The sequence below is a fragment of the Peromyscus leucopus genome, chromosome 17, assembly GCF_004664715.2.
Source record: "Peromyscus leucopus breed LL Stock chromosome 17, UCI_PerLeu_2.1, whole genome shotgun sequence".
In the NCBI taxonomy this organism is placed as follows: Eukaryota; Metazoa; Chordata; class Mammalia; order Rodentia; family Cricetidae; genus Peromyscus; species Peromyscus leucopus.
Genome location: NC_051077.1, coordinates 55774264 through 55845947, shown reverse-complemented (window position 1 = coordinate 55845947; position 71684 = coordinate 55774264). Strand labels below are relative to the sequence as shown.

At 43.3% G+C, this 71684-nt stretch overlaps 3 protein-coding genes across 6 annotated transcripts; all 3 read right to left on the bottom strand.

Annotated features, from left to right (window-relative positions):
* Nucleotides 1–11556: 11556 nt before the first annotated feature.
* On the bottom strand, nucleotides 11557–21324 carry LOC114686968 (zinc finger protein 14-like). 2 transcript variants are annotated; one of them, XM_028861670.2, is made up of 5 exons: nucleotides 21239–21324; nucleotides 17755–18135; nucleotides 14893–15019; nucleotides 14669–14729; nucleotides 11557–14166 (listed from the first exon to the last, which is right to left on the bottom strand). In XM_028861670.2, the coding sequence occupies exons 2-5, from the start codon at nucleotides 17791–17793 to the stop codon at nucleotides 12798–12800; spliced, it is 1596 nt and encodes a 531-aa protein (XP_028717503.1). In that variant the 5' UTR covers nucleotides 17794–18135; nucleotides 21239–21324; the 3' UTR covers nucleotides 11557–12797. The 2 variants fall into 2 exon arrangements, with proteins under 2 accessions (XP_028717503.1, XP_028717504.1); XM_028861671.2 differs by lacking the exon at nucleotides 21239–21324 and adding an exon at nucleotides 20744–20912.
* Nucleotides 21325–28948: 7624 nt separating this feature from the next.
* Nucleotides 28949–51056, bottom strand: LOC119089242 (zinc finger protein 709-like). Of its 2 annotated transcripts, XM_037211885.1 has the most exons (5): nucleotides 50970–51056; nucleotides 47896–48001; nucleotides 31039–31165; nucleotides 30778–30838; nucleotides 28949–30408 (listed from the first exon to the last, which is right to left on the bottom strand). In XM_037211885.1, exons 1-5 carry the CDS (start codon nucleotides 50987–50989, stop codon nucleotides 29448–29450), a joined length of 1275 nt encoding a protein of 424 aa, XP_037067780.1. In that variant the 5' UTR covers nucleotides 50990–51056; the 3' UTR covers nucleotides 28949–29447. The 2 variants fall into 2 exon arrangements, with proteins under 2 accessions (XP_037067780.1, XP_037067781.1); XM_037211886.1 differs by lacking the exons at nucleotides 47896–48001; nucleotides 50970–51056 and adding an exon at nucleotides 35926–36793.
* LOC114686964 (zinc finger protein 709-like) lies at nucleotides 49251–68864 on the bottom strand. Of its 2 annotated transcripts, none has more exons than XM_028861663.2 (4): nucleotides 68576–68864; nucleotides 52698–52824; nucleotides 52136–52196; nucleotides 49251–51105 (listed from the first exon to the last, which is right to left on the bottom strand). In XM_028861663.2, exons 1-4 carry the CDS (start codon nucleotides 68576–68578, stop codon nucleotides 49734–49736), a joined length of 1563 nt encoding a protein of 520 aa, XP_028717496.1. In that variant the 5' UTR covers nucleotides 68579–68864; the 3' UTR covers nucleotides 49251–49733. The 2 variants fall into 2 exon arrangements, with proteins under 2 accessions (XP_028717496.1, XP_037067778.1); XM_037211883.1 differs by lacking the exon at nucleotides 68576–68864 and adding an exon at nucleotides 63483–63517.
* Between the last annotated feature and the right edge of the window lie 2820 nt (nucleotides 68865–71684).

The following is a 71684-nucleotide window of genomic DNA, read 5'->3' as shown; positions in this document are numbered from 1 at the left end:
GCCCAACCAACAGCCCTGTTCAGTAAGAGGGCACTTCAGGAGCAGAGATGTCTCCACTGCTCCTCTAGACAGATTAACAGTTCAGAATGATTTCCCCACCCAACATCGGGGTTTCTGACAGGTGTCTGATGAATGTTCAGAAATGAAGCTTCCTGAAAAGGGGAAGCATCGCCACACTTGCCCAAGGCTGACTCAACACTGTATATCCAGGAGGGCAGTAGAGAGATGGTCTGTGGTGGTCTCAATCCAGGGGACCAGGGCCACCAGGAGTGTGAGGGTGGGGGAAAGAAGCAGAGGAACAACACTGGAGAGTCCACATACCAACTCCCCTTCCTTACTGGCCACCAAATGGAAGGTGGTGTTCGGTTGCTGTGAAGAGACACCATGACCACGGCAACTCTATACAGGAAAGCATTTACTTTGGGGATGGCTTACATTTTCAGAGGCTTAGTCCATTATCATGGTGGGAGCAGGGTGGCACACATGGCTCCAGAGCAGTAGCTGAGAGCTATATCCTGATCCACAGGAAGCAGGCACAGAGAGATTGGACCTGGCCTGATTTTTTGAAATTCCAAAGCCCACCTCCAGGGGTATGCTTCCTCCAATAAGGCCACACCTCTTAATCTAACCCTTTCAAAGAATCCCAGTTCTTGGTGACTAAACATTCAAATATATGAGCCTACAAGGCTGTTTTTAGTCAAATCACCATAGACTGAAAAATAAGGAAAGGAGCTACTTCTCACAGTGCAGGTTGGTGCTGACTTGCAAGGAGTGTCTCTGCAATGAGACCTGTAGTTCACAGAGCAGGAGGGGCAGGGAAGGATGTTGCTTCCTTTTGAGGCTCATACAGTTGACCCCTGTGGTAACCAGTGAATAGTCAATGTTGGGTGGACAAACATCTGGCTGGCCATTGCTGGGTAACACCTAGGGAAATGAAATCAAGCATCTAAAAAAACTGAGTTACTTTAGGACTAGGAACCAATTTACCATAGTTATGTGAATTATCAAGGTTCAACCAAAGTGGAGGAGCTATAGAAATGGCTTGGCTCTGGCTAATGATCCCAACCACCACCTAGTTAATATTAACTGTCTATAAATCCTTGGGAAGCAGGCAGGACCTCATTATCACCCCGAACCATGAACCAAAGGGTTCAAAATTCTGTCCAGGTCTCCCAGATGTCATCACAGGTGCTGGGCAGCTCTTCCACTGTTTCTGTCTGCTCCACTGGAGCCCTGAACCCGTGTGTGTGTGTGTGTGTGTGTGTGTGTGTGTGTGTGTGTGTGTGTGTGTGTGTGTTCATGAACACTGTCTTATTTAGGGCTCAGCATGCAACAGCCACTTATTCTGACACCCCACCCAGCCATGAGTCTCAGCATTAACAGTTGCCTGGAAAAAGATGCCTGGCATTTTGCTAGTGTTGTGTGAGGGTCCAGAACTGAGCAACGCTATGGAGAGAGCACTTCTCCCCTTTACCCTGCACAGCCACTATAATCACCCATGAAGCTCCCAGCTCAGTCTCAGCTTGAGTTCTCCACAACCACCAAGCACAGCATGCAGTGTCTTCAGTGATGGAGTCTTACCATCTAGTTCTGGTGAGCAACTAACAGCAGCAGCAATAGCATGTGCTGTTTGTTTGGGGTTCTCCATGGGCAACAACTCCAAGAAAGGCAGCTTACCTGTGGCACTGCATTTTCCATGCACACAGGGTACCTTCATTCAAACTCTTTAACTATTGTTTTAACATTTACACGCACAGGCTATTGAAGATTTTTTTTTTTCACTTAAAAAAATTACAGGTATGCAAGCAGGGCAGCAGTGTTGCACGTCTTTAATCCCAGCATTCGGGAAGCAAAGAAGGCAGATCTCTGTGAGTTCAAGGTCAGCCTGGTCTACAGAGTGAAATCCAGGACAGGCACCAAAACTATAGAGAAACCCTGTCTCGGAAAAAAAAAATTACAGGTATGCATATGGGGTTATGTGCATGAGTGCAGGTGTCTGCAGAGGCTGGAAGAGGTGGAAGAAGCCCTGGGTCTGGAGTCACAACCATTTGCAAGCCAATTGACTTGAGTGCTGGGAACCAAACTAGGGTCCTCTGCAAGAGCAGTAGATGCTCTGGACTGCTAAGCCATCTCTCTAGTTTAGTGTTGAGGATTTTTCTCATTCATTTTATGTCACTTGTGTTGTGGGTCTGAGTGAGAATGGCCACCATAGGCTTAGGCATTGGGGTGTGGCTTGAGAATTAGAATGATTAGGTCTGGCCTTGTGGAAGCAAGTATGTCACTGGGGTGAGCTTTGAGGTTTCAAAAGCATATACACCAGGCCCAGTATCTCTCCTGCTGCCTGTAGAACAAGAAGTAGAACTCTCAGCTACTTCTCCAGCACCATGTCTGCCTATATGCTGCCATGCCCCTGGTCATGATAATGGACTAATAAACCTCTGAAACTGTATGCAAGCCTCAATTAAATCGTTTCATAGAGTTGTCATGGTCATGGTGTCTCTTCACAGCAACAGAACAGACCAAGATGTGTTTAACCAAAAGTTCCAAGAATTTCCCATGTGCCTGTTCACATGTGGACCTCCCTTCCCATCCTCACTCTTTCAGCTCACATGGATGCTCTGTGGACACTCACAGGCTAGCTTTATGTCAGCAGTGAAGGGAAACCTTTTTACACAGGGGTCTCAGGATCACTGAGGGCCCACAAGCCACCATCTGAAGTAAGTGCCAGCTGGACTCGGGTACTGTATGACATTTCGTTTGTGTTCTAACAAATAAAGCGTGCCTGGAGATCAGAGAAGCAGAGCAGCAGCCACTAGAAACTTCTTACCTCTAGGAATCCTCAGACCGAATGAGGGCAGATCCTGTCTCCACTGACCTTATATTCCTGTCTTCACCTCCTGAGTGCTGGGATTAAAGGTGTGCACAACCACTGCCCGGCTCTGTAAATTAGACTGGTTCAATCTCCTCTAGCCCGGTGGCCTTGACTTCCTGATCTTCCTGCTTCCTCCTCCCAAGTGCTGGGATTAAAGGTGTGTGCCACCACTGTCTGTCCTCTATGGTTAGCTACTGGCTAGCTCTGCCCTCTAATCTCTAGGCAAGCACAAAGTATTATACAACACTTGGGAGTCAGGAGATAAGAGGACAATAAATAAAATGTTAACAAGACCCAATAGCATGAAGATTCTGTCACCTGTACCAAGTGTTTCTATCATTCACTTGTACCATTTCTTCAAATGATCAATGCTGAGCTTAGACAGCTTACTAAGCATGAGTGAAGTCTGAGTTCCATCCCCAGCACAAAATGAAACCTGCTTCAGCTACATGACACCCTACCTCAAGAAAAAATATGCTGGTACCATGTCATAGACAGTATAGTCATCCTCGCCCAGATTACTGCCACAAGCCTGCTGTGTACCTTCTCAACAGGCTTGGTGGGAAAGAGCTGGTTCTCATCCTAAGTGGCCTAGAGCTCAGACAAGCTCCCATCTCCAACTCCACAGTTCCCTGGGTCCAACAGTCTCTAGAATCAAACTGTACCATGCTGTTGCTGCCTCACCTGGTGCCTCCGGCTGCTGACAGTGCCAGGCTAACAATCACACAGTCAAGCCGCAGCACACTGTTGTTGCTTCAACGGGTACCTCTGGCTGCCAACAGTGCTGGGCTAACAATCACACACACGGAACTGTTCCCTGAGACACAGCCAGCAAGCACCAAATTGGACTAAGAGGTGAGTCCTCCTACCCGAACACCTCAGCCCCTAGGCTTTGGGCCCAGGGCCACAACCCTGCACCCCAACACCACCACCCATTGCAGTCCCAGTTATAGGCCACTCAGCAGGCAGACCTCCTGCAGGCAGGTCAGACTATCACCATCCCCCATCAGATCCTGGAATCCACAAGCCCACCTCCCCCAAATCCCACCCACCCTTCTAGACTGCAACTGTTCCCTGAGACAGAGCCTGCCACTTTGTCTAGGTGGGCCCAAGGGCACAACCCTGTGCCTCCACACCACCACCCATTGCAGTCCCAGATAGGCAGGCCTCCTGCAGACAGGTCAGACTATCACCATCCCCCATCAGACCCCGTAACCCACAAGCCCCACCTCCCCCAAATCCCACCCACCCTCTTAGACTGCAACTGTTCCCTAGGGCAGAACCTGCCAGCGCCAGATTGCACTAAGAGCTACCCCCTGAGACAGAGCTCACAAGTGTCAATTGGACTAAGAGCTGCTCCCTAAGACAGAGCACCATCAGCACCGATTAGACCAAGAGCTCCCACTGGACCAAGAGTATCGATCAGACCAAGAGAGGCTCCCTCACCCACAGACACCACTTGCACCAAGTGGAGAAAGAGAAGGGTAGATGCCAGTACAAAAATACAGCCAACAACATAAAAACCAATATGGCTCCATCAGAACCTACATCAGCAAGACCTAAATATCCCAACACAGAAGACACAGAAGAAATAGACCTTAAAAATGACCTTAAGAAGATGATAGAAATCTTTAAAGAGGAAATGAAAAATTCCCTTAAAGAATTCAAGGAAAAGTCAAACAAAAAATGGGAAGAGATCAGTAAATCCCTTGAAAGCCAAGAGAAAGCAATTAAACAAGTATGGTGGCATTCTATTTGTACTGAAATGCGACTTTAATTGTATGTTAATAAATAAAGTTCCCCAGGGGTCAGAGCTATTAGAGCCATAGAAAGAGTGTGGTGGTGGTAGTAGTAGTAGCAGCAGCAGCAGCAGCGCACGCCTTTAATCCCATAGATCTCTGTGTGTTCAGGGATACAGCCAGCATTGGAGACATATGCCTTTAAGACCTAGAGGGCTGTACTTACAGGCAGTGATGAGGCAGTCATGTGTTTGGGTTTACAACCAATGAGAAGGCAGGACAGAAAGATTATTTAAAGACATACACACAGGAAATAGGTCTCTTTTGGGAAGCTAGGAGCACGCAGGAGGAAGGGTAAGATTTTAGCTCTGAGCTCTGACCTCTTGGCTTTCTCTTTTACATTGGTTCTGTGTTTCTTATTTAATAAGACGGTTGGTTACATCAACAAACAAGTGAGGAAAACAGTTCAAGATTTGAAAACTGAAATCGAGACAATAAAGAAGACACAAACTGAGGGCATGCTGGAAGTGGAAAATCTGAAAAACGAACAGGAACTACAGATGCAAGCATAACCAACAGAATGCACGAGATAGAAGAGCAGATCTCTGGCATTGAAGACCCAATAGAAGAAATAGAATCATCAGTCAAAGAAAACACTAAAGCCAATAAAGTCATGACCTAAAATGTCCAGGAAATTTGGGACACCATGAAAAGACCAAACTTAAGAATAATAAGGATAAAGAAGGGGAAGAATACCAACTCAAAGGTACAGAAAATATATTCAGCAAATCATAGAAGAAAACTTTACCAACCTAAAGAAGGAAATGCCTATGAAAGATACAAGAAGCTTACAGAACACCAAATAGACTGATCAAAAAAAAAGTCCCCTCACAACATAATAATCAGACCACTAAGCATACAGAATAAAGAAAAAATATTAAGAGCTGCAAAGGAAACAGGCCAAGTAACATATAAAGGCAGACCTATAAGAATAACACCTGACTTCTCAATGGAGACTAAAAGCCAGAAGGTCCTAGACAGACATTATGCAGACAATAAAAGACTATTGATGCCAACCCAGACTATTATACTCAGCAAAACTCTCAATCAACATAGACAGAGTAAACAAATATTCCATGATAACACCAGATTTAAACACTATCTTTCCACAAATCAAACCCTACAGAAAGCACTAGAAGGAAAAATCCAACCTGAGGAAGTTAGATGCACCCATGAAAACACAGGCAATAGATAGTTCCACACCAAGAAATACCAAAGAAGGAAAACACACAACACTACCAACAAAAAATAACAGGAATTAACAATCACTGGTCATTAATATCCATTAATATCAATGGTCTCAATTCACAAATAAAAAGACACAGGCTAACAAAATGGACACAAAAACAAGATCCATCCTTCTGCTGCATAAAAGAAACACACCTCAACTTCAAAGACAGACACTACCTCAAAATAAAAGGCTGAGAAAAGACTTTCCAATCAAATGCATAGTTGGTATAGCTTATCTAATAAAACAGACTTCAAACAAAAATCAATCAAAAGAGATCGGGAAGGACATTACATATTTATCACAGGGAAAATCTGACAAGATGAAGTCTCAATTCTGAATATTTATGCCCAAAAGCAAGGGCACCTAGATTTGTAAAAGAAACATTACTAAAGCTTAAATCGCACATCAAACCACATACACCAGTAGTGGGAGATTTCAACACTCCACTCTCACCAATGGACAGGTCTGCCAGACAGAAACTTAACAGAGAAATAAGGGAACTAACAGACATTATGACTCAAATGGACTTAATAGATATCTACAGAATATTCCACCCTAACACAAAAGAATATACCTTCTTCTCAGTACCATATGGAACCTTCTCCAAAATCAATCACATGCTTGGTCACAAAGCAAATCTCAACAGATACAAAAAAACTGAAATAATCTCCAGTATCTTATCAGACCACCATGGCTTAAAGTTAGATATCAACAACAACAAAAATTACAGAAGTCTATAATCTCATGAAAATTGAATAATGCCCAACTGAATCACCAATGGTTCAAGGAAGAAATAAAGAAAGAAATTAAAGACTTCCTAGAGATCAACAAAAATGAAGACACCACATACCCAAACTTATGGGACACTATGAAAGCAGTGCTAAGAGGAAAATTCATAGCACTAAATACCCACAAAAAGAAATTGGAGAAATCTCACACAAGTGACTTAACAGCACACTTGAAAGCTCTAGAACAAGAAGAAGCAAACTCAACCAGGAGAAACGGACACCAGGAAATAATCAAATTGAAGGCTGAAATCAATAAAAATAGAAACAAAGAGAATACAAAGAATCAATGAAACAAAGAGTTGGTTCTTCGAGAAAAATGAACAAGATAGACAAGCCCTTATCCAAATTAACCAAAAAGAAGAGAGAGGGAATCCAAATTAACAAAATCAGAAATGAAAAGGGAGACATAACACCAGACAACAAAGAAATCCAGAGAATCATCAGGTCATATTTCAAAAACATATACTCCACAAAATTAGAAAATCTGAAAGACATGGACGATTTTCTGAATAGGTACCACATGTCAAAGTTAAATCAAGACCAGATAAACTATTTAAATAGACCAATAACCCCTAAGGAAATAGAATCAGTCATTAAAAGTCTCCCAACCAAAAAAGCCCAGGACCAGATGGTTTCAGCACAGAATTCTACCATATTTTCAAAGAGATAATACGAATACTCTTCAATTATTCCACACATCAGAAACAGAAGGAACATTACCAAACTCTTTTTATGAGGCTACAGTTACCCTCATACCCAAACCACACAAAGATGCAACAAAGAAAGAAAATTACAGACCAATCTCCCTTATGAACATTGATGCAAAAATACTCAATAAAATACTGGCTAACTAAATCCAGGAACACATCAAAAAATTATCCATGATGACCAAGTAGCCTTCATCCCAGGGATGCAAGGATGGTTCAACATTTAAAATCTGTCAATGTAATATACCATATAAACAAACTGAAAGAAAAAAAACACATGATCATCTCATTAGATGCTGAAAAAGCTTTTAACAAAATCTAACACCCTTCATGATAAAGGTTCCAGAGAGATCAGGAATACAAGGAACATACCTAAACATAATAAAGGCAATTTAGAGCAAGCCAACAGCTACCATCAAATTAAATGGAGAGAAACTCAAAGCGATTCCGCTAAAATCAGGACAAAGACAAGGCTGTCCACTCTCCCCATATTTATTCAATATAGTACTTGAAGTTCTAGCTAGAGCAATAAGACAACAAAAGGAGATCAAGGGGATACAAATTGGAAAGGAAGACGTCAAACTTTCACTATTTGCAGACAATATGATAGTATATATAGGTGACCCCCAAAATTCTACTGAAACTCCTTAAGTAAGGTGGCAGGATACAAGATTAACTCAAAAATATCAGTAGCCCTCCTATGTACAAATGATAAATGGACTGAGAAAGAAATCAGAGAAACATCACCCTTTACAACAGTCACAAATAATATAAAATACCTTGGGGTAACTCTAAGTAAGCAAGTGAAAAACCTGTATGATAAGAATTTTAAGTCTCTGAAGAAAGAAATTGAAGAAGATATCAGAAAATGAAAAGATCTCCCTTGCTCATGGACAGATATAATTAACATAGTAAAAATGGCAATCTTACCAAAAGCAATCTACAGATTCAATGCAATCCCCATCAAAATCCCAACACAATTCTTCAGACTTGGAAAGAACAATACTTAACTTTATATGGAATTCAAAAAACCTAGGATAGATAAAAGAATCCTGGATAATAAAGCAACCTCTGAAGGCATCAGAATCCCTGACCTCAAGCTCTACTATAGAGCTATTGTAATTTAAAAAAAAAAAAAAACAGCTTGGTACTGACATGAAAACCGACATGTGGACCAATGGAATCGAATTGAAGACCCTGACATTAATCCACACACCTATGAATGTACAATTTTCGGCAAAGAACCTAAAACAGTACCATGGGGGAAAAAATCTTCAACAAATGGTGCTGGCATAACTAGATGTCAACATGCAGAAGACTGCGAATACATCCATATCTGTCACCGTGCACAAAACTTAAGTTCAAGTGGATCAAAGACCTCAACATAAATCCAGTTACACTGAACTTGATAGAAAGTAGAAAGTTGCCTTGAACACATAGGCACAGGAAACCACTTCCTAAATAAAACACCAGTAGCACAGACACTGACAGCAACAATTAATAAATGGGACCTCCTGAAACTGAGAAGCTTTTGTAGAGCAAAGTACATGGTCAATAAGACAAAATGACAGCCTACAGAATGGGAAAAGATCTTCACCAACCCCACATCTGACAAAGGGCTGATCTCTAAAATATATAAAGAATTCAAGAAACTAGACATCAAAGTACTGAACAATCCAATTAAAAAATGGGCTACAGAGCTTAACAGAGAATTCTCAATAGAAGAATCTCAAATGGCTGAAAGACATTTAAGGAATTGCTCAACATCCTTAGTCAACAGGGAAATGCAAATCAAAAACGACTCTGAGATACCATCTTATACCTGTCAGAATGGCTATGATCAAAAACACTGGAGAGGATGTGGAGCAAGGGGAACACTCCTCCACTGTTGGTGGGAACACAAACTTGTACAGCCATTCTGAAAATCAGTATAGCAGTTTCTCAGAAAATTGAGAATAAGTGTTCCTCAAGACCAAGCTATACCACTTTTGGGCATATACCCAAGGAATGCTCAATTTTTTTTTTAAAGTTACAGAGAGCTTTATTAGGAGGAACATGGGTGGGGAAAGATCAGGCCTGGGACAGAGCATGTGCAGAGGGCAGAGAGAAAGATGGTGGGGGAGAGGGAGCAGAGCAGAGAGCAGAAACGGAATGCTCAATCTTACCACAAGGACACATGTTCAACTATGTTCATAGCAGATTTGTATTCGCAAGAACCTGGAAATAACCTAGACGCCCCTCAACCTAAGAATGGATAAAGAAAATGTGGCACTTATACACAATGGATACTACTCAGCAGTAAAAAACAATGACATCATGAAATTTGCAAGCAAATGGCTAGAACTAGGAAATATCATTCTGAGTGAGTTAACCCAGACTCAGAAGGACAAACACAGTAAGTACTCACTCATAAGTGGATACTAGATGTGAGGGAAGGGATGGCCAGACTGCAGAGAGGCTAGCTAACAGGAAAAGACCCTAGAAGGGACACATGGATGGCCCAGTGAAGAAGTGGATGAGATCTACATGAGGGGACTGGGAGTGGGCATGGGGATTGGAGGGTGAGGAGTGGTGCATTGAGAACATAGGGAAACGGGAGGGTCAAGCTGGAACAGAGGGACAGAGTAGGAGGGCAGGGAGGGAGATACCATGATATATGAGGACATCATGTGAATAGGAAGAGGCAGGGTACTGGGGAGGCTCTCAGGAATCCACAAGTATGACCCCACCTTGGAGTGCTGGCAGTGGTTTAGAGGGTACCTGGACTGGTCTACTCAGGTGACCAGTCTAGTGAATACCCTGTCATCACAGAGCCTTTGTCCAGTGACTGATGGAGACAGATGCAGAGATCCACAGCCAGTTGCCAGACTGAGCTCCGGGAATCCAATCAATGACAGGAGGGATTCTGTAGACGGGGGACGTCGAGATCATGATGGGAAGACGTGCAGAAATGACAAGCCACACTAGTGGAAGCCCATGAACTGTAGACTGTGGCTGTGGAGCCCCCATGAGACTAGACTAGGCCCTCTGGATATGGAACATGGTTGTTTGGCTCAAGCTGTTTGGGAGGCAGGGTGATCAGAATCCATCCCTGGTACATGGGCAGGCTTTTGGGAGCCCAGTGCTTGTGGTGTGACACCTTGCGCAGCCTTGGTGCAGCGGGGGGGGGCTTGGAACTGCCTCAGCTCAGCGTGCTGGGCTCTGCTGACTCCCCATGGGAGACCTTGATTTGGGGGAAGTGGGGATGTGGGGTAGCTTGGGAGGGAGAGCTGGAGGGTGAGAGGAGGGAGGAGGAGGGATCTGTGGGTTATATGCAGAGTGAGTAGAAATTTTCTTAATAAAGAAAAATGAAAAAAAATAAAAATAAAAAATAAAGAAAAACAATCACACACACCTTATAAGGACTTAAGTAGTCATCTCTTACAAACTTGAACTTTCTCAGCTAAACTGTCCTATTAAACATTTGCTCAAGCTTGAAGCCTTCCATGGCAGGGCATTTGCTATCAGTTTCCTTGTACAGGGCTACTATCCATGCCTCCATCTCCATGCTCTATTATGATCTTTTGATTCATACTAAGGTCAGACCATAGGGGTAACTCCTCTGTGACCTCACTCTTCCTCCTCGCTATTTAATTCTTTCCATGGGTTCCAGATTTGGGATCTCAGAAGAATTGGGTTGTTTTGGAAGTACAGATTTAATCTGTCATCACTCATCTCCTCCATCTCATTTTTTTTCTCTGTACCTTTCCTGCCAATGAGGCTAACACAGAAGAGTACCTGCATGTCTCTCCTTGCTGTAATGGCTGCACATGTGAGTAAGCTCCTGCAGGGCTGACACCTCAGCCTGTTACATGTCCGACTGCCTGCAACAAGGAACATGCATATGATGGCAGTATGTCCCACAGATGGATCTTTCAGGGACTGTAAGATTCTCTAGCCTTTTCAGTTCACCTCATCTTGCATAGAGGTGTGCTGCACTACATGGCACTTGGAACAGGACACGTTGGGCTTACCGCCATGGATGCTGCAGCCTCAGAAGGCACCCTCCAGTGCTGTCTCCACTCACATCAGAGACAATGCAAGTGTTCCTGCTGTGCGCAGGTCCAAGAAGTCTTAACTTCATTCCTGTAGCTGGGATAAAATACCTTGACAAAAGCACTTTAGGGGAGAAAGGGTTTATTTCAGCTCACAGTTCCAGGTTACAGTCCTGTGGACCAGACGTGGTGGCAGGAGTTAACAGCACAGCACATTTTATCCATAGTCCCAAGGCAGACAGCAAGGAATGCCCGTGCCCAGCTCCTTTTGTCCTTTTTATTCAGTCCATAAAATAGTGCTGACACAATTCAGGGTGGGTCTTCCTACCTCAGTTAATCCAAGTAAGAAACTCCCTCAGAGCTGTGTCCAAAAGCTAAACTAACCTAGGTAATTCAGCATTGCGATCCTTTCCCAGGTGGTTCCAGATTTTATCAAGTTGACAACTGAAGCAAACCACAATCCCACCAACAGACACACAGCACTGTAAGACACAGCCTCCCTCTTTCTCATGTTTCACACTGATGCAAATACAGCCCAACTTCACCAGTCCCTATGTGTGAACTTTGTCTGAAGACATCATGAAGGTCTACTGGTCTTCAGACAGGGCACCAAAGACAGGGACAAAGAATGATTCTACCCAAGCATGGCTCGAGGAACCACTGAGTTTAATTGGGGGTATTTACAAGAACCCAGGCAAGTCATGGGCAGCCACTGTAAAGGAAACATCCATCTCCCAGCAACCATTAAGCTCCCACACTCCTTATCCTTACAGAACTGCCCACCATCCATCATCATAAGTTTCTGAAAGAACTGTGACCTTGAAGGCTTCACAGCTTTTATTTTCACTTGGAAAACTATTTCCAGTACGAGTTCACTCATGAATCTAAGGGAGCAATGATATCTAAAGGCTTTAACACACCTTCAATTCCCACTTTCTCTCCATCATGAGATTTCACTCATGCTACTGAAAGAACCTGTGACACCTGAAGTCTTTTCCACATTGTTTATATTTGTGTGGTTTCTCACCACTATGAGTACTTTCATGATTTTAAGGCAAACAGGGATAAATGAAAGACTAACCATATCCTGTACATTCATAGGGCATTTGCCCAGTATGAATTAATTTACCTCTCTGAAAGGAAGTATGACAAGTGGCACTTACCACATTAGTAACAAATATAAACTTTGCCCAGCATGAATTCCCTCATGGACTTGAAGGACACCCTGACCCCTGAAAGGCTATGCCACACAGTTTACATATAAAAGGCTCATCCCTGTCTTGAGTCCCGCATGTGTTTTATGTGAATGGGGACATTTTTGCAACATCGTTTACATTCAAAGGGTTTGTTGCCAATATCTGTTCTTTCATTCATTTGAAGAAAATGGGGATAAAGGAAGTAGATACTGTTGACATTCATAGGCGTTTTCCACTCCATGAACGGACTGATGTCTTTTAAAGGAACTATGCCGACTGAAGGATCTGCCACACTGAACACACTGATATGGTTTCTCTCCAGTATGTCTTCTCTCATGTGATCGAAGGTAAGAGCGATGTGTGAAAGTTTTACCACATTCTTTACATTCATAGGGTTTCTCTCCAGTGTGGCTTCTTTCATGAAATCGAAGATAATTATAGCTTGAAAAGGCTTTACCACAGTGTTTACATTCATAGGGTTTTTCTCCGGTGTGCGTTCTTTCATGCAATCGAAGCGAAGATTGACATCTAAAGGCTTTCCCACACAGCTTACACTCAAAAGGCTTTTCACCTGTGTGAGTTCTTTCATGCACTTGAAGTAAAGAGGGGTAAATGAAGGACTTACCACACTCTTTACACTCATACAGTGTTTCTCCACCATGAGTTATTTTATGTCTATGATAGGAAGCCTGACACCGGAAGGCTTTCCCACACTCTTGGCACTCATAGGGTTTTTCTCCTGTATGAATTTTTTCATGTAACTTCAGAGAAGTAAGCCATCTAAAGGCTTTCCCACATTCTTTACACTCATAGGGTTTTTCTCCAGTATGAATTCTTTTATGTAACTTAAGGGTCCTGTGACTTCTAAAGAATTTCCCACATTGCTTACATTCATAGGGCTTTTCTCCAGTATGAATTCTTTCATGTAATTTGAGGGCCCTGCTATATCTAAAGGTTTTCCCACATTGTTTACACTCACAGGGTCTTTCCTCAGTATGAATTCTTTCATGTAATTGAAGGGCACTGAGATACGTGAAGGCTCTGCCACACTGTTTACACTCATAGGGTTTCTCTCCGGTATGAATCCTTTCATGCAAATGAAGGGCGCTGAGACCTCTAAAAGCTTTCCCACAGTCTTTACACTCATAGGGTTTTTCTCCAGTATGAATTCTTTCATGTAACTGGAGGGCACTGGGATACCTAAAGGCTTTACCACACTCTTGACACACATAGAGTTTTTTTCCAGTATGATTTTTTTCTTGTTTTTGAAGGGAACTGGAAGTTTTATCGCACTGATTATCATAATCATTTTCATCCGTCTGGCTTCCTCCAATTTCCTTGTAGTCATAGTTGTGATGTCCATTGTAAGTCAGGTGATATAGTCCAAAGGTCTTTAAACATACCTCACACACAGAAGGTCCACTCGAAGTCTGAGTTTCCGTGTATCCTTCTATCCTTGTAAGATAATTAGAGTCCTGTGACTTCTGTTCACAGTCCTCAGGTTCATACTGTGTATATTCAGAGTGAGATATGATATGCCTATTAAAAATGAAAGACACATGAATATTTCTCCACACACATTGCTGCTCATACTGAGATTGGTATATGGATAAGGTTGCTCCACCCTGACCACCTTCTTCAGTATCAGAGTATCTATAAATATAACTACTGTGAGAAATGACAAGCCCGTCAGTGATAGTTGTTTTACTACTGTTTGCCTATTAGACCAACTTTCTTGGACAGCTTGCTACCCAAAACAAGCAAAATGTGTGTGCTAAAAAGAAATGAACTGATGATTCTACAATATGGTTCCCATAGGCCTATGATGAAATTGTAGCATTCATTAATGCAGGGTCCCAGAAATGGTTCCAAAAGACTATGCAAAATTTGAAACTCACATGAAGGTATACATTTGAGGTAAAAGTTTTCTACTGATGAATAAACTTAAAGTTGGGCTTGTTTTGTTAGTTTGTTCTTAAATTTTCATGGCACATTAAAATTTCTTTGAGGGACATTTGTTTCACTTGAGCATGCAAATTACCTTAAATTTATTTCAGGCTCTTCATGATGGTCTTCGATTGTATGATCTTCCCATTCATATCCTAAAATATTGTCACAGAAAATGTGTAATTAAATTATTAGAATGTACACTGCAACTACACCTAATTTCTTCACCACATTCTTCCCTTTCCACAACCAAATCACTGTGACCATCAATAACAGAAACCCCTGCTCTCTAAGCGGTAAGATGATAGCCTTACTCACCTATGGCAGTGAAGTTCCTGCAGGTTTCCAGCATCACATCTCCATACAGAATCTTCTGAGAAGGATCTAGCAAATCCCACTCTTCCTGGGTGAAGTTCACAGCCAGATCCTCAAAGCTCACCAGATCCTAAAACAGTCCATATTTGTATATAAAAGGGTGGATGAGAATGACACATCTGTCCATGTCTGAGAGTGCGACAGCGTAACTGTGGTTCCCACACACTCATGCATGACACAGGAGTTCTAGTAAAACCACTGAGTGGTGTTCAGAGACAGCAGACAGATCACTCTCCTCATTACTGCGCCCAGGAGGAGAGGCACTGCTTCCCCACCCCATTCCCTTTCTCCAGCCATCTCCACTTCTTGTCCCAGGCACACCCTATCATCCGATACATACAAGAGCATTAATATTAGGGGTCAGGAGGCTGGCTGTCCTTGGAAATTCATGCTCAGAGTTTAAACTTCTTCTGGTCTGAGGAAACAAAATCCTGCCTATGAGAGCGCATATGAAATGTTAAGGGTAAATGACTCAGCATGAATGATATGCAAACATGGCAATTCTGAACACTCCTGTTTTCCTTTTGACAACCTATTAATAACTTCCAAGCTCAGAGACATCTAATCAGACACAGCGACCCAAAAGTGAATATGGGATGTGTGATGACAGTTTTTCTGCCTAGGTCTTCCAACATTAAGCTTCTGTATAAAAATCAAGCCTGCTCCTGGCAGGATGGACTTGATCCTCTGCTCAAACTATTCCAATTTCACTTTTACTTGTCTCCACTCAGTCTTATTCTTCTTTCATTTCTTTTTCAAAGTTCCAATAAAGGAATTCTTCTCCTCATACACCTGACCTGGTTGCCATACAAATGTAACCATGAATACAGATTCAAGGTTCCCTCGACCAACTGCTACACTGGATCTCACTTTAGACAACCTTAAAGAAGCCAGATAAACTGTTGTCCCAAACCCCTAAATGATAGTTAGGGCTACTTCTTCAGTGAGAGGAAGGAGGGGAACAGGAGACAAAGAAATGGTACAGGCAGCTTAGAGATGGGGGCCTTGATTTGTGTCCTTGAGCATAAAGTGAAATTGTCCTTGGTTCTGAGTGGACTTAGAGGCTCTGATCCTTCTCTGGTTCCTAAATGATTCTTCACAAGAGGGAACACAGAAGCACTGAGGCTCCACTAAGAAAAAGCTAGTTCTTTCCAGTCAAATGAAATCTAACTCTGAGTGGAGAAATGCCATTGTCTGCCCTCAAGAGTTGATACAGAGATGGGCAGTGTTGGCACATGCCTTTAATTCCAGCACTCAAGAGACAGAGGCAAGCAGATCTCTGGAGTTTGAAGTCAAACTGTTCTCCAGAGCAAGTTCTAGGACAGCTACAGAAAGAAACCCTGTCTCAGAGAAAAAAAAAAAAAAAAGTTAATACAATTGAACTGGTCAATTACGTGACCAAGGGACCAAGTCCAGGGAAGGCTGATTAGCTTTAAGCTAAAGGGATGGCAGGAATAATTATCCTGTGAATGAGATAATGCTCATTTCCCTCACAGAAGCTTCTCTGTGCTACAGAGCAGCTGGCATTAGGGTTTTCTGGGTCTGTCTGTCTTTCTGAATGCTCAAGATGAAACTATTTTCTTTGTTCCTTTCCTTTCAGATGCAGACCAGAGCATAAAAGAATGCTTTTTCTGCTTGTTGTTTACATTGTTCTCTGAGGGCCCCCTCCTTGCCATGTGGGTAACATCTGTGCGGGTTTAACTAATATGGCATGGATTTTTCTCTTCCTCTTCATCACCCTTCTCCTGGCAGATGTCAAGATTTAGGCCTGCCTGCCTTGGGGTTTTTCCTTTAAACTCTTAATAAAAATTTCTTCAAGCTTTCCTTTGGGATCATTCTTACATTCTTCTATTAATGTAACTAAAAACCCTGTGAGGACTAAAGTTATGTTTTAAGTTTAAATTGCTGTGCTTAAAAGAGCTATAAAATAATCCCCAGTGGTGGGAGACACAGACAGGCAGATCTCTGTGAGTTCGAGGCCAGCCTGGTCTACAGAGTGAGTTCTAGGACAGCCAGGGCTACACAGAGAAACCATCTGAGGGGATGGGGGTGGAGATCTATAAAACAAAAAATGCCTCTAACCTGTAAGCACCACTTGAGCAAGAACAGATAACTTCCTGGAATGCTGGGGGCTGTTGTTCATATAAGGTAACAAGCCATGTGTTTTCACTTCTAGAAATAAAGTTGGTTGCCCCCAACCTCACAGGATGTGCTTGATCACACACAGGAAAGAGGTGTGTAGGCAGGAAGCATGTCAGGATGTATGCTTTCCCCCAATTGGACAAAAGCAGAAAGTATGTAACCTTGTGGTTTTGCCTTTATAAGCTCCTGTCTAATAGAGTTCAGCACCATTCTCTGGGAATCCTGGGCATGGACTTGGCCAATGTCCATCATCCTGGCCAGTAGTTAATAAAGCTTGCTTCAAATTTGGCTCAAAAAATTGTGGTAGTGGTCTTAATTCTTGCCCAGTAGGGATTAACAACCCCAAGAAAAATTACCAATTTTCCTGGTAACATCTAGCAACTGTGGTAAGACTCCCCAAATTCTGATAGCATTACTTGTTGGTGGTAAGCATGCTGTTCTAGTTATTATTTTAGGCCTTCAATTGGTAAAGAAAATGGAAAAAAAATACCTTTCTTATATGGCTTACATGTGCAAACTATAAAATAGAAAATGGCAATTTAAATATATTTCAGGAACTCCTAAGAAAAAGAGGTGGACATAGGTGGCCATTGAACAAATCTGGGTTCTCTAGCAGCTAGAAATTAATAGATACCACAACAGATATATATTAGATTGGATTACCTGATCTGGCCTGGATAGTCCAACAATGGCTGTCTCCATGATGAAGAGGATCTGTCCACAAGGCTGGAAGCCTCAGGAGCTTCAATCAGGTGCCAAAGGCCCAGAGCACACCTGGACAGCTTCTGCTCTTCAGTCCACACTGGAAGGCCCAAGAAGCTGGGTTCCAAGTCAGTGAAGGATGTGGTGGCGGCGGAACAGCAGCAGCAGTAGCAGCAGCAGCAATGGACAGATGCACTCACCAGCACGAAGGGAAGGCAGGCAGGAAAGCAACACTGCTTCTTCTTTGGACTTCTCTCTACTGAGGTCACACTCTAAGTGCCACCCACTATACGAAAGGGTCTTCTCGCCTCAGTTAGTCCTTCCTGAAATCCCCTGGCAGACCTGCACAGAGACAGGCCTCTTAGTTGATTATATATGGTAAAAGTTTCCAATCTAAGGTTTTTGAAGCGGTTAGCTCTGTTTTTATTGTTCTGAGCTTTTCCAGCATTACTTTATTACGTGTATCATCAGGTACCTTTCAAAGAGCCTCTCTGAAGCCCAGTGACTATGCTCTATCTTTATCTTTCTGTTGTCCACATTTCTAAGCCTTGATTCAATCCCCAGAACTAGAAAAGAAAAACTCTGAAATGAATGTAACAAATCAACAAGTTAAATCCCAAAAAGTCATATGAAAATATCAATAACTGAGCAGAGACATGGAAATAAATGTGGAGACATTGAGCTAAAAAAAAAAATTCCATAGAGAAAATTCATAAAGGAATGGAGAGATGGCTCAGAGGTTAAGAGCACAGTCTGCTCTTCCAGAGGTCCTGAGTTCAATTCCCAGCAACCACATGGTGGCTCACAACCATCTGAAATGATATCTGGTGCCCTCTTTTGGCCTGTAAGCATACATGCTTGCAGAACACTGTATACATAATAAATAAATAAGTCTTTTAAAAACGAAAGGAAGGAAGGAAGGAACGAAGGAAGGAAGGATGGAAGGAAGGAAGAAAATCTACAAAAACCTGAGGAACTACTAAAGGACTACTAAAACTTTTATGATTCATTAATATAAAAAAGATCATCATCTTCCTCTGACAGCAGTAAACAACTGGATGTACAAATATCAATTCTACATCATCTGTAAATTAAGAAAAGGGTAGATAAGAGAAAAGCCTTTAAACAAGAGCTGCTGTGGGATAATGCTTTTGTACACTGATTTAATAAAATGCTGGTTGGCCATTAGCCAAGCAGGAAGTATAGGTGGGGTGAGCGGACTAAAGGAATGCTGGGAAGAGGAAGGCTGAGTCAGGAGTCGCCAGACACAAAGGAAGCAAGACGACATGGCAGAACTGAAAAAAGGTACCAAGCCACGTGGCTAAACATAGATAAGAATTATGTGTTAACTTAAGTGTAAGAGCTAGTCAGTAATAAGCCTGAGCTAATGTCCATACAGTTTGTAATCAATTAAACCTCTGTGTGTTTATTTGGGCCTGAGCAGCTGCAGACCAGGCAGGACTGCTGTGGGATGGTCTGTATGTCAAATTGGTCTGATTGGTCAATAAATAAAACACTGATTGGCCAGTGGCTAGGCAGGAAGTATAGGCGGGACTAACAGAGAGGAGAAAAGAAAGAACAGGAAGGCGGAAAGAGACACTGCTGGCTGCCACCATGACAAGCCACATGTGAAGATGCCAGTAAGCCACGAGCCACATGACAAGGTATAGATTTATAGAAATGGGTTAATTTAAGATATAAGAACAGTCAGCAAGAAGCCTGCCACGGCCATACAGTTTGTAAGCAATATAAGTCTCTGTGTTTACTTGGTTGGGTCTGAGCGGCTGTGGGACTGGCGGGTGAGAGAGATTTGTCCTGACTGTGGGCAAGGCAAGAAAACTCTAGCTACACGGGACACAGGAAAACTTCCAACTACAAAGAAGCAAACATTTCTAATAACAGAAAAACAAAAACAAAAGTCACTATCACAGAGGCCAGGAAGCCTCAGCATTGTATGACATTATCTCCCACTTGTATTCACTCCTCATAATGTTCAAAACGGTTACCCATGTACCACAGACTAGGAAACAGCTTATTCCTGGGAGTAGAAAAAGAGCACTTACAAATTTATCAGGGTGAGTTAATAAATACACACACACACACACACACACACTTATTTAAAATGTTGTAGATGAGGATGCAACTCCCTTGCCTGGCCTCAGGAAGTGATGGACACCTAGCTTGAAACCAATCTATCATCTGATACCTGATATGTGAGCCAAGGCAGGGACTCTTCTTGATTGTCCAGCTGTCCACTGGGACCAAGACCTCATCTCAGACCCAAGTCCACCTTTCATCTCACAGCTGGAACATTATAGCTACACTTTCAAACCTGACTCTTCCCCAGGCTTCACTCAAAGTTCCCTCCCTGTGGCTCACTGGTCCTGGGTTCTAGTTTATCTCAACTGAAACACTACCTGCATTTCTCTCAGCCAACGGTCGAGGACCCTTTGAACTCTGCTGTAGCCTCTTTAACTGACATGCATTCTGTAAACAGCATATGTGCATATACATATATATTTACTGTGATATGAAGTTAATATTAGTAATTACAATTTGCAAACAAAAAAAAAAAACTGAATACACTTGGAAGCATGACACCTTTTAAATTTCTATTCAGTAAATCCTGACATTGTGGAAAGATACAAATGTATTTGTCTACGTTTTTGGCAACACATGACAGAAAGCCACGAGACCCTAAAATATCAGTTTCAATATCAGATTTAACATAATTCCCCCAAAAATGTTAAAAATTCCTTATCAGTAACAGAAAATTATTACTAAAGATTATATACAAATATTTTTAGAAAAATAAAGAACCAAAACAGCACAACACAGACAACCCCTCAGCATACACTTAACATTTCCAATCAAATACACAAGATAACACACTATTTAGGAAGAATAAACAGATCCACAAACAAACTAAAAATTAAGAAGACAAACTGACCTTTGGTAAAGTAGCAAAGGAAATCCACTGAGCAGTCTTTTCTAGAACTGTTTCTGGGACATCATACTAAAAGTATACTTTTTGGACAAAGACTCAGAAAATTTCACAAAATTAACTCAGAGTTGATCCTCGCCCTAAATGTGAAAAACCAAGTCGAGAACGTCTAGACCACAGTACAGAGAGCACGGCCTTAAGTGCGACACCAAAAGCCCAAACGGCGCCAGCACCGGCCGGTGACGTCACCAAGCCGGAAGCTACCCGCAAAGGGCGGGACCTTCCGCTCCCCGCGCTCTGGCAGGGAAGGCGGAAGTGACCGGAATCCTCCGAGACAGGGCCTGGCGGTGATGGGGCTAGGGATGATACATGAACTTCATAGGGTACCGGGTCCCCGGCCGGCCCCACCCCTCCCCCCGCCCCGGGGAGGACCCGGCACACCGGCTCCCGCGGCTCAGCCGGACGCTCCGCCCCGGCTGGGGACAGCGGCCCCGCGCTCACCATGGCGCGGCCGCCGAGCTCGTCCGCGCTCCCCTCACAGCTCCCCACAGTGGCGCTCACAACGAAGCACACGGGACCACGCGATGGCTGCTTAAGATAAGGAGCAGAACCCGCAGCATGGCGGAGGGGAAGAACCCACCTCCCGCCTTCGGTTGGTGCTCCTGATTGGACATCCTGCTCCGAAGCCCTGATTGGCTAGAGCTGCACCACAAATCTGACTGACAGGAGTTCCTAGATGCTGCTGCATGGATGATCCGCATCCATTGCTCCAATTGGCTAGCATGGCCTGCATGACGAAGCAGTTCCTTTAGGCGCTCCGGAGTGAGAGGCCAGGCCCAGAGGTCTATTGGCTAGCACCACCCTACGAGAGCCTGAATGACAGGAGCAGCTTCCTTTGTGAATGAATGGCCTGCCCCAGGGCCTGATTGGCTGATGACACCTGAATGACAGGATCAGCTCTCTTAAGTAGGAGAGCTGAAATTAAGAGTGGACCACACAAGCATTCCTTAGCCTGCACTTACTCCCAGGGTCATGCAAATCTGCTCCAGGGAGACTTGCGTTCAAGCAGAACTTGCTTTAGCCTCCCAGAACTGTCACTGCTGTCTTCCGGCAATCAGTAGATACTTCGTTCTTCCTCTTGGACATAGGCTTGTTTGTGTGAACAATGCCCAAGGCAGCGACCCCTTTGCCTCACAGCTAGACTAGCGCCCACCTCCCCCTGTCAAACTGGAACAGGACTTGATGTCCTCCAGGGATCAGGAATTTCAATAAGGCACCCCAAAGATTGCTCGAACTTTAACAAGTTGCACATTTTCTTTTTAACCAGAAAAAAAAAAAAAATCCAAGCCCAATGTAGTGTTGCTTCTCCTGCAATCCCAACACCAGGGGGTGGAAGCAAAGAACCAGGCATTCCGCATATATCTCATGAATAAAAGAGAAGAACTTCTCATAACAAACACAAACTGAACGAATTCCAGACCACTATCCCAGAATAACAGAAGGTATTTGAGGGAGCCTTACACACTGAAGATACATACATCCATGAGACCACGGGAATGATTAAACCACACTAGAATAGTGAGGAAGACCGGAGATAGTTCATTCTTAAATAGGTACATATCTAAGGAGAGCGGGCCTGGATCAAATCAAACTGACTCAAAGTGCTTCCACTTTGGATCAGTCAGTTTACGCCAGACTCTTGCCCAAGAGAAACCCCCTCGTTGCTGAGGCTTTTTCATCTCTGGCACCCAATAGGCTAATGCCTACCAGCAGGCGTTAACACACACAGCGTTAGATCTGGTTTTGTTCTTTTTTAAACGGGACCTCACTAAGTAGCCTTGGCTGGCCCGGAACAATAAATCTTATGTGTGCAAGACTGGAAATTTCTTACTCTGTAACTCTTCACTTAACAGAGAAACCAAATGGTGGAAAGTAAGCTGCAGGCAACAATAGCAATAAATAAATAAATAAATAGATAGATAGATAGATAGATAGATAGATAGATAGATAAATAGCAAATGTTAAGAAGTAACCAAACATGCCAGGCCTAGTGTCACACGCATTTAATATCAGCGTTCAGGTGGCAAGGGCCGACATATTTCTGAGTTCTACAATCTACACAGCAATGATTTCCAGACAGGACCACATGGTGAGATTCTGTCTCAAAAAAAAAAAAAAAAATCTCTGAAACAATGCATAACTGATAAAGGAAATCCTCGGCAGAGAGAGGAAGGGCTTAAAGGGCACCCATAACACATATGGGAAAGCAGTAGCTGGTGTCTGATGAAAGGCTTATTGTGGTGATTAAAGAGAACAATCTCTCAGGAGAAAACTAGGATTCAACACATGCACACCGAACACCAGCTGTTTCATCTAATAAAACAAAAGCTAATGAGCGGTAGAGGTACAAACTGACTGCAACCCAATAACAGTGTCAGTACCACACTCTTGAGATAAGGCAGTGATCAAGCCAAAACAATAAGGAAACATCAAATAAAATGATATTAAAAGTTGAGAAGCAGAGAGCTAGAGAAATGGTTCACTGGTTAAGAACCACAGAGTGGCTACTCTTTCAAAGGGACCAAGGTTTGGTTCCCAGCACCCACATGGTGGCTTACAACCATCCATAACTCTAGTTCCAGGGAAATCCTTCTCCCTCCTCTGACCTTCACAGGCACCAGACATGGTCACCATGGTCACATACATATATACAGACAAAGCATTCACACATAGTGCATTTATTCATATATATATATATATATATATATATATATATATATATATATGAATATATATGGGATTTATTAGGGTTATGCTCAGATCTCGGGGTCCTGCAAAAGACCACCATGGGACCGAATCTCATATGTAAAAGCAAAGAGCCTCTATTTTTAAGCTCCGGGGCTTGGTCTCTCTTTCTGTCCGACGCAGTGGAGAGGGCAGAGAGCCCTGAGCTCAGGCAGGGTGGAGTTTTTATCATAGCAGAGGTTGGGGGAAGGGGATTTCCAAGGTTCAGGACGCTGATTGGCTGACATTTGTCTAGGGGTATCTGTAAAATAAAAATAAATGTGTGCTAGACTCAGGGACATCTAGCCACCTTATCTAATAGTTGGAATGTTTGGGATGTCAGGTACTTCCCTTTAGATGTTGGCCCACCCTGGTGGGATCAGCTTATGGCTTTTCCTGGGTTGGGGTGTTGCCTGCCAGTAAGCCTGTCACAGATGCTGTGTCTGGGCTTCTAAGTCTGTCATGGCAGCTGTGTGGTCAAGTTGTTTTGGGGCCCTCTACAATTAGAATGACTAACAGGCTAATCCAGCTAATCCACAATGGCTGCCTATGTAAGGAAGGTCCAAGAATCCAGTAGTTATTCAATCTATGAGGCCGGATGTCTCAGCTGGTTTTTGTAAAAGGGACCAGACCTTAGTAGGCCCTAAGACCTTAGCACAAATGACTCCATGATTGTAGTATCATTCAGACTGTAAAACTCAGCACATATACTGCACCACCTGCCAAAACTAAAACAAAGACCTAATCCATCAAAGCCCATAGTTCTGGGAAGTCTCTAAATGACTAACCTTGTTTTTTGACTTCTGTAGTTCTGCTTCTGGCTAGTTGTTCTTGTCAACTGAAGTCTGTCAACCTACAACATGGTTTTTGCAATCAAAAGCTCATCCTGGTAAGGCTAAGTGCTACACTGGGATTCTGAACACCCAGTGTAGTCACCTGCCAGCTAACAAAGACTTTCTATTGTCTTAAAGTCATCTCTGAGCAGTCTTCTCTGGTGAATACCCCACGACACTGTTCAGTATATGCTGGAACCGGGAAGAAATAGCTCTAATGCCAATGAAGGAGTGAACTCTAGGGAAGTGGGGATAAGCAGGCAAAGAGCGGAAGTTTCCTTCTTCCATGTCCTTGTGTAGGCTTCCAGCAGAAGGCATGGGCCAGATTAAAGATCCAGATTAAAGCTGTGTTTTACCACCTCAAGGTCTGGATTAGAGTGGATCTTCCCACTAAAAACAATCCAGGTAAGCAAAAAATTCCTCACAGGTATGCAGAACCATTTTGGAGGTTTAGTTAATTCCAGGTGTAGGAAGTTGACAATCAAGAATAGCCATAACAATGGGCAACTGCACACATATGGTGCACATAGGAACAGACACACATACACATAAAAATATAATAGGTCAAGGTCCTTTGTTCTTCTCCAGTGTTATCAGTCTATTCTGTGACCTTCCAGGTATTTTGTTTTTGCCTCCTTTATCATCATTTGCACATTGGGATTAAATCTATCTTTCCTTTCTCTACCTAAAATGTAGAAAGTGTCATTCTTAACAGAATTGTAAGACTCAATGAAAAAAATCCCTATGTGAAACAGGAAAATATGCTAAATGTTCTGAAGACACCTGTATTTTCACAAATAACCCATTTGTTTGAGATTTAAATCCCCTCATAGCAGGCACTTAGAAAAGTATTTTTCTTGAATGCATTTATTTCTCCGGTCCAGTATCATGTAGTCCATGGAATTAAACCCAGGAGTTAGTGCATGATACAGAGAAACGTGCCCCAAAAGTTACATGGCCAGCCACCAACTGGGTTTTTTTCTCAACCCTTCTTTACTACAAACTATACCAGAGAAAGGACAGAATGTATGTATGTAATGAAAGAATTCAGTATGTGAACTAACACAGTGGGGCTGAGCAGCCCAACAAAGGCCATGTGCACAATGGAAAGCCTGAGAACCCAGTAGCTGCTCAGTCCATGAAGCTTGATGATGCCCATTAATCCCATTTTGGCAGTGAAGGCCTGGAAAATCCCTAGAATTGTTGCTGTTCAGTAAACTGAAATACCAAAGGGGCTACAGTCTGATGTCCCCGAGGACTGGTACAGTCACAGCAGCAGCTGCCACAATAGGCACACTCAGCAGCTATAAGCAAACACATGCAAGCAGAAACATTGCTTTTTCTCCAGACATCTCTATATCCAGGTCACAAAGCAGAAAGTGAGGATACTCACATGTGAGGCCTGTTCCCAATAGAGGCCTTGGCAGATAGAGGCTCTGAAAGGACACATACATAAGCCAACTTATCCCATAAGGGAACGGGATAAGTGCCCACAGAAAATTGACAGTGAATGAGGTAGTAATTCCACTAACACTGATGCACAGACCTGGACTAAAGATAACCAGAGGCAATGGTACTTTCACCTACCTTAAAGTAATGGAAATTATTACGGTCCAGCCCTAATAATCTCCTTCCCAGGGGCCCAGAAGAGACACTACTAACAGTGTGAGTGATTTATGGGAAAAGAATCTAAATTCTTTGTCCATCTGCTTTATTCCTCTGCCACCTAATTCTGCCCAGTCCTCTTGGGAAACCAGTCTATATCTCCCCAAAACAGCAACGCTCTTATGTTTACAATTCAATACAAGACTTTCAAGGTCCCCACCAGAGCCACCATGGTCAACTTCATTTGCAATCGAAAAGGGGAGTAAATAGAAGTAGAGTCAGGTAAGGGCTGGAACAAATCAGAAAAGGAATTCTTGTGCTCAAAATATATTCTTGTCAGTGGTTAAGTGAAACATTATGAGTCTATCACAAATGCGCTCACCTACAGTCTGACAGGTGGTTAGGTGAAAGAAGCTATAAGTCACTAAAATAAAACTGCCTTATTTTTCTGTGCCACTGTTTCTGGCAGGGCAGGGGAGGACTACTCGATAGCTAGGTAACTTGTCACATAGCTTGAAGCACCTGGTATGAAGAAAACCTTTTTGTTCTAAGAAGTTGCTCTGGGCTGTGAGAGGAGGGAGATCTGAGCTTGGTTTGCATAGGAAGCAAAGCTATGCACCTAACTCATGTTTAAAGCCAATTGGTGTCTCCATAAGGGTGTTTACCTTAATTCAGGGGTCTCAGGCACCTAACAGGTGGTCTGATCAGCTTTTATGCTTGTCCTTGGATGCTTGCTAAAGGGAAATTGCAGAAGGCAGACGTCCAATTCAAATGCTAAAGGAGGAGCTGAGGGTCTAGAAGCAGTAGACCTTGCCTACATGCCTTTATTCAAGTATCTAATGATTTATCCACACCATTCTTGGGGAAATTATGAGAGTGCAAGAGAAATCCATAGCAGGAAACTGATATATTAAAAGCTGAATAATACCAGATACTCCCTGAGATTTGGCTTATTTCTCTGGAAGGCCCTTAGCTTCTTCTAAGTATTAGCTTGTCATAAACAGCTGAATTTCTACATCATATTTTTGCTGTGGCCCATGGCAAAAAAGATACTGGGACAAGGTTAATTTTTTTTTCCAAGACAGGGTTTCTCTGTGATAGCTTTGGAGCCTATTCTGGAACTCGCTCTGTAGACCAGGCTGGCCTCAAACTCACAGAGATCCACCTGCCTCTGCCATCCAAGTGCTGGAATTAAAGGAAGGTGCCACCAGTGCCTGGCTAATTTTTTTTTTAATGGGACAGTAAAACAGCAGTTTTTTAGCTGCTTAAGTACAGGACACACCCTACTGACACAAAGCCCATAAGGTTGTTAAGTGACTATCCCACTGTTAAGGGTGTGCCACCTCAATATGAATTGTTGGCCAAGGAGGATCCTGAGGCCCCACAAACCATATTACCATTGCTCTTGGTTATATGCCAGAAATAAGAGGATAAACCCCTAATGCTGAAGATAACAAGCACTTTGGCAGCAGGACTATAGAGACCCACAGAGGTTTCCTAGTGAGAACTTACTCAGGGTCGAGAATCTGAGCTTGCTTTACCCAGCAGGGCTGCATAGGGGGATGATTTGACCATGGGCATGGTTACAGGTGTTTGGAAGGGTCTGCACTTGGCTGTGCAGTATGCTTTGATCTAGCAAGGGGGAGGTCTTTTGCTCTGCCCCTTGGCATGGTTACAAAAAGCCCTTTGAAGAAGGGGCCATTGGGTTTTGACTCAGTTCTCCCCGAAGCTATCCTGTGTTTCTGTCTTTCTCCTCTTCGCGATCTTTCTGTCTATCTTATCCCTCTCTCCTCTTCATAGGGACCCTGGAGAAGGCAGGAGCTGGTCTCCCACAGGGGACATGAAAAAACAGCATGGAACTAAACAAGCAGTCCTGACTACCTTCCATAGTGACGAGTGTTATGCAGGTTGCAGAGAATGAATTTTCACTAACAGTGTTGCTCAGCTATAGAACCTGTGTGTTATGGTGCCAAAAAGAACCATAGGCATGCTCTGCTTGCCGGTGCAAAAATGGCATGACTATTATGGGTACAAGAACAAGCTTTCCCATTGGACTGAATGAAACTCTACAGGAGGAAATTCATGTCTGGTACCATAAGCCAGGACAAAGGCCTATGGCTGGAGACTTCACAGGCGTCAGCTACAAAGCAACTGCTACTGTTTTAATGGATGGAAGTGACGTGTCTGACAAAGTGCCTCATAAATACCCACGATTATGCACATGGACCACTGCTACTGTTTTCTCAGTTCATCCTGGGAGCAAACGTCCTTTAACAATGATGGTGCACCTCGGAGACTCATAAGCACCAGTCAAGTTTCTGACATTGATACCACCCCCTCCAAAGCTCAAAAAGTAATTTAAAAAAAAGTTAAGAGTCACAGGAAGGGGTGAATTGCTGTCCAGCCATATCCTCTGAATTGAAACATTCTCCTAGGAAGGAAGAGGAAGCATTGGATTCAGGAAGTAAACAAATTAACTTGTAAGTCCCAGAAAGCTAAAGCTTAAAACATTCAGAGTACCTCCCCAAGATTATGGAACAGTTAACAACTGCCGAGAGAAGAGACTTTCTGAACAGCCAAGTGGCCTTCAAGTTGTGCAGGTTTACAGGGCTGTAATCAATACTCAAGCTGGCGTGGGTGGTTTGGTGATGTATCTGCTTAAGAGTTCTCCATGATCCTATAAGTAACCCTAATAAAATCATTAGCTTATTAAGTTAGGCTCTGGGGCCTGGCAGTGGTGGCACACACCTTTAATTCTAGCAAAGCCAGGCAGATCTCTGTGAGTTCGAGGCCAGCCTGGTCTAAAGAGCAAGATCCAGGACAGGCACTAAAACTATACAGAGAAACCCTGTCTCAAAAAAAAAAAAAAGAACAAATTGGGCTCTGGAAGAATCATTTTTTGGTTCCCATCTGAAGTAAGTAAATATTTTTCACATCACTCCACAAAACACTCTCTGAAACTGTGACCGATGATGCCTTTACCACACTGTTCACATCCTTAGAGGTTTTATTGAGTATGAAAGAACTGAAGGGATCTGTTCTATACAAAGGATTTATATATGCATATATTTTACATTTATAGGATTTTTCTCCCATGAGTTACATCTGAAGAACCCATGTCTGAAGAACACTGTGATATGTGATCTTTTAGCCATACTATTTACATTCAGAGGATTTTCTTCCAGAATGAGTTTTTTTTTTTTTGTAACTACCAAGTGTAACATCTAAGAGCCTCAGCACAATGTCCACAGTCACACAGCTTTCTCCAGTATACATTTCTTTATAAAGCTGAAGTGACTATCTAAAGGCTTTACTACAGTGTTTACTTCATAGGGTTTGCATCTAATATGATTGATTTCATGTAACTGCAATGACCCATGAAACCTAAAGGTTTTCCAGCACTGTTTACACCCACAGCATTTGTTTTCTCCAGTATGAATTCTTTTATGTGACAGAAGATAACTGTGAAGTATAAAGGCTTTAGCACATTATTTACACTCATAGGGTTTCTCTCGAGCATGAGTTCGTTCATGTCTCTGAAGATGACTGTGCCGTCTGAAGGCTTTTCCACATTGTTTACATTCATAGGGTTTTTCTCCAGTATGAATTTTTTCATGTAATTGAAGATGATAGTGACGCCTAAAAGCTTTACCACATTGTTTACATTCATAAGGCTTTTCCCCAGTATGAATTTTTTCATGTAATGGCAAGGAACCGGGAAATCTAAAGGCTTTACCACATTGTTTACATTCATAGGGTTTTTCTCCAGTATGAATTTTTTCATGTAGCGGCAAGGCACCAGGAAATCTAAAGGCTTTACCACACTGTTTACATTCATAGGGTTTCTCTCCAGTATGAATTCTTTCATGTAATCGAAGATACTTGGGATATTTAAAGCCTTTACCACAATATGTACATTCATAGAGTCTTTCAGTGTGAATTATTTCATGTCTTTGAAGGGAAGTAGAAGAACTCAAAGCTTTACCACATATATTGCATTCATAAAGCTTTCCCATAGTGTGTGTTCCTCTGTGTGTATAAAGAGAGGCCTTCGCACATTCCTTGTATTGATAGGGTGTTTTTCCACTGTGAGCCTCTTGATGTATTCCTAATGAATTTGGAAAACAGAAAGCTTTTAAACATACCTCACATTCACAAGGCCCATTCCCAGTGTGAGCTCCCATACACCTTTGAAAGCTGGTGAGAGAATTCAAGTCATATTGATTGCCTCCACATTCCTCATGATCATGTGATTTATAATGAGAGTGAGATGTGGCATGCCTACAAGAAGATGAAGGACACATAGAAATCTTTCCACACACATTGGATTCACATTGTGTTAGTTCGGGAAAAACTGTCATGCTTGTATGGAGATCTGCTATCCACATCACGGTTTCTTCATCTTGACCAGCTCCTGTATTCTCATGAGAGGTCTCTAACATGGAACTTCTGAAAAAGGATAAGTATGTTAGTGAGGGTTGCTTTACTACTGAGTGCTTATTAGTTTTATGTCATATACTGCTCCTGAAATCAGGTAAAGTGTGTGCTTTCTGACATATCTGAATTGCGTGAATAGTACTACAGAGCTATGACCAGAACAGTAGCATTCACTGATGCAAGTTCATTCTAGCATTTCCAAGAGAAAACCCTCCGTAAACACTGATCAGTGTGCTAACATTCAGCACATATTTAGGGGCCGTAATTTAGGTGTAAATAAAAGCATTTAGGTAAACTTAAAGCTGTTTTTGTTTTCTTAAATTTTCATGGGACGTTAAAATTCCTTCAAGTACCTTTGCTTCAGTTTTTGACACAAATTACCTTCGATTTCTTCCAGGAATTTTATGACAGCCTTCAACATTCTCCTCTTCCCATTTGTTTCCTAAAGATAGTCCCAGAAAATTTAGGATAAATTATTAGAAATCCCTGAAAAAATGAGTTTTTAACTTCAGTGTCCATAGTAACAATGCCTGATTTATTCACCACATTCTTTCCTTTCAGTAGTCCAAATGCCAGAAGAGCGCAGATACCAAGAGATACTTGCTCCCCGATTTACAAAGTGGCGTAAGATGATATCCTTACCTATCGCAGCCAGGTTCCTGCAGGTCTCCTGCATCACATCTCTGTACAGACTCTTCTGGGAAGGATCCAGCAAAGCCCACTCTTCCTGGGTGAAGTGCACAGCCACGTCCTCAAAGCTCACTGAGGCCTAAACATTGCACATACTTGATTGACAATAGGGTCGTTCAGCTCTGGGGTCCACACGTCTCTTCCATGACACAGAAGTGGGAACACAAGCACTGAGGATGTGGAAGGAAGCAGCCCTGTAGCAGCTCCTCTCGTTGTGGGCCCAGGGCACGGGATGTGCTGCTGCTCTGTCCTGATCCTCTTTCTAAGGTGCTTTACTACTTCCTGTCTCAGAGTCCTCCCACCTGACGTCTGGGACAGTGTTAACACTAGCATGCGAGCACCTGCTTGTCCTTAGAAATTCCTCCTCACAATGTTTAAATTTTCAATGCATGAGGGAACTTATTATTTTGATAGAATTCACATGAATATAAAGAACCAACCATTCAACGTGAATGATTTTTTTAAATATTCTGGAACTTTCTAAACTCCCATTAGCCTTCAGAAAGAAAATAGTGGTTAATGAGTCTAATGAGCCTCTCTAGTGGGCACTGCTTCAGGTGCTACCTCAATGGTTAAACAGGTAAAGGCCACCATGCCTTTAATTCCAGCACTCAGGAGGCAGAGGTAGGTGGATTTCTGTGAGTTTTTGGCCAACCTGGTCTACAGAGCAAATTCCAGGACAGCCAGGACTACACAGAGAAACTTTGCCTCAAAAAAACAAAACTATAAAATAAAATATATTTTTAAAAAGATGAAACCGGGCTGGAGAGATGGCTCAGCGGTTAGAAGCACTGGTGTTTCTTCCAGAGGTCCTGAGTTCAATTCCCAGCAACCACATGGTGGCTCACAACCATCTGTAATGAGATCTGGCGCCCTCTTCTGGCATGCAGGCAAAACACTTTTTTAAATCTTAAAAAAAAAAAGATGAAACCATTTATATATAGGCTGTTAGGCTGCAACATTCCTTCATGTATGGAAGCTGAAGCTCATGAGATTTGGGGGGTAAAATTCATCCCTTTGGGGAAACACTCCCCAAATTTATAGAAGTAGCAAACAACTGCCAGAGAGGAGACCCGTTGCCCGTGGAGTGGCCTACCATGCAGAGTGCTTAGGGATGCAGCTTTCACAAGTCATCACCTGTACTGGGATGGGCTTTTCCGGGTTGTTGCAGACCTTTAGTCATCCCTGCTCCTCCACATGACCCCTCAGCCACACGCTTCTAAGTATACCCAATAGATTCAGTGGTTCACCAAGATGGACACTGGAGAAATTGTTACTTCAGTTTGTCCTTGGTTCCCTATCTGGTGAGCAGACCTTTGTGTCATGTCTCTGTAGTAAAGTCTCACACAATACACTCACAGCAGAATAAGGAAATGACAGGAACAAGTTTGGGAGTTGTGATTTCAGTCTTGGCAATGGGTAGCTGTTAGGATTCTGCTGCGCTGCAGCTGCATGACCACACATGCGCAGTTCAGGAGCTAGACAAAGGGTCTTGCCTCTTACGTCATCAGTGTGCGCTGGTGATTATGTATGCGCAGCATGGTCACATAATCTGCGCATGGTGTAGTTCTGTAAGCCCACCTGCGCCTTAAAAAGCCAGACACAGACCCCACCCTCGCTCTCTGTTCTTCTCTCATTCTGTTCCCTCTTCTCCCCACCATCTTTCCCTCTCTCTGCATGTGCTCCCTTCCCAGGCCTGGTTCTTTTGTCTTCCCCCATCCCCTCTTCCTCCTAATAAAGCTCTGCTACTAGGTAGTTGTGGCCATGGCTCGTGACCTTTTCGTGTGGTAACCAGCGCCATTTATCATTCATTTCAGTAGCAAAGCCTGCAACTGAGGCTGACCAGGCTAAGGGTGAAGGGGACTTTGATACAGCTGTCCTTCCCCGTGTGTTATGGCAGTGTGCCTTGTTGCTCTGGTGGAAGTTGCATGTGTCATGAGATAGGCAGTGAGAGCTATGAGTAAGATGGAGCCCCTGAAGGAATGTCGGCAGGGGAATCCCAGGCTGGTGGTCTTCTGCCATGTGGTAGGAATTGGCATATTCACTTAATGAGTAGGATATGCCATGTGAGTTCCCTGACTCTCTAAGAAGAGTTGGTAGTCTAGAACAAATACCCTCCAGAGCAGCATGTAAGAGATTACCAGCAAGCTGCCCAGGAAGTTGCCTGGCTGCTGCATTGTGTAATAAGAAGTGTCTCTGAGGCTGCTCAGAGTGAACACATGGAGGAGGAATTATGACCTGGGAAGGACATGTGTTTGCTAGCATCTGCATTAGCCTCTGATTTGGAAAAGAAAGTAGAAAAGACAGAGAATGGGAGGGATGTGCTGGCTCTTATAGTTACCAAGTTATAAGGAAAAGAATATGCAAGTTAGGTTGAAGCTAAAAAGCCCTTTCTGGGACCCAAACCTTGGAACCCATGAGAAGAGTCAGACGGTTAAGAGAAAAAACACAGGGGAAATTGATAATGAAAGAAACAAAAATAAGAGGGTGCTACATGTGCCTGGCTCAGCGGGGGGACAGGGCTGAGTTCACTTCGGATTTAAGAAGAAGTTAATGCAGAACAGCCCTGAGGCTGCTGTCGAACTTGAGTGGCTTTGCTGAGCTCCTTAGTGGGGCATGATACCTAGGATGCAGGAAAAGCACCGAAGGATCTCAGAGATGGGAGTAAAGTGGATCTCTAAAGTAGTAAGGCCATATAGAGGAGCTAAAAGAAGGGCAAAGTGAAGAACAGAGTCTACCCCATCACTTAAGGTAAATGAGGCAAGTCTTGCGTGAAGCTGGAGTTCCTAAAGAAAAATGCACAGAAAGCCAAATGCTAAGCTAGTGAACTTCTGAAGGCTGTAATGCCTTAAAAATGGTTCACAGAAGCTAGGTGGTGGTGGCGCATGCCTTTAAACCCAGCACTTGAGAAGCAGAGGCAAGCGGATCTCTGTGGCCTAGTTTACAGAGCAAGTTCCAGGACAGCCAGGATGACACAGAGAAATCCTATCTCAAAAGACAAATAAATAAATAATAAAAATAAGCATCTTTGGTGGAAAGAGGTAGAGGAAGTTTGTTAAAAGATTGTATCTCCTACTAGTTTCAGGAGCTACATTCATAAAGTCTCACCAACATGATTACCCAAACACGAGCTAAACAAAGAGAACACCAATAGGCATGCCAAAGTGGATCGGGAAAAGCCCATGAAGCCTCTACCTCACTCAAAGAACTAAGGTAACTGAGGCAAGCTAAGAACAGGAGAAGGTGGCCTTCCCCAGGGCAGAGCACACTAATCAGTTGTCCAGTGCCAAATGGTCAGCCCTGAAAACATACACACATTACATGGACTGGACAGGTTATATGTAGAAATACATATGCTATATGCATGCAATAACAGATTAATGAGATGAATTTGAAGGCTAGCAGGAAGGGGTATATTGGAGAAGGTCTGGAGAGGGGCAAGGGAAGGAAGAAATGTTGTAATTGTATTATAATCTCAAAAAGAAAATTTTTAAAAATACAAGTCTTTCCAAACAGAAAATTCCTAGACCAACAAAAACTCAAGGAACAAACAGGATACTACAGCAAATTTTTGGAATACACAGTTAGTACATGAAGCCCATCGTTTTCCAGTATAACAGCCATGAGCAATCAATGGCTAACAATTTCACACTATATGTATAGTACTACAAATCAAAGGAGACACAAAGAAAAACATATAGTAAATTTAACAAAAATCTATGGATGAAGATAATTTTTTTTTTTTTCAAAAAGAGTCAAGCCAGGCATGGTGGCACAGGTCTTTAAAACCAGCACTCGGGAGGCAGAGGAAGGCAGATCTGTGAATCCAAGGCCAGCTGGTCTACAGAGTGAATTTCAGGCCAGCCAGGACTCCATAGAGAGATCTAGTCTCAAAAAAAAAAGTTTTTCAAGTAAGTAAAAATGCAATGGTCTTGGTAAGTAGAAGACAACATCAAGATGTTGCTTTCCAGGAGCTAGAGAGTAAGCTCAGGAGTTAAGAGCACTGTTGCTCTCCCTGAGGACATGCGTTCAATTCCCAGTAACCACATGATGACTAACAATCATCTGTAACACCAGTCACAGAGTGACCTAATGCCCTCTTCTAGCCTCCAAGGGTTCACAGACATGCATGCAGGCAAAAACCACCACACACATAAAAGATTTATTTTTTTTAAATGTCGCTCTCTTCAATATAAACTATAAACTCAACACACCCCAACAAGAATCCTAACATCTTGTGTAACAGCAGAACACCTTGTGGGAAAGCTATTCTAAAGGTTATATGTAAAGAGAAAAACTCAATGTTCAACACAATTCTGAAGAAACAGTACACAAAATAACAATGACTTTATCTTTACAAAAAAAAAATCGTGATAGTGTACGAATATTTGGAAACATATCTATCTACAAAAGAGTAAAAAAAAAAAAAAAAAACGCAAAAAAAGAAAGAGCAAATGAAACTCAATGGGGAGATTATGGTATTCTCAAATATTATCCGACAACCTGGGCGTCCATAGCAAAAAATTAGTTTACAACTTCCACAAAATTAACTCAAAGTGGACTCTCCACCTAAATGTGAGGATAACTTCGGGAACCCGCGGGACATGGAGGTCAGCAACCAGCCTCCAGGTTCAGCACCCAAACCACGGCTGTGAGTGACGACGTCACCGCATGGAGGGCGGAGCCTCGCTGCGGCGCCCAGCGCTCTGCGCAGACGCAGCCAAGGGGCGGAGCTGCAGAGCGGCAGCCGCGAAGGGCCGGAGTTCCGCAGCCCGGGGTCTCGAGGAGCCACCATAGCTGCTGCTCCTCCCGGTCTGGGGACAGCAGCACCGCGCTCACCATGTCACGGCGTCCGACTTCGCCTGCACTCTCCTCACAGATCACGGCAGCGGCGCGCATAGCGCAGCACACGCACCCACGGGCCTCCCTCAGCTGCGGAGCTCAGTCCACTGCATGGCGGCCAGGCAGAGCCCGCCTCCCGCGGCCCCACGACGCTTTTCATTGAACAGTGTGAGCCTGGAGGCCCTGATTGGCTAGAGTCGCCCAGCGACTCCTGAGTGACAGCAGGCGCTGAAGTGATAAACTGGCACAGTTCCTGCCCTGGACTGCCTTTTGCTCGAGCACAGGCATGGTTCTGTTGAGGGGAAATAATACGGTTATCTTGTTCTAGTCCTTGGGGAGCTCAGCAGGCTGCAGTCTAACCGGCATCAGATGGTTCTTGTACACCATCTTGTTACCAACACGGTGTCCAATATAATTGCCCACGTGCCTCAGACCTGGTTCCAATCGGTACTGGAGGTAGCTGGAGAAAGCTCAGAGGTTGAGAGCAGAGTTTCCAGAACCCACATCAGGTGGCTCCCAAATGTCGGCAACTACAGTTCCAACGTATTTGGCCTACAATCCATGCTGTCCTAGTTAGTTACTATGACCAACACAACAGGGGAGGAAAGGGTTTGTTTGGTTTCCATATCCAGAATCACAATCCAGAGGGAAGTCACTCACAGGACAGGAACCTGGAGGCAGGAGCTGATAGAGGCCATGGAAGGTGTTGCTTACTGGCTACTCATGGCTTGCTCAGCCTGCTTTATTACAGGACTCAGAACCACGGGTTGCCCCACCCTCAATGGGCTGGACTCTTCCCCCATGAGTCACTAATTAAGAAAATGCAACCAAGTGGTAGTGGTACATGCCCTTAATCCCAGCACCCAGAAGGCAGAGGTAGGTAGATCTCTGAGTTCTAGGCCAGCCTGGTCTACAGATCGAGTTCCAGGACAGCCAGGACTACACATCTGAAACACTGTCTCTAAAAACAAAAAAGAAAAAAAAGAAAATGCCCCACAGACTTGCCCAATCTCATGGGACATTTTCTCAATTGAGGTTTCTTCCTCTCTGATAACTCTAGCTTGTGTCAAGTTGACATAAAACTAGCCAATACACATGCACATTCACACATGCAGATACATAACATCTACACATAACTAAAGATGATTAAAAAAAAAATAGGGGCTGGAGAGATGGTTCAGTGGTTAGGAGTGCTTGCTGCTTGTCATAGTTACTTTTCTATTGCTACAACAAAACATCATGATCACAGCAACTTATACAAGAGTTTAACCCAGCTTATGGTTCCAGAGGGCTTTGAAGGCTAGGCCACAAGCAGCTGGAGCAGCAGCTGAGAATTCACATCTTGATCCACAAGTAGGGGGCAGAGAGCACACTGGAAATGGCACAAGTCTTTTGAAACCTCAAAGACCACCCCCATGACACACCTCCATCAACAAGGTCATACCCAGTTCTTACCAAATAGTTCAACCATTGGGGACCAAAAATTCAAACATGGCCTAGGGAGCCAGTCTTCACTCAAACCTCCACATTGCACTCCCTGACCCCCACAGGCCACACTATGATACAAAACGCATTTAGTCAACCTCGGAAGCCTCCTGTGGTAATATTTTGTTTGTGCTTTACCTTAACGAAATAAATCTTGTCTGAAGATCAGAGGAGCTAGCCACTAGATGCCAGGCAGTAGTAGCACACACCTTTAATCCCAGCACTTGGGAGGAGGAAATAGGAAGGGATATGGCTGGGTGGAGAGAGGAAGTGATAAGGTAAGGTGAAGACAGGAGCTTGCCCCTTTCAGGCTGAGGATTCCTAGAGGTAAGAAGTCTTTCTAGTGGCTGGCTGCTCTGCTTCTCTGATCTTCCAGCTTTCACCCTGATATCTGACTCCAGGTTTTTATTATTAAGACCAATTAGAATTCATGATAAATCCATAGACTTTCATGGTCTCAACACTATTTAACGGTCCAAATCTCTTCTACAACTCAAGGCAATCTCCTAACTGTAACCCCTGTAAAAAAGCAAATTACATACTTCCAACACACAATGGCACAGAACATGTATTATTATTCAAAATGGGAGAAACAGGGGCACAGTGAGGAAATGCTGGACCAAAGCAAGAACAAAACCTGGCAGAGCAAGCCCCAAACCCTTTGGCTCCATGTCCAGTGTCAGGGCTTAAGCGGTTCCACCTTTCCGACTAGGCTGCCCAGAACACTCTCTTGGGCTGGCTTCACTCCCTGCCTTTATCTTTCCTTGGCAGATGTCTCATGACTCAGGGATCTCCACTAAAATGCAGGCTTCACTTTTTCTCAGAAAGGCATCTCAGTGGCTCCATGCAGGGACTTCCCTACTGCAACGCCTGGCCTCAGTGGCTCTCCATAACTACAGAGGAAGATTCCATAACCACTTCTCCAATGTTTCCTTCATGACTCTACATGGACAATGGTCAACATGGCCAAGTTCTGCTGCATTCTTGGAATGGAGCCTGGCACCACTGAATCACATTTGCAGCAGCTTTCCTTTGATGTTGCTTTTTAGAAGTAGCAAATGCCTCAGACTTTTCCTTTTTCCATGTTAGATGCTTAGCTGGGTGGAGTCTTGTCCTGAGAGAACCTGGATAGTTTGAGGGAGACAGGCCCCCATATGCTCATATACTTCAATGTTTGGTTCCAGCTGATGGATTGTTTAGGTATGGCCTTGTCAGAGGTGTGTGTCAAAAGTTCACACCAGGCAGACTAGCTCACTTGCGCTCTCTCTCCCTCTTCTCCTCCCTCCTTCTCTCCCTCCCTCCCCCCTTCTTTCTCTCTCTACTTCAGATGAGATGCAAGCTCTCAGCAACTCCAGCACCATACCTGAATGTCGCCATGCTTCTTGTCACAATGACCATGGACTCTTAACTCCATACAGTAAGCCCTGAATAAGTGCTTTCTTCTGCCTTGGCATGCTGTCTATTCACAGCAATAGAACAGTAACCAAGACAATGAGGCCTTTATCCCAATACAGACCAGGCCTTCCTTTGAACCCGACCGCCACCTGTCTCTCTCTTGTATTTTTATAAAGAGTAGCCCTAGCTGTCCTGGAACTCGCTCTGTAGACCAGGCTGGCCTATAATATAGAGATCCACCTGCCTCTGCCTCCTGAGTGCTGGGATTAAAAGTGTGCACCACTGCTGCCCAGCTTTTCTCCTTTCTAAGAATTTATTTTTATGTACATTTTATGTATATCCCTGTATGTCTGTGTATATGTGGTTAACTCCCTTGGAACTGGAGTAACAGATGGCTGTGAGCTACTGTGTGGGTGCTGATTTTGGTAATATGTAAGAGTCTCCCATGTAGTATTAGTTTTGGCAGCACGGAGGCTGAAGGATTGACAGAGGCTGAGAATTGGCACACTGTGGGAACCAAACATAAGTACTCTGCAAGAGCAGCCAGTGTTCTTAACCACTGGGGCATCTCCCCAGCCCTGGTCTCCTTTTCTTCTTCAGCACAAGCCTTGGCTTAAAAATTAAATTTCCTCGTGCTCTTTTTCTCTTAAAATTATATAGTTTTTATTTCTTTTTTCCCTACTTGCTCTTTTTCATTGTAGATCTGCATAAGAGTGATCACTAATAACCACACAACAGTCAATATTACCTTTTTTTGAGCCAGGCACATTCTAGCACTCGGGAGACAGAGGTAGAGGTAGGCAGATCTCTCGAGTTTGAGGCCTGTTTCTACAGTGTGAGTTTCCAGGACAGCCAGGGCTGTCCTGAAAAAAGCAAAGAGAGAAAAAAAAAAACTTTTTCATGTAGTTCTGCAGAAGATCTAATAACCACACAACAAAGTCTGTATCAGGCTGTCCTGAAATCTCCTCTACCAACAAAATGTTTAGTGTCCCCCCCACCGGAGCTGAGGACTGAACCCAGGACCTTGCACTTGCTGGGCAAGCACTCTACCACTGAGCTAAATCCCTAAACCTCAAAATGTTTAGTTTTAAATTTAGTCTCAGGAAAATTCTTAGGACAAAGGCAGAAAGCAGCAGCATTCTTTGACAAAAATCCCAAGAACAATCTGTAGTCCAGTAGCCCAGTTGTTCCGCCTCCAGTCTGGGGCGCTCTCAGCACTGCTGTTTTGCAAGCTATTAGGACGTCCTGTTAAGCCCTGCTCACAACATACAACCAACCACTTTCCTACTCAAAAGTCCCAAAGTCCTCCACATTCCTCCAAAAATCAACAGGGTCAGGTTTGTCACAGTAGTAGTATACTTCCTGATATCAAGTTTCAATTGTTTTTCTAATACTGTGACAAACCACCATGACCAAGGCAGCCTATCAAAGAAAGAGGGTTAGACTCTATGAGCGTAGGTAGGGCAAGGGCACTGTGATGTGGGTGGAGGGGCGGGGATGGAGAAGTAGCTAAGAGTTCACATCTTAATCTTCAGGCAAGAGGTAGAGGGAACACGGGCACGAAACCTCTAAGCCCACCCCCTATGACACACCTCCTCTAACAAGGCCACACACATATTATGATATTCTTGAGATGGCTCAGAGGTTAGAAGCACTGGCTGTTCTTCCAGAGGTCCCGAGTTCAATTCCCAGCAACCACATGGTGGCTCACAACCATCTACAATGAGATCTGGTGCCCTCTTCTGGCCTGCAGGCCGAACACTCACTGTATACATGATAAATAAATAAAATCTTTAAAAAAAAAAAAATATTATGTAGCTTAGGCTAGCCTGAACTTACAATTTCTTGCCTCGACCATATGCTAGAATTGTACCACCAAGTCCATTTAGAAACCATTTTTCCTCCTTTCTTGAACTTGTTATGTAGACCAAACTGGCCTTAAGATTCACCTCAGAAGGGGCTGGAGAGATGGCTCAGAGGTTAAGAGCTCTAGCTGCTCTTGCAAAGGTCCTGAGTCCAATTCCCAGCAACCACATGGTGGCTCACAACCATCTGTAATGAGATCTGGTGCCCTCTTCTGGCCTGCAGGCACACATGCAGACAGAACATTGTATTATGATAAATAAATCTTGAAAAAAAAAAAAAAAGATTCACCTCAGAGATCACCTGCCTTGCCTCCCAAGTGCTGGGATTAAAGGTGTGAGCCATCACACCCAGGATTTTTTTAAAATTTGTATTTACATTTTGCCTGCACGTATGTCTCTATGCAGATGTCAGATCCCCTGGAACTGGAGCTACAGACAATTGTGAGCCACCAAGTGGTTGCTGGGAATTGAACTCAGGTCCTCTGGAAGAGCAGTCGGTGCTCTTAACCTCTGAGCCATTCGTCCAGCCCAAGACTTTCCATTTTTTGTTTTTCGAGACAGAGTTTCTTTGTGTAGCTTTGGAGCCTGTCTTGGAACATGAACTACAGACTGGGCTGGCCTCTGCCAGGCCCACCTGCCTCTGCCTCCTGAGTGCTGGGATTAAAGGTGTACATCACCATCACCACCTGGCAAGACTTTGGATTTTTAAAGAGAATTTGGACTTAATTTTATTCAATTTATGTGAATTTTTGCCTATATGTATGTATATATGCCACATGTATACCTAGGGTATGTCAAGTCAGAAAAGGGAGTTATATCCCCTGGAATACCTGGGGCTACAGATAGAAAATAGTGAACCAGCATGTCGGTGCTGGTAAGTGAACTCAATTCTTTACAAGAGCAGCAAGTACTTTTTGTTAAATCCAAAGCAGGCCCCCCAAATGGCAGTGCTGGTGACAATGTCCTACACAGAAGGACTCTGGCCAGGTTAACAGAAGGGTTGTTATTGGGTAAACAGAAATCTAAGCTTAAAAAAAAAAATCATGCCAAATAGAGAACAACTCAAAGCATCCCCACTAAGATCAGAGTCAGAAGAAAGTCAACAGTGTCCATTTCTCCACTCCTGCTCAGCAGAATGCTTGACGTTTTACTAGAGCACTATGAAAAGGAAATGAAAGGGATGCAAAGAGGAAAAACATTTTTTTTTTAAAAAATCTCTACTACAAATGACATGGATCTTACATGACAGACCCTAAACACTCCACCACAAAACCCTGAGTGTAGCAGGAATCTTAAAAGTTCTTATTAATAAAATCAAACCCGAGACCAGTTATCGGGGTCAGTGCTGGTAGATCAGAGAGACTGAACAAGCCACAGCTATCTCACCTTGCCAATTCCTCAGCTGGTCTTGTTTCCTCAGACTGGAAGCTTCTGTGTCCTCATCCCAAAGGCTCTCAGCTAAACTGTGCTGCTCGAAAGCCTGAAGCTTAACCAGCCACATGCTTAACCAGCCAAATGCTTCTAGTTTCTGGTCCTCATGCCTTATATACCTTTCTGCTTTCTACCACCACTCTCTGGGATTAAAGGCTGGCTTTCTGGGATTAAAGGCGTGTATCACCATGCTTGACTGTTTCCAATGTGGCCTTGAACTCACAGAGATCCAGAGGGATTTCTGTCTCTGGAATGCTAGGATTAAAGGCGTGTGCTATCACTGCCTAACTAGTGGCTTTTCTGTTCTCTGACCCCAGATAAGTTTATTAAGGTACACAATATTTTGGGGAACACAATACCACCACACCTGAGCTCATAAACATGTTCAGCAAAGTGGTAAAATTCAAATTCAACACACAAAAATCACTCATACTGCTGTCAGCAACCCCTGCATCCATGCTCTGTAAGTTAAGTCCAATAAACTCACTGATCCCTCAGGACAAAAGTTTGGTGAAACAGAACTTTGGTTTCTCACTGGGGTCTTATAAGACAGACAATACTTAGTCTTCCCCAAACCCAAGAAGAAAACTCTCACAACAAATGATAAATTTGTTAATGTTATGTCTCATGGTATTAAAGCAAAAGAAAATGTTAGAAAAATATAAAAATGGAACTCATTTTAGTAAAGAATTTGTGTATGAGGACTATGATGGCTGAATGTCCCCAAGAACAGAGAACTAAAAGGTTTATACAAGATATAATGGTCTGAATAAATTATTTACGACATATACAAGATGGACTGGACAGCTGGCTCAGAAGTTAAGAGCACTGGCTTGCCTTCCTAGAAGACAAGATTCAAGTCCCTGCACCCATATAGCAGCTCACAACTGTCTGTAAGTCCAGTGCCAAGGTATCTGACACTCACAAAGACATGCAGGCAAAACACCAATGCACTTAAAATGAAAATAAATCATTAAAAAAGATATATAAAAGATGAGAGTTAGAGATAATACATTAAAATTTTAAAGGTCAAGGTTCAGCACACTGATGTTATGAAATACATAAAACTATTGATCTGCTTTCAGTAACAATTACAAGGACTGGATGAAAAGCACCAACGTATGCCTGACCAATTTTGTTCACATAGTAGTGGTGCACACCTTTATTCCCAGAATTTGGGAGGCAGAGGCAAGTAGCCTTTGAATTTGAGGCTAGTCTGGCCTCCATTTCGAGTTCCAAAACAGTCAGGGATACATAGAGGAACCTTGGGGGGAGGGGTGTTTGTTTTTTGCCCAAGCTTTATCCAAATATTACAGAGTAGTTAAAAGTACCATCCAAACATGCGGCGGGCACATACCTTTAATCCCAGTACTTGGGACACAAAGGCAGGTGGATGTCTGTGAACTGGATACCGACCTAGTTTACAAAGCAAGTTCAACAACAGCCAGAGCTACATAGTAGAGATCCTGTCTTTAAAAATATAAAGATGCCTGTGCGCAGCTTTAATCCACATTAGCAAGCAGCGATCTCTTGAGTTCGAGCAGCCTGGCTACAAGTGATCCAGAAAGCGAAAGCTACACAGAAAAGTTCGAAAAAAAAAAAAAAAAAAAAAAAAAAAAAAATGAAAAACAACGTATGCTGACATACTTATAAAGGATACTTTAACTTAATTATTATTTTCTTCATCAAGGTAAGTCCTCTCATGATGTCAAAAAAAAAAAAACTCTGTCTTTTATATTCATTGATGTTCATTAAATCTATATTCATTAAAATTTCACCCATGAGTTTTCCTGTACATCTGAAGAGAATCGGAAAGTCTAAATTTTTCAGTGTTCATACATTTAAAAAGCGTTTACCTCCAGCAGTTTTTTGCTTTCAAAGAGAACCACCCTCTGCCACTTCACCAGATATTTCAAGATCCTTCAGACATAGGAGACAGATGTGGATAAACAGAGGGCTTGTCACCTTACTTACCTTCATCCAATTCTCACATCTGTTCAGTATAGTTGGATTTGAAGTAATACCACATTCTCAGTTTCCAGAAGTGACTTTTATTAAGCATATTTATTTATTAAGTATATATATTTATTAAGTAGAGATCAAGAATATTGAAACAATAGGGTAAAATGGCACAGAGCTGGGCCCCAATACTGATGATCTGAGTTTAGTTCCCAGGACCCACATGACCTCTGTACATTGCAGTACACACATACACACAAACACACCCACACAAAATTAAAAATTAATAAAGTAAAAGAAGCCAGGCACAGGCAGGTGGGTATTTGTGAGTTCCAGGCTAGGCTGATATACATAGTGAGATCTATGCCAGCCAGGGCACGTAACATTCTGAGATGCTATCTCAAACAACAATAAACAATAAGCAGTAGGTAGAATTAGTAGGTGAAGAGCAAAACATTTTATGAAGTACTGACAACATCCAGAAGACTGGAGCAGCACAGTCAAGAAGCAAACTGGGGTGAGGGTGGGCAAGAGCTGGAGAACTGGTTCAGAGCTTAAGAGAACTGTTCTGGGTTCAATTCCCAGCACATACATGGCAGCTCACAACCATCTCTAATTCCAGTTCCAGGAAATCCAATACCCTCTTCTGGCCTTCCTAGGCACCAGACACAAATGTGGTACACCTAGGCAAAACACCCAAATGTATAAAATAAAGAAAAAAAATAAAAATGAAATTTAGACCAACACTTGTGGAGTCTCCACGGGACTGGACTAGGCCCTCTGCATAAGCGAGACAGTTGTGTAGCTTGACCTGCTTAAGGGGCTCCCTGGCAGTGGAATCAGGATATGTGTCAGGTGCATGAGCTGGCTTTTTGGAGCCCACTACCTATGGTGGGGCACCTCTCACAGCCTTGAAGCAGGGGGAGGGGCTTGGACCTGCCTCAACTGAATGTACCAGGCTCTACTGACTCCCCATGGGAGACCTTACCTTCTTGTAGGAAGGAATGGGGGGTGGGTTGGGAGAAGGCTGGGCGGGGGCAGGAGGAAGGAAGAGGGGGATCTATGATTGGTATGTAAAATGAATAAAAAATTTCTTAATTAAAATAGTAAAAAACAAGTGAGGCTTAGAAAATCCAGCAGAAACACGGGAAGCACTGTTGCGGCCATCAGCATCTGGCTTTTTATTTTCAGTGAAATTTTGAAACAGTTTACCTCCTATCTGTTCACAAAGATGTTACCATGCTTTTCTGTTTTGTTCTGAAGACAGACAGGGTTTCTCTGTGTAGACCAGGCTGGCCTGGAACTCAGAGATCCATCTGCTGATGCCTCCAAAGCGCAGGGATGCAAGGCGTGCGCCACCACCGCTTCTCCCTGCTGCAGGCCAGCGTACCCCAGGATAAGAAGTGATAGAAGAAACTTGAGATAAATGTTTGAATCTGAAAAAAGGGGGAGTACGCCCCACCCTCAGTCCGCTCTCAACAAACTTGAACAGTGTGTCAATATAAGGCATATCACACAATACAACTGTGTGAACTTTCTCTGAGGTCTGAATGTCTGTCACCTCAGACAAGAGTACCAAACGCAGACACAAGGAAAAGATTCGACACAAGCACAGCTTGATGAAGCAATTATTTTAATTAGGTTAATACAGGCGCACAGGTGAAGGGTCACTGACAGGAACATGGGAACTTATGGGTAGGTATTCCACTGAAGAAAGGGTTTCTCCCTTTACCAGCAACAATTATCTGCTTTTATATCCAGAGGAGGGGGGAGGTCTCGTGAGACCCTCCTGTCTAAGTATCATTAACTGCCTAAAAATATTCAGGGATACGCTGGGCACTGTGGTGCATGCCTTTAATCTCAGCACTTGGGAGGCAGATCTCTGAGTTCAAGGCTGGCTTGCTCTACATAGTGAGAGTTCCAGGGTAGCCAGGGCTATATAGAGAAACCCTGTCTTGAAAAATTAAAACAAAAAAAGTATATTCAGGGAGAGGCAAAGGTCTCCTGATCCCTCTCTGTAGTAAATATTAACTGCCTGTAAATCATCATGGAAGGTGCCAAGGCTCCATGCCCATCCCTCCGCATAATACAAAGAGCCTCAATCTTGTGTAGGCCTCCTGCAGGTCATCACAGGTACTGAAATTTAAAGACTGGCAATGGCATGCTCAAAAGACAGCATTCCAAAACATGCCATTCCTTCCTCTGGTGCCCCCTTTTCTAGAATGTGCCAAGCCAGGGAAGGGGTGCTAAGTCTCATCAGTAACTACTGTCTACAGCAAAAAGGAGCTTCTCTTTCCAAAAATAACTGGAGCAATAGTCTACAGGCATAAACACAGAACTTGAGACAGTCATTTCACAGAAATATACCTGTTTAGCAAAACACCAACAGCGTTTCCACCAAGGCCTATGACTGTCCAGCCATAGGTTGTGGATGGGTCTTAGAGATGTGAATTGACCCCTGCAGAGCAAGCCTTCAATTCAATCAGAAAGCAGGTGGTCACTCTCATTAAGTCAGGCCATTGTAGTCCTAGTGCCTATTACATTTATTTCTATATTGTGCAGGGAAGATGCATGCCATAGCACAAATGAGGAAATCAGAAGAAAACCTGCAGGGTTTGGGCCTCTTTCCACCACATGGGTTCTGAGATCTAACTCGAGTTGCCAGCCTTGGCAGCAAGCACCTTCACCAGCTGTGCCCTAGTAGGCACATCTTGCTTGCCATTTTAGTAACATGCAGGGTCCAGAGCAAAGTAGTGCTGCATAGTAGCCTGCACTACAGGTCCCATGAATGCTGGCTGGCAAGGAGGAAGCTTCCAGCCCAGTGTCAGCTTGTTTTTTCCACAATCAGCAGCCAGAGCATATGGTGTCTTAAGGAACAGTCTTAACTCTCATTCTGGGGACAACTAATAGCATTGGCAATAGCCATTACTGTCTGGGGGCTTCCGGAGCATCTGTGGCAAACACCTCCTGGAGAAGCAGCCCGCCCTGACACCACATCTTCTCTAAAGAGCCTATGTTCTAAAAGTATCTTTCCACACACACAGGCACATTCACTGAAGCTCCTCAACTATTCTTTTAAGATCTGATGTCAGGCATTGGCTGTAAAGGATTTCCCTCATTCACCTTGCTTTGTATCACCTGTATCTTACGAACCATAAATCCCACATAAATCTCGTGCCTGCCCTGTTCACATGTGGACCTCCCTTCCCATCCTCACTCTTTCAGCTCACATGGATGCTCTGTGGACACTCACAGGCTAGCTTTATGTCAGCGGTGAAGGGAAACCTTTTTACACAGGGGTCTCAGGATCACTGAAGGCCCACAGCCACCATCTCAAGTAAATGGACTCAGGAGTCAAGAGCTAAGAGGGCAATAAATAAAATGTTAAGAAGATCCAATAGCATGAAGATTCTGTCATTTGTACTGTTTCCTCAATGCTGACCTGAGGATAGCACAGCTGAGAATACATGCATGAAGCCTGGGTTTGTTTCGAAGCACAGGAAGCCAGATGGGGTGACTCATGCATGCAACCCCAGTACTCAGAAAGAGGAGGAAGGACATCAGGACTTCTAAGATCATCCTCAGCTATACAGTAAATTTGAGACCAGCCTGGGCTGCCTAAGAACTTGCCTCAAGAAGACAAAAGCAAATCAAAACCAGTATTGGATACAGTGGTGTAGATAGGAAGGAGGTTGTACCCTACCCTGAACCATCTACTCATTCTTTATGAGCCATCTGCACCCTCATCCTGAGTGCAGCCTCGGTTGGGAAGGGGCTGGCTCTTGTTCTCAAATTGGTGTAGGGGGCCAAGGGGAAACCCAGACATGCTCACCTGCTGTATCCCCACGGACTCCCTGGGTCTGACAGCCTCTGGGCCCAAGCTGTAGCACACTGCTGACTCTTCAGTAGACGTCCCTGGCTGCTGAGAGGTCCCTGGACTGAACAAACAAGTTACACACAAGCATCCTTTCCTGCAGGAGAGCACACAACTTATTCCGGGGAAATGACTCTAAGGAAAGCTGAGACTTTCAGCTGCACCACTTCATCATGTCTTCCTTCACTGATATTCTTTTCCTCAAGCTTTACAGCCTTCCAAAGACGGAATATGTACTGATTAGCACAACCTCCTTTACTGTCTACTATTTAGGCCTCCATTCACATGCTGTACCACGAACCTCCTACTCTTCTGTATTAAAGGTCAGGCCTAAGGGGAAGATTATCACTTCTACTTCACTCCCTTTGAATAAAGCATCCTCACTGTTCAAGACTTTACGCAGGCTTCAGGTTTTAGGACCTCAGAGGAACCACTTAGCAGAGAAAAATTTTAATTTGTTTCCCTTATGCCATCACCAGCTGCAGCTCGTTCATTCCCATGCCCCCCCACACTCCTTCCTTAGTTTTCCGGCCAATTCGGAGGCCAATACAGTAGACAGCATCTGCACATCTTTTCCTCAAAGTAATTCCTCCATTAGAGGGGCAAGTTCATGTTAGTAGACAGCTAAGCCTTATTTGCATGTCTTATTACCCAAAGAAAGGGCCATGCACCCGATGCCACTTAATCCTGTTCATCTGTACTACTTACAGGAACTGTAACACACTCTGTAACCTGACAGCTGTATGGGGGGCTGGGAGGTTCCTACGAGCAAACCTCACGGTCACAGAAGCGGACCACTCCATCCTACATAGGAGCTGTGCCGTGCGTACAGCACAGCTGGCACTGCCACAAGAAGGCACACTGTCCTGTGACATACGGAAAGGCCAGCGGTTTCAGAATTCACACCGCGGATGGTCCGCCCACAGAGCTCCCTTCAGTGGCACGTCTCATCACCCACAGCAGAGCCAAGGCAAGTGCTCCTCTCAAACTCATCTTTGGTTCCGTTGTGCCCCACATTTGGGCGCCAAGTGTTATGTGAACATTTTCTGGTCACGTGTTGAACACGTGTCTATTCATCCCAGATAGGGCACCGAGGGTAGAAGCAAAGAAATGATTCCACCCAAGTGCAGCCTGGGGAACCACTAAATTTAATGGGGCTTATTGAGCCCAGGCAACTTACAGGCAGCCACACTACCAACAAAAATGTCTGTCCATCTCCCAGCAACCAAAAACTTACCATACTCTTTACATGTATAAGGCTTTGTCCCACCATCAATCATTACACATCTTTGAAAGGAACTGTGAGCTTGAAGGTGTCACAGCTTTGTTTCCACTCACAGAATTGTTTCCAGTAGTTCACTCATGGAATTTATGGGAGCAATGACATCTAAATATCATGGTTTTTTTTCCTCCAGTAAGATGTCTTTCATGTTACCAAAGGGACCTGCATCTCCTGAAGTCTCCAGCACACTGCTGACATTCACAGCGTTTTACTCTAAGTTCTTTCATGTGTTTGAAGCAAAAAGGGATAAAAGACTGAGCATATTGTTTCCATTCATAAGGCATTTCCACAGCATGAATTATTTCTGTGAAAGAAGAGTGGCCAGCAAAAGGACTTACTACACATTGCTTACATTTGTAGAAACTGTGCCCAGCATGAATTTCTTCATGCATTCGAAGTCTAAACCATATCATTTATGTGGATAAGGCTTATCACGTGACATCTCAGTTCTTACATGTATTTTAAGTGGATAAGGATAAACACTTCAACACACTGCTCACATTCATAGTGCTTTTCACCAGTATGAGTTGTCTGATGTATTTGGAGGAAACAGGGATAAAGGAATTAGATACTGCTGACATTCATAGGGGTTTTCTACAGCATGAATAGATTTATGTCTCTGAAAGGAACTGTGACGGCTGAAGGCTTTCCCACATTGTTTGCATTCATAAGGTTTTTCTCCTGTGTGTGTTCTTTCATGTAATCGGAGGTAACTGTAACGTATAAAGGCTTTGTCACATTGTTTGCATTCATAGGGTTTCTCTCCACTATGAATTCTTCCATGCAATCGAAGGGAAGAGTGATGTCTAAAGGCTTTACCACATTCTTTACATTTATAAGGTTTCTCTCCAGTATGAGTTATTTCATGTAATCGAAGGGAAGTGTGACGAGTAAAGGCTTTCCCACACTGTTGACATTCATAGGGCTTTTCTCCTGTATGAGTTCTTTCATGCAGTCGAAGGGAAGAGTGATGTCTAAACGCTGTACCACACTGCTTACATTCGTAGGGCTTTTCACCAGTGTGAGTTCTTTCATGCATTTGAAGTAAAGAGGGGTAAAGGAATGATTTACCACACTGTTTACATTTATACGGTCTTTCACTAGTGTGAGTTCTTTCATGCATTTGAAGTAAAGAGGGGTAAATGAAGAGCCTACTACATTGTTTACATTCATAGAATGTTTCTCCACCATGAATAATTTTATGTCTATGATAGGAAGTTTGACATCTGAAGGCTTTCCCACACTGCTTACATTCATAGGGTTTCTCTCCGGTATGAGTCCTTTCATGTAATCGAAGGTAACTGTGACATGTAAAGGCTTTCCCACACTGTTGACACTCATAGGGTTTTTCACCAGTATGAATTCTTTCATGTAATTGAAGGGCACTGTGGCATCTAAAGGCTTTCCCACACTGGTTACATTTATAGGGTCTTTCTCCTGTGTGAATTCTCTCATGTCTTTGAAGTGACGTGGAAGAACTCAGAGCTTTACCACACTGGTTACATTTATAGGGTCTTTCTCCCGTGTGAATTCTCTCATGCCTTTGAAGGGAACTGGAAGAACTCAGAACTTTACCACACTGGTTACATTCATAACATTTTCTTACAGTGTGAGTTCCTCCATGTGTGTAAAGTGAACTATGATAAACAGAAGCCTTTGCACATTCCTTGTAGTCATAGAAGTTTTCTCCACTGTGAGTTTGGTGATACATTCCAAAGGTACTTGGAAAACCAAAGGATTTTAAACATACCTCACATTCACAAGGTCCATTCACAGTGTGAGCACCCATGTATCCTTGAATACTTGTGAGAGAACTGGAATCATATGGCTTGTTTCCATATTCCTCATGCTCATATGGAGTGTATTCAGAGTGAGATATGATGTGCCTATTAGAGGATGAATGGTACATGAAAACTTTTTCACACACATAATATTCATAGAGCTTAACTTCATAGGAACCTTGCTGCTCATACTGAAGTTCGGCACATGGGTTTAGGTTTTTCTCATTCCTGACCACCCTCTTTACTCTTGAATATACAACTTTTGCAAAAATGACAAGTAGCTTGATGGTGCATGTCTTTAATCCCTCTAGAGGCAGGTGGATATCTGTGAGCTAGAGGCCAGTCTAGTCTACATAATGAGTTCCAGGCCAGCCAGAGTTACATGGTGAGACCCTGTCTCAAAAACAAAAGATACCAGGCAATGGTGGTGCACACCTTTAATCCCAGCATTCAGGAGGCAGAGGCAGGCAGATCTCTGTGAGTTCAAGGCCAGCCTGGTCTACAGAGCCAATTCTAGGATAGCCAGGGCTACACAGAGAGACCCTGTCTCAAAAAACAAAAGACAACCAAATTAGTTTCTTTTTTCTTTCTTTCTTTCTTTTTTTTTTTTTAATTTATTTATTATATATACAGTGTTCTGTCTGCATGTGTCCTTGCAAGCCAGAAAAGGGCACCAGATCTCATTACAGATGGTTGTAAGCCACCATGTGGTTGCTGGGAATTGAACTCAGAACCTCTGGAAGAGCAGTCAGTGCTCTTAACCACTGAGCCATCTCTCCAGCCCCCAAATTAGTTTCTACTGACTGCTTGTTATTAAGGTTGAGGTCAGAAACTGCTTTCACTGTATTCTTTCTGTCATATCTGAATGGTGTGAAACTAAACAGATTGACTGATGGTTCTACAATATGCCTCCCAGAGAGCATTAAATTAATCAATTAAACAGTGACACTCATTGACACTGTGTCTAAGTGAGTTATGTTGCAAACATTTAGTAGCATTCTTACACTGAAGTACATATTTTTGATGAGAAGTTTGTAATGATGAATAAGTTAAAAGTTATTTCATTTGTTCCTTGTTAAATTTATATGGCATGTTAATGTTTCTACATTTGCTTCCACTTATACATACAAATTACCTTTGATATCTTCCAAAATTTTTGCAATCATCTTCAATATTCTGTTCTTCCCATATATATCCTAAAATACAGTACCAAAAATTTATGATAAATTATATGAAATTAATAAAAACAAAGCTGGATGTGGTGGCAAATGCTTTTAACTTCAGCACTCAGAAGGCAGAGGTAGGTGGTCTCCGTGACTTTAAGGCCAGCCTTATCCACACAATGAAACCCTATTCTGAAAAAAAAAAAGGTCCTGGTTAAGAGCACGGTGCACACATACATAAAAATAATAAAATTGTTGAAAAAAAATCACTGAAAAGTAGTTTCTAGTGTCACAGTACATTATAATGTCTCCTTGTGGGTGTGCCTGCCACCGAGCATGCACTGGATGAGAGGGCGGTTGTGGGAACTGGCCTGGCCCTTCCGCCTGCAGTGAGGACCTCTGACTCTCCTTGAGCTGCTACCATGATGTCACTCACTCACCCCTCCTCCCTTCCGACACCCAGATCACAAAAGACTAACAGGGAAACACTTGCGCTCAAACTAAGGGGAAGAAACACGAGTCTACAAGTCTTACCTATCGCAGCCAGGTTCCTGCAGGTCTCCTGCATCACATCTCTGTACAGACTCTTCTGGGAAGGATCCAGCAAAGCCCACTCTTCCTGGGTGAAGTGCACAGCCACGTCCTCAAAGCTCACCAGATCCTAAAACATCCCACACATGTATATAAAAGAACTGACGGGGTGGGGGTAGGGGGATGGGGGTAGGGGGAAGGGGGTAGGGGGAAGGGGGTGGGGAAAGATGGCTCAGTGCACACTGACTGCTCTTCCAGAGGATCCACATGGCAGCTCACAGCTGTCTCTAACTCCAGGATCTGATAACCTCATAAAGATAAACATGCAGGCAAAATACGGATATACATAAAATAAAAACTAATTAACTAAAAAAAAAGAACTGACATGTATGCTCAAATGATAAAATGTTCACGCATCCTGCAGTCTCCACACATGGACTTCATGACAGGGGAGCATTAACACAAACAATGGACGACTGTGAACAGAACCATCAAGGTAAAAACACTCCTCTCATTGAGTGGCCCGGGGATTGGATATACTGCAGCTCCACCCAATTCACATTCCTACGAAGTCCCACCACCTATACCCAGAAGAGATCTTTCTGTCTTTAGCCACCTGTGTGTACAGAGTTTAAGCTTTGCTGGGTGAAGAACAAGATAATGGGGAGAGCTCATGAATGAACACAAAGAATGAGAATAAATCACTCAAGCGTAATAAGTTCTAAGAATACTGTGGCAATTCAGAACCATTTTCCTTCTGAGAGTGGATTCATCTGTTACAAACTCAGAAAAACCTAGAGCATCGGGCACAGTCCCAATGATAACAGACAATGTATGTGATGAGCTTCCCTGGTAAGCACTACTTCACACATTCTGTCACCACTTAAATGGGGAAATGAGCCCATCCTATATGCTAACAGAAAAGAAATCATTAAGATTCCTGAGTACAACTTACTCCAATCCAAATGCTAGCATAGAAAAAGCTCCAGATCATGAGAATAGTCTCTCAGGCCTGGGTGGAGACCTGACATTCCAGCTCGGCTGATTCAGTCCCTCTGGTGAAGGGACCACTCCTAGGAAGGCAGGCTCACCATAACCATGCTAAAGAGACAGCTGCAGTCATTGGTTCTTCAATGAGTTTCTTTCTTTCCCTTCCCAGAACCCCTGGCCCTACAACAGTCATGAAGGGTTGTTAAGTCAGCCTGCTTTTCTGGATTACTCAGAAAAGCATATTTCCCCTCCTTCCTATCTCTTTTCTAAGCATACTTTCTTTAACTCTTTGTCGTCCCCCCACCACCACACTGCTTGTTGACTATGCACCTCCCTCCATGCCAGCTTCAACGGCATGGCTTCCTCCCTTCTCCTGCAGGCAGCTCACCTGCCCTGCAGCTCTTTTGAATACTGATAAAATAAAATTGTCCTTGTGCTTCGTTGAGTGTACTCTGAAATTTTTTTATTAATGAGACAAAGAACACCTAAAGTGGACCCCACTTTCCCGTGTATCACAAATTAAATCAAGTAATACAAATACTGCATGATTAATAAAGATCTCAACCAGCATGATGGCAAACACCTTTAATATCAGCAATACCAGCACTCAAGAGGAAAAGGTTGGCGGATCTCTGTGAACTGGAGGCCAGTCTAGTCCACATAGGGAATTCTAGGACAGCTAAGGATACAGAGTGGGACCCTGCCTCAAAATAAAGAAATAGGGGATGGAGAGATGGCTCAGTGCTTAAGAGTACTTGTTGCTCTTGCAGAGAACCCAGGTTCAATTCCCAGGACCCACATGGCAGCTCTCTGGCAGTCACCCATCTGTGACTCCAGTTCCATGGACCTCTTCTTACCTCTGCAGGCAGGAAGCACACACAGTGCACATATGGACATGTAGGCAAAACACCCATATACATACACATAAAAAATAATGAAGTAAATAAACCTAAAGAAAAAATAAATAAACAGCCAGGCAGTGGTGGTGACACACACCTTTAATCCCAGCACTCGGGAGGCATATACAGGCAGATCTCTATGAGTTTGAGGCCAGCCTGGTCTACAAATTGAGTTCCAAGACAGCCAGAGCTGTTACACAGAGAAACCCTGTCTTGATAAAGAAAAATAAATAAATAAATCTCAAAGTAATTTTTAAAAATAATTTAATTACACTCTTCAGGTACTGCCAAAGACTACCAAAAAAGAAAGACTCCCCCCATAGCAAAAAGGGCCAGCCATGTGCAGCCAACTCACTGCCCCAACTGAGCCCAGGGAATGTCCAAGGACAAGGCCAGTAAGAAGTTCGTCATTCTGAACACAGTAGAGGCCACTTCCATCAGGGACATTTCTGAACCAAGTATCTTAGGTGCCTATGGACATCTCGTATCTACTCCAAGCTGCACGACTACGTGAGCAGTGCCACTCACAGCAAGGTGGTCAAGAGCTGACCACAGAGCCTGGAGAACTGAACACACTCATCATGACTTAGACCCACTGCTGTTGCCCTAGGACCACCAAGAAAGCCCGTGTAAAGAGCTAGAGCAGTTCATGAAGCCATGTGGGGAAAATAAAATAAAACGGAAATTATACTTATGTAGCAAAAAAATTAATTACATGGGGAGTGCAGCACAAGCCTTTGATCTCAGTGCTCTGCAGACAAAGGCAAGTAGATTTCTTTGAGTTTGAGGCCATCGGAATGTAACATAGTGAGTTCTAGGCCAACCAGGCTACAAAGGAAGACCCTTTTTCATAACAAGATGTGTATGGGGGGGGAGGTAATTACACTCATTTATTCAGGAGGGTGAATGTGGAGTTCAGAGGAAAAGTTGCAGGACTGGGTTTTCCCCTTCCAAGTGAGGCCTGAGGAATTAACACAGGCTTAGCAGCAGGCATCCTTACTCACTGAGCCATTCATCAGCCCTGAACGTAACATTTCAACTTTAACTGAGCAATGCTAACACATGATAGAATTAAGAGAAGGATGACTTATCTTTTTAGGAAAAACTCAATGTAGCAGTTGTAGCTGCTTTGGGGAAGAGACGGAACAATCACCTGATGTCAGAAATCCCGGCCAGACCATGTCAAACAGTGACATGCCCATGTGGCGCAGGGAGGAAGGCTGGCACAAGTGCAGTGCCGCCAACACTCACCTCCTCCTAGTCACACTTTCATCAAAGTCACGTAAATCTACAGGCTTTTTTTGTAGTCAACCAAGAATTATATTTCTAAACTGACAAGAATAGCAGCTGTTTAGCAAATGTCAGAGTCTTCACAACAATAGTGGGATATCTTACCTAAAATAGTTCAAAAACATACAAACTATAAAGCTGACTAAAAGGCAAAATTTAAAACATATTCTCTCTTAGGAACTGAAGTACAAAAGCACACAGGTATATCAAGGCATGTTGAAAAGACACTTTCAGAAAACATCTGAGAAGGCTCTCTCATCTTGAGCCTCAACTTCTCTTGAGGCTGGACTCAGCAGAAGTAAGAAGGAAGCAGGGCTAAGGCTGGCTGCGTTTTTTAAGTTAGGCCCTAACTCAGCACCCACAGATCCGCTCACAGGCAGCCTTTTTCAGCCTTGTTTTTTAGCTCTTGAAAAATAATAACTGAACACAAAGTGCACTCTGGAGCCGGATTGCCAACACACAGGTAATAGAATTTGGTAACACTAAACAAATGGCAAATTGAGCCCTCAACACAGGGGCAGCAAACCCTGGGGAAGACAGAAACTGACTTACAGGGGCATTTATTGCAACAGTCATGGTGACAAGGTCTCACTAAGTAGCAATAGCTGGACTGAAATTAACTGTATAGATCAGGCTGGCCTCAATCTCATGGTATCCACCTGCCTTTACCTCCCCAGTGCTGGGATTAAAGCTATGTGCCACCATAACTATTCTCAAATGCTCAGATCGTGTGTGTATGTGTGGGTGTGGGTGTGCGCACACGTCTGTGGTTTTTGTTTGGGGGATTTTACTTTTAGTCAACCAGTGACACAGTGAGATACTGTCATAAAATTTTTTAAATATTTTATCTTTATTCACGTGTATTTTGAACTATCTCTGTGTGTGTCAGTGTTCCAGATGCCCATGAAGGTCAGAAGGTCTCAGATCCTTTAGTGCTGGAGTTACTAAAAACTGAGTCACCACATCCAGCTTCACACTTACCTCTAACACTCTGAAAGAGCAGTACATGCTTTTAAGCACTGAGCCATCCCACCTGCCTCAAATGCTCACTTTTTTGTCATCTCCCTGGCCCACAAGGTCTCACTGTGCAGCTCTGGCTGCTCTGGAACTCTGTAGACCAGGCTGGCCTCAAACTCACAGAGATCCACAGGCCTCTGCCTGCCGGGTGCTGGGATTAAAGGCAAATGCTCACTTTTTAACATTATGAAGTCACAAAGAATGCAAAGAATGACGAATACGTGGCTCAAAACTCGAGGGAGAACGACTTGAGATTCTGAGAACTCTCATTTAGTGCACAACCTACAGTCATCATAATTTGCAAAACAGCACCACCAGTTGGTGGAGAAATGTTCAAACACATGTGCCTATGGGGGGAGACCATATATCACATATAAAGGACAAATGTTGCATGCCAAATCCCATGGGCAAAAACTTAGTAACTTAGATTAAATGAAATTTTTAGAAATGAAAAATATATCAAGAAACACACAAAGAGATAATAGTCTGAATGGGCATGGATGTATCAAAAAAAAAAAACATACCTGAAACTCTTTTTAAAAAAAAGACAAGTGCTGGGCATGGTGGTGAACACCTTTAATCCTAGAACCCAAGAGGCAGAGGCAGGTGGATATCTATGAGTTCAATGATAGCCTGGTCTACATAGTGAGATCCTGTCTTAAAATAAGTAAGACCCATAAGCCCACCCTGCACCGACTGCAAACAGGTAAGGCCCATCTCTGGACTGGGAAGACCAGGTCTCTAGCCCCTAGGCACATTCCATGCCCCTTCCCCCAGCCATTGGAACCCCAGGGACCAGGAAGCTGCCCCTTCCCCCAGCCCCCTCACCAAGACAACAATCCCCTGTGACACCAGTGACCACTGGACCCATAAGCCCACCCTGCACGGATTGGGAACATGTAAGGCCCCATCTCCGAACCAGGCAGACCAGTTCTCTAACCCCTAGGCCCCAGGGGCACATTCCATGCCACTCACTCCGCCCCCTCAGCCAGTGCAGCCCTAGAGACTGCGCAGCAGATTCTTCCCCAACCCCACTCACCAAACCAATCATGCCCCGTGGCATCAGTGACCAATGAAGCCATAAGCCCACCCTGCACTGATTGGAAATAGCTGCTCTCTGCGACAGAGCTCACTAGCACCAATAAGACTAAGAACTGCTCCCTGAGACACAGAGTCCATCAGCACTGACTGGACCAAGAGCCCCGATTAGACCAAGAGCTCCTATTGGACCAAGAGTATCAATCAGACCAAGAGAAGCTCCCTCAAACACAGACACCACTTGCACCAAGTGGAGGAAGAGATGGGTAGTCGACAGTACAAAAATACAGTCAACAACATAAATATCAACATGGCTCCATCAGAACCTAGTGGTCCTACATCAGCAAGACTTGAACATCTAAATGCAGAAGCAGAAAAAATTGACCTTCAAAATGACTTTAAGAAGATGACAGAGGCCTTTAAAGAGGAAATGAAAAATTCCCTTAAAGAAATTGAGAAAAAGACAAAAAAATTGGGAAAAAAAAAATCAATAAATCCTTTAAAGAAAGCCAAGAAGAAGCAATTAAACAGGTGAAGGAAAGAGTTCAAGATTTGAAAATTGAAATAGAGGCAATAAAAAAGACACAAACTGAGGGAATGCTGAAAATGGAAAATCTGACTAAATGAACAGGAACTACAGATGCAAGCATAACCAACAGAACGCAAGACATGGAAGAGAGAATCTCTGGCGTTGAAGATACGATAAAGGAAATAGATTCATTGGTCAAAGAAAACACTAAAGCCAAGAAAGTAATAACAAAAACGTCCAGGAAATTTGGAACACCATGAAAAGACCAAACTTAAGAATAATAGGGATAGAAGAAGGAGAAGAATACCAACTCAAAGGCACAGAAAATATATTCAACAAAATCATAGAAGAAAACTTTCCCAACCTAAAGAAGGAAATGCTTATGAAGATACAAGAAGCTTACAGAACACCAAATAGACTGGATCAAAAAAAAAGTCCCCTCACCACATAATAATCAAACCACTAAATATACAGAATAAAGAAAAAATATTAAGAGCTGCAAAGTGCCACATCAACTCCAGTGTCATCCGTGTGACATGATAATTATGTCAATAATAGCGGACGAAGATACGTGTCCCACAGGACTAAGCTCCCTGGAGGTCCCTAGCAGAGTGCCCGTGTTATGCCTCCTTCTCAAAGGAGACGTGCTTCACAGATCATGAGCTCCCTGAGCTATGGGTTGTGTATAAATGCTTTTCTGATAATGTTCTAATTAATCTATGAAGCACAGCCAAAATTAATGAATGCTTGGGTTGTGAACTATGGAGGAAAGAGGAAGCTAGACATGGATCTTAATCAAATATAGCAGAATGAGCTATTTTTTAAGACCTCAAGCCGCTAGATAAAGAAAGTATAATAGTTCAGGCACTTCTAGGGAATGAACACTCACCCACTAGGAATTCTTTAGGAATCCCAACTAAAGTGATTTATGGCAGAAAACGTTATCTCATAGGAGGCAGATGGTGGGCCACTCTGTTGAGGAAGTTCAGCATGGGAAACTTAAGGACTACAGCAGAACCCCTTCCCCTTACAGGTATAAAAGTACAAGAGTACATATTCCAGTAGGTAAAAAGGTTTTATATTAAAAGAGATATGTGATAAAAGAACTAAAGTGTAGGGAGCCGCCATTCAAAGATGGCGCTGGCCTCCTGGTAGCCTAGTTGTAAACAACTCCATATATGGCTATGCTCTCAGGACTACGTGTCCTGTGACCTGCGCATGCGCGGGTATGGTAATCGACCTTATGTCTATCCCGTGGCTCCCCGTGCTAGCATTCTGGCGGGACCCAATCACAGTACGGCACGTTTGCCTGATTCCCTATATAAGCAGCTGCAATTTAGTCCTCGGGGGCTCCTCACCTCCTGCTCTCCCTCAATTAAGAGGCGCTCCAATAAAGTGTGATCTGAGAAGAATCCTCGCGTGGTGGTCGTTCTTCCTCGCTGGTTGAGGAGCTCGCCCGCACTAAAGAAAGACTTAGGGAGGATCTGCAGCATCCAAATTGGCTAAACAGGTCATGAGAACCAGAAAAGTAAAAATGAATAATAAACTAGCAAGCAGCTGAGATAAAGATGAAGGACACAGTTGCAACCGCAAAGAAGCCTTCATAAGTCTAGGGACTGTACTAAGTTTTAAAAACACAGACTGCTCTTTGGGTCATAAAGTTCTTGTGGGTGAAGGGATATGTCTAGCACCGACTAATAATTGTGTGCTGATTAATAATTGTGTGCTTGCTTTTTTTAAAAAAGATGATGTAATTGAATTATTGCCAAGCTCTTGTTGTTCCCTGTATGACTTGATAGTTTTCTTTTCTGTATATAAACTACTGATTTGCAGAAGTAAAATTGTAGCAGATTCAAACTACTTCTGACTGTGTTGTCTGTCTGTCATTCGCCAAATCCTTGCCTTCTTGACTACCCAAGCCCTGGTCCCCATACAGTCATGGTATTCTCAATGGCAGCAAAGTCTGTGGCAGCAAAGGAAACAGGCCAAGTAACATATAAAGACAGACCCATCAGAATAACACCTGACTTCTCAATGGAGACTCTGAAAGCCAGAAGGTCGTAGACACTTATGTAGACACTAAGAGACCATGGATGCCAATCCAGACTATTATATCCAGCAAAACCCTCAATTACCATAGACGGAGTAAACAAAATATTCCATGATAAAACCAGATTTAAACAATACCTATCCACAAATCCAGCCCTACAGAAAGCACTAGAAGGAAAAATCCAACCTAAGGAAGTTAGATACACCCATGAAAACACAGGCAATAGATTATCCCACACCAACAAATACCAGAGAAGAGAAACACACAACACTACCACCAAAAACAACAGCAGTTAACAATCACTGGTCATTAATATCTATTAATATCAATGGTGTCAATTTGCCTATAAAAAGACACGGGCTAACAGAATGGATACGAAAATAGGATCCATCATTCTACTGCATATAAGAAACACACCTCAACTTCAAAGACACCTCAGAATAAAATGCTGGGAAAAAACTTTCCAATCAAATGGACTTAAAAAGCAAGCTGGTGTAGCTATCTGTCAATGTAATACACCATATTAACAAACTGGAAAAAAAAAAAAAAAACACATGATCATCTCATTAGATGCTGAAAAAAAACTTTGACAAAAATCCAACACACCTTCATGATGAAGGTTCTAGAGAGATCAGGAATACAGGGAACATACCTAAACATAATAAAGGCAATTTACAGCAAGCCCACAGCCAACATCAAATTAAATGGAGAAAAACTCAAAGTGATTCCACTAAAAGCAGGACAAAGACAAGGCTGTCCACTCTCTCCATATTTGTTCAATATAGTACTTGAAGTTCTAGCTAGAGCAATAAGACAACATAAGGAGATCAAGGGGATACAAATTGGAAAGGAAGAAGTCAAACTTTCACTACTTGCAGATAATATAATAGTATACATAATGACCCCAAAAATTCTATCAGGGAACTCCTACAGCTGATAAACTCCTTCAAGATTAACTCAAAAAAAAAAAAAAAAAATCAGTAGCCCTCCTATATACAAATAATAAAAGGGCTGAGAAAGAAATCAGAGAAACATCACCCTTTACAATACCCTTACAATAGCCACAAATAATATAAAATACCTTGGGGTAACTTTAACTAAGCAAGTGAAGGACTTGTGTGATAAAAACTTTAAATCTCTGAAGAAAGAAATTGAAGAAGATATCAGAAAATGAAAAGATCTCCCATGCTAATGGATAGGTAGGATTAACATAGTAAAAAATGGCAATCTTACCAAAAGCAATCTACAGATTCAATGCAATCCCCATCAAAATCCCAACACAATTCTTCACAGACCTGGAAAGAAAAATATTCAACTTCATATGGAAAAACAAAAAAACCCAGGAAAGCTAAAAGAATCCTGTACAATAAAGCAACCTCTGGAGGCATCACAATCCCTGACCTCAAGCTCTACCATAGAGCTATAGTAATAAAAACAGCTTGGTACTGGCATAAAAACCGACATGTGGACCAACAGAATCGAATTGATGACCCTGGCATTAATCCACACACCTATGAACACCTGTTTTTTGACAAAGAAGCCAAAACTGTACAATGGAAAAAAGAAAGCACCTTCAACAAATGGTGCTGGCATAACTGGATGTCAACATGTGAAAGACTGCAAATAGATCCGTATCTGTCACCATGCACAAAACTCAAGTCCAAGTAGATCAAAGACCTTAACATAAATCCAGTTACTCTGAACCTGATAGAACAGAAAGTAGGAAGTAGCCTTGAACACATTGGCACAGGAAACCACTTCCTAATATAGCACCAGTAGCACAGACACTGAGAGCAACAATTAGTAAATGGGACCTCTCGAAACTGAGAAGCTTTTGCAGGGCGAAGGACACAGTCAATAAGACAAAAAAGACAGCCAACAGAATGGGAAAAGATCTTCACCAACCCCACAACTGACAAAGGACTGATCTCTAAAATATATAAAGAATTCAAGAAACTAGACATCAAAGTACTGAACAATCCAATTAAAAAACAGAGAATTCTCAAAAGAAGAATCTCAAATGGCCGAAAGACATTTAAGAAACTGCTCAACATCCTTAGTCATCAGGGAAATGCTAACCAAAATAACTCTGAAATATCATCTTACACCTGTCAGAACGGCTATGATTAAAAACACTGATGACAGTCAATGTTGGAGAGGATGCAGAGCAAGGGGAACACTCCTCCACTGTTGGTGGGAGTGCAAGCTTGTACAACCACTTTGGAAATCAGTATGGCAGTTTCTCAAAAAATTGGGAATCAATCTACCTCAAGACCCAGCTATACCACTCTTGGGCATATACCCAAGGAATACTCAATCATACCAAAAGACACATGCTCAAGTATGTTCATAGCAGCGTTATTCATAATAGCCAGAACCTGGAAACAACCTGGATGCTCCTCAACTTAAGAATGGATAAATAAAATATGGTACATATACACAGCAGTAAAAAAACAATATCATGAAATGTGCAGGCAAATGGATGGAACTAGAAAATATCATCCTGAGTGAAGTAACCCAGTCTCAGAAGGACAAACATGGTATGTACTCATTCATAAGTGGATGCTAGATGTAAAGCAAAGGATAACCAGACTGCAACCCACAGCTCTAGGGAGACTAGTGAGAAAGGAGGACCCTAGGAGGGACACATGGATTGTCCAGCGAAGGAGAAATACATGAGATCTACATGAGCAAACTGGGAGTGAGGGGGAGTAATGGAGGGCAAGGGATAGGGGATGAGAATATAGGGGAACAGGAGGTTCGAGCAGGAACAGGGACAGAGTGAGAGAGCAAGGAAAGAGAGACCATGATAAAGGAAGGCATGATGGGAATAGGGAGAAACAGAGTGCTAGGGAAGTTCCCAGAAATCCACAAGGATGACTCCACCTTAGACTACTGGTAATAGTTGAGAGGGTGCCTGAATAGGCCTATTCTGCTGATCAGATGAGTGAATACCCTAACTGTCATTACAGAACCTTCATCCAGCGACTGATGGAAGCAGATGCAGAGATCCACGGCTGGGCTCCAGGCCGAGCTCCAGAAGTCCAATCAATGAGAGAGAGGAGGGAATCTATGACAAGGGACATTGAGATCATGATGAGAAAACGTACAGAGACCAGCAGCCAAACTAGTGGGAACACATGAACTGTGGACCAATAGCTGTGGAGTCCCCATGCTACTGGACCAGGCCCTCTGGATAGGCAAGACAGCTGTTTAGCTTGAACTGTTTAGGAAGCCCCCAGGCAGTGGGATCAGGATCCATCCCCTGGTGCATTAGCCGGCTTTTTGGAGCCCAGTGCCTATGGTGGGACACCTCACACAATCTTGGTGCAGGGAGGAGGGGCTTGGACCTGCCTCAACTGAATGTACCAAGCTCTGCTGACTCCCCCATGGAATACCTTGCCTTGGAGGAGGTGGGAATAGTGGGTGGGTTGAGGGGGAAGGCTGGGGGGCAGGAGGAGGGAGGAGAGGGGGATCTGTGGTTGGTATGTAAAATGAATAGAAAATTCAATAAACAAATAAAGCATTTCAAAACTATGACACCAATATTATCCTACACAAAGACAGTAAGTTGAAAAAACAAACTAAAACCAACTATAGACAGATGCAAACAAAATCTCAAAACAATTAGAAAATGGAAAATTAAATTAAATTGTATTTTCTAATGCAGCACACAGCCAGGCACAGCAACACACATCTGTGATCTCAGAAACAGGTTCCAGAGTACAAGGCAGTATTAATGCCATGAACTTCAGGCCAGAATGGGGTACAAAATGATACCTGTGTCAATGTTTAAAACTGAAGCTGTGAAGGCTGGAGAGGTGGCTCAGGTGTGAAGAGCATGCACCATTCTTAAAAAGAAGCCAAGTTGATTCCCAACACCCACACCAAGGAGCTCATTGCAACCTAGAACTGCAGCTCCAGGGCACCTGACACCCTCTGACCTTCTCAGACACACATATAAATAAACAATAACAAAAAAATTAATTGAAGCTGCTAAACCATATGCTTTAATGTACAAAGCTTGAACTCAAGCCCCAGCATCCAAAAAGAAAAACAATCCTAAATGTGATGTATTACACATCAAGGGAAGTAAGAAAAGTAAGATTATGCCAACAACTGGAAAACTACATGGCAAGAGGAGGAAAAGAAACAGCTCAGAAAAGCACGTGCTGCTCTTACCGAAGACCCACATGGTACTCACAACAGTGACTCCAGTTTCATGGGGTCCAGCATGCCCTTCTGGTCTCCATGGGTACCAGGTACACACACTTACATGCAGGCAAAACACTTATATACATGAAATGAAATAAATCTTTTAAAAAGAAATTAGCCCTTTTAAAAATGCATGGGATAAGGGCCAGGAACAGTGGAACACACCTTTAATACTAGTACTGAGAGGCAGCAGCAGGCATATCTCTGAGTTCAAAATCAACCTGGTCTACAGAACTAGTTCCAGGATAGCCAGAGCTATATAAGAAAGAACCTATCTTAAAAAAAAAAAAAAAAAAAAAAAAAAAAAAAAAAGGTGGGGTGCTGCGGGCCGCAGGAATAGATCATAAGAACTCAGCTGGTTATGGCAAAGTCACTACCTGGAAGAATCAGGGAATTCCTCCAGAGGAAGCCAAATCCCAAGGAGTTTTTGGTGTTACTTGGCTTGTTATATATCAGCTGTCTTCTGTTATGAAAATCATGTGTGCCTTCATAGTTTTCCCAATGGACTTTTCCCTAAGAAGGGCTAACAGTGTGGACTGATCACTCTCTGGACATACACATTCCAGGTATTTGGAGAACAGCCTCAGGAAAGGCTGTCTCTGGAATCAGATTATCTCCCTTAGCCACTTTCAAGGACTACAGGAAACACCACCCAGGTGGGTGCCCAACTTCAAGGACTAACAATGATAACAGCCCACCTGAAAGTCTCCTGACTTAAATTCCACAAGGAGACACCGCCCAGGGGGACGCCCAACTTCCGAGGACTAACAATGATAACAGCCCACATGCAAGTCTCCTGACTTATGGTAAATTCCACAAGGAGACACCACCTAGGAGAGGTGGACATTAAGTAATAGCTTTACACAATTTAGCTCGGACCTTCCCTTTATATACCGGGACTTCCAGAGCATAGGGAAGAGAAGAGAAAAGAGAATGGAAGAACTAGATGGGTAAGAACTTGAGAGGAACAAACTGAGATGAGAAAGAAGTAGATTGAAGGGCTACAAGAGAGTACTAGAGGAACGAGATGGAAGAGGAGTAAGAGCCAGATAGGGAAGAACAAGATGAGGTAGAATGAGAAGAGGAGAGAGGAGATGATATGGGAAGGAACAAGATGGATGAGAACCTAGAAGGGGCAGAACTAGATGAAGGAATTAAGATAGAACCTAGAGGGGATCGCAGACAAGTGTAGAGAAAAATCAGGCTAAAGATGACCTAAATATGAGAGCAGAATATAAGCTTGTAACTGACACAGAATAATAAAGTATATGGACTAAGGAGTTTCGTGTACATAGATTCATTTCTTCTCATCAAAGATTAATTATCAGCTGGTTGTAGATTTTTCCCGGACCCTGGGAGGGGACTATTAAGGGGCTGGACCCCCATAGTCCCCGATAGTGGGGTTGGGGGATAGGAAGATAAATGAGCAGGGGATGGTGGCAGATACCTTTAATTCCAGCACTAGGGAGGCGGAAACAGGCAGAAGAAGCTAGCCTAGTTTACATAGCAAGTTCCAGGCCACCCAAAGGTAAAGGTACATAGCAAGACCTTGCCTCAAAGAGAAAAAGAGCATCCAAAAAAAAGTGGGAAGGGTTTTTGTTTTTTGTCTGTTTTGATTTTTCAAGACAAGGTTTCTCTGTATGGCCCTGGCTGTCCTAGAACTTGCTCTGTGCTAAGATTAAAGGCATGAACTGCCATCAGCCATCTTGGGACTGGTTTCTTTTAAACTGTACACACATAGCTGGATGGTGGTGACTCGTGCCTTTGATGCTAGCACTCCTTTTGTCTTTGATCCCAGTACTCGGGAGGCTGAGGCAGGAGGATCTCTGTGAGTTCAAGGCCAGCCTGGTCTACATAGTGAGTTCCAGGAGAGCCAGGGCTACACAGAGGAACCCTGTTTCGAAAAACAAAAAAAAAAAAGAAAAAGTGTGTACAGATACACACACACAGATGTGCACAGAGTGGCAAGAAAGGGGATGAAGGATGCTATTGGCATTGAAAAGAAAAAATAAGTTTCTCTTCACAATAAATTCCAAGAACCAACAAAAACTCATGGAACTGTATTACTAAAACCAATGACTATAACAAAACATCAAATGTTTAAAGGTTGTGTAATGTCCATCAGTGTCCTGTAAAACAGCAGTGAACAACTGAGTGGACAGCAATATCATACCCAGTATGGCAACACAAAGGAAAGGAGACACAAAGAAATACATAAATTTAACAAAGTCCTTTAGACAAGAACTACTTTTTTTTTTTTTTTTAAAGATTTTAATTCTTTTTAAACTTTTCAAAAAGTTTTAAGGGCAAAGTGGAAGTACAAGTTTTAGATACATAGCAAGAGAGGCAGTGGTCCTCTCTGAGTGAGAGAATACTTTTACTTTATTTTTAGATTTATTATTTTTGCATATCAGTGTTCTGCCTGCATATATGTATGTGCATCACATGGGTGCCTGGTGCCTGTGGATCCAGAGGAGGCCTAGATCCCAAAACTAGTTACAGAAGATTGTGAGCTGCCATGTAGGTGCTGGGAATTGAACCTGTGTCCTCTGCAAGAGCAACAAGTGCTCTTAACTGCTAAGCCAACTCTCCAGCCCTTCAGAATCCAGCAGAGAGCATTGGTTGCTCTGGGACCGGAGTTATGGGCGGCTGTGAGCCACCAGAGGTGGGTCCTTAATAAGAGCAATACTATCTTAAGCACTGAGCCATCATCACGGGCCATCCACTCCGCATCTCTTTGAGACAGGATTGCACTATGTAGCCCTGGCTAAGCTGGAACTCCCCAGCTATGTAAACCAAGCTATCCTCCATCTGTCTGCCTCTCCTCCCAAGTGCTGGGATTACAGATGGACCAACCTATAACTAAAAAACAAACAAAAACCCACAAAGTATCGATATATTTCATGCTTATGAATAGGAAGCTCAGTATTGAAATGTCAGGTTTCCTCAATCCGCATTGTAAATCAATAATGGCAATAAAAATCCCAACAACTTACAAAAAAAAAAAAAAAAAAGAAAGAAAAAAACCCTAATAAACTGATTCTCAAGTTTATATGGAAAGGGGTGAAAAAACTCAAAATGGTCCACACCATTCCAATCTAACAGCACACAGACTTACAATTTAAGACTACCAAATAATACCACAATAATCAAGACAGGGTACTACTTGGGAAAGAATAAAAAAAATCAACAAAACAAAAAACCCAGAAATAAAATCACAAAAAAAGGTATAATCTTTTTTTGACATAGGAGCAAAGGAAACTCAACGAGAGGGAGAGTGGTATAATGTTACTGGCAAAATTGATGCATTTATAGACAAAATTAGTCAGACAAACTTTTTAAATGCTCACAATATTGGGGCTGGAGAGATGGCTCAGCGGTTGAGGGCACTGGCTATTCTTCCCGAGTTCAATTCCCAGCACCCACATGAAAGCTCACAACTGCCTGTAATTATAGTTCCAGGAGACCCAACACCCTCACACAAACATACATACAAGCAATATACGAATGCACATAAAATAAAAGTAATTTTTAAGAAGTTTAAAATTTCACAATATTGACTCAAGATGAATGCTTGACCTAAATGTTAAATGTAAAATTCAGCACTTCTAGAAAGTAAGAGGAACCAGACGACCTAGAGTTTTACAGTCTTCTGATGAGATACCCAGAGGAGCGACGCTCCCCGGAGCAGGGCGGGGCCTCCTGCTGCGATGCGCGACGCTCTGCGCAGACGCGGACCGCGGCGCCGAAGACACTGGGCCTGGAGCTACCTAGCTCAGGACAGCGCTGCCGGCCCCGCCCGAGCCCCGGGGACGATCCACCATAGCCGCCAGGGACGGCCGCCCTCGCTCACCATGGCGCGGCTTCCGGAGTCGCCCACGGTCCCCTCACAGCTCCCGGCGGCGGTGCTCACACGGCAGCACACCGCACCTCCCTCGGATGCGGCGCCTAGCCCACAGTATGGCGGCCAGAAAGAGCCCGCCTCTCGCCGCCCGTCGGCGCTCCTGATTAGACGCAGCGATCCCAGGCCCTGATTGGCTAGCAAGACCTGAGTGACACCAGCTTCCAAAAGCGGAGGCGTAGCACTCAAATGACAGCCACAGCCCCGCCCTCCTAGGCCGAGCTTCCAAGCCAGGCCTGAACCAGCCTACCACAGGGGGAGAGTGCATTTAAGCAGACCTCACTCCTCCCTAGTAAAGCTGTTCTCATAGCGCTTACAATATTCCCTCCTGGGCACCGAGTAGCTGCTGTGCACACTCTACTACACACTTACAGAGTGTTCACCACAGTAATCCTGCTTCCTCACAACTAGAAAGACGCCCAGGAACAAGACGATGTTTTCCAGGCATTTGGCACATCTATTGTTCATCTTTCTCAGGCTGGACATTAGCACAAGTATCAATTCCCTCTATTTTCGTAGCACATGTGTTCTTCCAGACTACTTTAGTTAAGATCTCCGCTCCTTTCATCCCTCCCCTATGCCTCAGATCCAGGCCTCTACAAACATTACAATTTAAACAAAATAACAAAACGAAAAAAAAAAAAAAATTGAAGCCATGGGCCAAGGAAAAGACTTAGTAGGTTAAGACTGAACATGGCAGAAGGAGAAAACCAACTCCAGGAAGCTGTCCTCTGACCGCCAGTGTGTCCTACATATATGCATATACACTTAGTCACTGAATAATTAAAACTTTATTTATTTATTGGTTTTTCCAGACAGAGTCTCTCTATTGCCATGGCTGTCCCAGAGCTTGCTCTGTAGATCAGGCTAGCCTCAAACTCACAGAAATCCACCTGCCTGTGACTCCTGAGTGCTCTGTGTTTTTTCTAAAAAAGAAAAAAAAAAAAAAGGCAGGCAGTGGTGGTGTGTGCCATTAATCCCAGCACTGGAGATGCAGAGGCAGGGTAATCTCCTAGTTCGAGGCCAGCCAGTGTTACAGAGAAACCCTGTCTCAAAAACCAAAGGAAAAAAAGAAAGAAAAGTTTAATTTCTTACAATAGAAACTATAATAAAAGAAAAACCCAGGGTCAGATAATGGAGAAAAGGAACAGAACGCAGTAAGTGCTGTTAGGTGGTAATGATTAATCTTGTTAACCTGATGGGAGCTAGTGTTAGGATTCTGCCACTTCTCCAGCTTTATGACCACACATTACATCATCCATCCATGTGCTGAGTGATTATGTAATGCGTGCAGTGTGGTCACACAATCTGGGCATGCATGGTGGAAGTCCGTAAGCCCACATACGCATATGCAGGAGGATCCTTAAAAAGCCGGTCACAGACTCCTCCCCTCTCTTCTGCTCTTTCCTCCTCCCCTCTCGAGAACACATGTCTTCTACAAGCCTGGTCACTCTCTTCTATCCCCCCCTCCTTCTAATAAAGCTCTGATACTAGGTTTTGTCATGTCTTGTGACCTTTCTCCCATAGTAACCGATCCGTTTCCTTCCTATTGGACATTGAGTCACTTAGTCCTGAGGGAGTCTTGGGGTCCCACTTCTCCTCATTTCCCTATTGTTGGGATAGGGAGACAGCCTTACACATGTCACCAGACCCCACCTGATGTGGGATGTTCTGTATGTCAAATTGCTCTGATTGGTCAATAAATAAAACACTGATTGGCTAGGCAGGAAGTATAGGCAGGACTAACAGAGAGGAGAAAAGAAAGAATAGGAAGGCAGAAGGAGTCACTGCCAGCCGCCGCCAGGACAAGCAGCATGTGAAGATGCCAGTAAGCCATGAGCCACATGGCAAGGTATAGATTTGTGGAAATGGATTAATGTAAGATATAAGAACAGTTAGCAAGAAGCGTGCCACGGCCATACAGTTTGTAACCAATAGAAGTCTCTGTGTTTACTTGGTTGGGTCTGAGTGGCTGTGGGACTGGAGGGTGACAAAGATTTGTCCTGACTGTGGGCAAGGCAGGAAAACTCTAGCTACAGGCAAGTGACAAAGATTTGTCCTGACTGTGGGCAAGGCAGGAAAACTCTAGCTACAGTTCCCCCCAATAAAGCTCTGATACTGGGTTTTGTTGTGCCTTGTGACCTTTCTCGCATGGTAACAGCTAGAATCCCCGCAGAAACAATGCTCCAGCATGTACATAAAGGAGTTCCAAATAGGGTAGCTGAGATAGGAAGCCCCATTCTAACTGTGGATAGTACCATTACTGTAGGACCCTGGCCTCCTCCCATACTGAGTAAGCTGTTGCCTGCTTGCTGACCTTGACCAGATGTCCTCCCTATGCTAATTCCCTGCCGGTATCCACCCTCCTGAATGCTTAAGGAAAGTTCCTTGTTTATGTATCATGCATATTGGGTTTTAACAGCTTAGATGCAAGATTGTAAACATCAGTAGCGAACTTCTGCCCTCTGGAGTTCCCCATTGTGCTGTAAACCTGTATATATAAGATTTCCTCCCTCTTTCAATAAACAGCATACGGCATTCTGCTGAGGTGAATGACCCACTGTCTTTTGTCTCTGTTTTTCGATCCACAGCCCCTCACTTGGACATGGTGAATGGGTGGTGGTAGCACAGATGTTATCGCTACAAATGGAGGGACAATCGAGATCCGAGAAAGAAGAGACAAACTGATGGACACCCAGGCAAGGCTGGCCAGCAATTTAAAGAAAAGAGAAGGGTGAATTGTCATGGATGCAAATAGGGCACCACCGAAGTTAAGATAGGGCAAGACAGCTAGGGATTTCATGAAAATTAAAAAAAAAATTTAAAAAGGAAATCATCCCAATAGAAAAGAGGGAAGAAAAGGAAACTTCCCGTTAGAAAAGGGAGAAAAATTTTAATCAAGAAAAAAGGGAGGCAGGCCCGGTGGCGGCCAGCAGAGACAGACAGGCCCGGCAGCGGCAGGGCAGAGACAGACAAGCGCGGTGGCAGAGGCAGGCAGGCCCGGCGCGAAGGCAGCTGCCGAAACACAGTTGCAATAAAGACCAGAAACTAAGCTATTACC

Excerpts from the sequence above, each read along its gene's own strand:
- LOC114686968 (XM_028861670.2), bottom strand. The coding sequence starts at position 17,793 with ATGGAGACAGCCATTGTTGGACTATCCAGGCCAGATCAG. Across the intron at positions 15,020-17,754 it reads GACTATCCAGGCCAGATCAG|GATCTGGTGAGCTTTGAGGA; the intron begins GTAATCCAATCT and ends GGACTGTTTTAG. Across the intron at positions 14,167-14,668 it reads GAGCCTGAAATAAATTTAAG|GCATATCATATCTCACTCTG; the intron begins GTAATTTGCATG and ends CATTTTTAATAG.
- LOC119089242 (XM_037211885.1), bottom strand. The coding sequence starts at position 50,989 with ATGGACCTTGTGAATGTGAG. Across the intron at positions 48,002-50,969 it reads ATGGACCTTGTGAATGTGAG|TCCAGGGACCTCTCAGCAGC; the intron begins GTATGTTTAAAA and ends TTGTTTGTTCAG. Across the intron at positions 30,409-30,777 it reads ATTCCTGGAAGAAATCGAAG|AAGTTCCATGTTAGAGACCT; the intron begins GTAATTTGTGTC and ends ATCCTTTTTCAG.
- LOC114686964 (XM_037211883.1), bottom strand. Across the intron at positions 52,197-52,697 it reads CAGGAACCTGGCTGCGATAG|GATATATATGGGAAGAACAG; the intron begins GTAAGACTTGTA and ends ACTGTATTTTAG. Across the intron at positions 51,106-52,135 it reads AATTTTGGAAGATATCAAAG|GCACATCATATCTCACTCTG; the intron begins GTAATTTGTATG and ends ATCCTCTAATAG.